At 41.0% G+C, this 68796-nt stretch overlaps 8 protein-coding genes across 15 annotated transcripts; 7 read left to right on the top strand and 1 right to left on the bottom strand.

Annotated features, from left to right (window-relative positions):
* Positions 1-5125: 5125 nt before the first annotated feature.
* On the bottom strand, positions 5126-7038 carry LOC103993036 (cyclin-D2-1-like). The gene is made up of 5 exons (XM_009412962.3): positions 6565-7038; positions 6386-6472; positions 5972-6290; positions 5750-5883; positions 5126-5513 (listed from the first exon to the last, which is right to left on the bottom strand). The coding sequence occupies exons 1-5, from the start codon at positions 6862-6864 to the stop codon at positions 5244-5246; spliced, it is 1110 nt and encodes a 369-aa protein (XP_009411237.2). The 5' UTR covers positions 6865-7038; the 3' UTR covers positions 5126-5243.
* Positions 7039-11740: 4702 nt separating this feature from the next.
* On the top strand, positions 11741-13319 carry LOC135679579 (protein SOB FIVE-LIKE 5-like). Its single transcript, XM_065193484.1, has 4 exons — positions 11741-12586; positions 12678-12776; positions 12865-12939; positions 13029-13319. The coding sequence occupies exons 1-4, from the start codon at positions 12176-12178 to the stop codon at positions 13062-13064; spliced, it is 621 nt and encodes a 206-aa protein (XP_065049556.1). The 5' UTR covers positions 11741-12175; the 3' UTR covers positions 13065-13319.
* Positions 13320-20104: 6785 nt separating this feature from the next.
* LOC103992870 (long chain base biosynthesis protein 2a) lies at positions 20105-22752 on the top strand. Its single transcript, XM_009412766.3, has 12 exons — positions 20105-20230; positions 20341-20406; positions 20592-20680; positions 20811-20956; positions 21042-21166; positions 21264-21357; positions 21428-21591; positions 21677-21838; positions 21910-22036; positions 22111-22277; positions 22352-22459; positions 22549-22752. Exons 1-12 carry the CDS (start codon positions 20105-20107, stop codon positions 22624-22626), a joined length of 1452 nt encoding a protein of 483 aa, XP_009411041.2. The 3' UTR covers positions 22627-22752.
* Positions 22753-24799: 2047 nt separating this feature from the next.
* Positions 24800-26686, top strand: LOC135580838 (protein transport protein SEC13 homolog B-like). 3 transcript variants are annotated; one of them, XM_065193482.1, is made up of 3 exons: positions 24829-24896; positions 25114-25239; positions 25489-26686. In XM_065193482.1, the coding sequence occupies exon 3, from the start codon at positions 25531-25533 to the stop codon at positions 26437-26439; it is 909 nt and encodes a 302-aa protein (XP_065049554.1). In that variant the 5' UTR covers positions 24829-24896; positions 25114-25239; positions 25489-25530; the 3' UTR covers positions 26440-26686. The 3 variants fall into 3 exon arrangements, with proteins under 3 accessions (XP_065049553.1, XP_065049554.1, XP_065049555.1); XM_065193481.1 differs by lacking the exon at positions 25114-25239 and having other exon boundaries at positions 24800-24896; XM_065193483.1 differs by lacking the exon at positions 24829-24896 and having other exon boundaries at positions 25109-25239.
* A 1541-nt stretch (positions 26687-28227) lies between these two features.
* On the top strand, positions 28228-33296 carry LOC135679578 (NAC domain-containing protein 72-like). Of its 5 annotated transcripts, none has more exons than XM_065193477.1 (6): positions 28228-28383; positions 29293-29462; positions 30791-31041; positions 31143-31325; positions 31535-31907; positions 32599-33296. In XM_065193477.1, the coding sequence occupies exons 2-6, from the start codon at positions 29300-29302 to the stop codon at positions 32874-32876; spliced, it is 1248 nt and encodes a 415-aa protein (XP_065049549.1). In that variant the 5' UTR covers positions 28228-28383; positions 29293-29299; the 3' UTR covers positions 32877-33296. The 5 variants fall into 5 exon arrangements, with proteins under 5 accessions (XP_065049549.1, XP_065049548.1, XP_065049551.1 ...); XM_065193476.1 differs by having other exon boundaries at positions 28233-28383; positions 29244-29462; XM_065193479.1 differs by lacking the exon at positions 28228-28383 and having other exon boundaries at positions 31535-31877; positions 32635-33296.
* Positions 33297-33646: 350 nt separating this feature from the next.
* LOC103992865 (myosin-11-like) lies at positions 33647-55182 on the top strand. The gene is made up of 39 exons (XM_009412754.3): positions 33647-33958; positions 34290-34418; positions 36218-36361; positions 36454-36599; positions 36684-36840; positions 36945-37003; positions 37100-37259; positions 37406-37555; positions 37660-37796; positions 37876-38022; positions 38145-38246; positions 38355-38412; positions 38670-38771; positions 42870-42907; positions 43048-43174; positions 43247-43417; positions 43532-43663; positions 43765-43874; positions 43992-44052; positions 44779-44956; positions 45041-45246; positions 45346-45465; positions 47986-48084; positions 48282-48503; positions 48989-49128; positions 50884-50995; positions 51082-51132; positions 51226-51309; positions 51381-51551; positions 51638-51793; positions 51919-52122; positions 52309-52452; positions 52703-52773; positions 52867-52966; positions 53744-53800; positions 54149-54205; positions 54291-54371; positions 54482-54564; positions 54731-55182. Exons 1-39 carry the CDS (start codon positions 33929-33931, stop codon positions 54852-54854), a joined length of 4620 nt encoding a protein of 1539 aa, XP_009411029.3. The 5' UTR covers positions 33647-33928; the 3' UTR covers positions 54855-55182.
* A 1752-nt stretch (positions 55183-56934) lies between these two features.
* Positions 56935-61042, top strand: LOC135586359 (uncharacterized). Of its 2 annotated transcripts, none has more exons than XM_065193475.1 (6): positions 56935-57637; positions 58516-58642; positions 59708-59847; positions 60051-60113; positions 60228-60296; positions 60436-61042. In XM_065193475.1, exons 1-6 carry the CDS (start codon positions 57443-57445, stop codon positions 60487-60489), a joined length of 648 nt encoding a protein of 215 aa, XP_065049547.1. In that variant the 5' UTR covers positions 56935-57442; the 3' UTR covers positions 60490-61042. The 2 variants fall into 2 exon arrangements, with proteins under 2 accessions (XP_065049547.1, XP_065049546.1); XM_065193474.1 differs by having other exon boundaries at positions 56945-57637; positions 60418-61042.
* A 4798-nt stretch (positions 61043-65840) lies between these two features.
* Positions 65841-68419, top strand: LOC135679576 (protein BZR1 homolog 1-like). The gene is made up of 2 exons (XM_065193473.1): positions 65841-66398; positions 67454-68419. Exons 1-2 carry the CDS (start codon positions 66180-66182, stop codon positions 68165-68167), a joined length of 933 nt encoding a protein of 310 aa, XP_065049545.1. The 5' UTR covers positions 65841-66179; the 3' UTR covers positions 68168-68419.
* The last annotated feature ends 377 nt before the right edge of the window (positions 68420-68796 follow it).

Genomic DNA, 68796 nt, shown 5'->3' with positions numbered 1-68796 from the left:
CCGGCCAAAATACACGTATTAGGTGAGATGAGGTTGAGGTTGAGGAGGAGGAGGAGGATGATGAGTTGATGTTTCTGCTTTCTAGTGGTTGATGCAGTTGAATCTACTAAGATAACCTGCACTGCGACCAACCTGAAAGAGGTCTCGAGAAGTTGGGCAGGTAGTGCAAGAAGTTGGTGATGCCGAGTGAGCTCACTTTTGACTGATTTGTGTGTTGAAGAACACCACATTGGCATGTTTGATTGGTGCACTTTGAAACTTCCCCTCCAATGTTCCGTTTTGTGTTTGGACACTGTACAGCAGCTACGAATCATGATATCCTTCCTTTTGTTACGATAGATTCTAATTGTTCGAGACTCGGATTCAACCCAAGTCTAACGTCTACAACTATCGAATATCGTAAAAGGATTCGAAAGTCTTAGAAATAAAAATATTTATCAACCCATAGGTTCATATTAGTAAGTGAGAGAGTTTTGATTAATGATATTGAGATAACTACGCATATAAGGAGACATCAAGTTAATGTTATCGTGAGCGTAGATTTTTGGTCGACTTGTCGGGAGAACAAGGAATATGAGAAGATGTGATATGGTGTCAAGTTGTCGACATATCAAAACCCTTTATCACATATTATTTATAGTTGAAAATATGTATGTATTTTGTGTTATTATCAAAATTTACATAAAATATTATCTTTAGTGAATTAAAATATTTAATTTTTTTTTATATATAATTTTTGATAAAATCTTCTTAGAGGTTCATAGTTATCGAGATCGAATCATAGCCTGCAAATCCTTGCTCGAATCGATTTGATTATTGAATAAAAAATGTCAAAAATCAAATTGATACTGTCCGACCGATTTGTTTCTGTGAACATAAATAATGAATTAATTCAATTTCAATTAATTTTAGAATGGCCAAAAATAATTAGACTTCTCTTTTTCGTATTAATCAACACCACTAATAGAATAGGCTCTGTTTGCAGCCATCGCTCCCCTTCTTCGTGAGGTGCTGCGGACTCTATTTCTGTGGACTCTATGAGCTTTACAAGCGATTGAATAGGCTTTGTGATTGATTGTATGTCTACAGTGACTCAACAGACATTATGTTCCCAACTGACATTATTTGTGCTGTCGATATACCAATAATACGATATATTTTGGGATCATCTATGTGGATCTAGGCAAGCAGACATGATGATACAGATGTGAAACCTCAAGTATGATGTGGCACACAGCATACACGTGACGGGCAGTCGCTTACCGCCGCCTTACGAATAACATCATCACAGTACATCCACCCCGGAAAACTCGGGGCGGCGTTGCGTAGCGCCGATCCATGTAGGGCAATCGGCGCTCGTACAAAAGCTTAAGTCGATCGTTCGAGGAGTCGGCTGTAGTAAATTGACCCCGTACGACCAACTCATCTTCGCAAGTATAAAAGCTAACTCTTCTTAATTAGGAAGGGGGGACATTTCAAACTCTCAACTCTCTCGTACATACTATTAACTTGAACTTCGGATGGATCAAGTCGGGAAATCCTCCTCTCGACCTCGACTTGTGTACAGGAGCCCGGTGACAAAGAAGTAGATCACTCGCCAAGAGAGAAGACGTGCTCGAAGTACAAGGCTTAAACCCGACTTGACCCGATGCTCGCCCTCACCACCTGAGCACTCATATGGATGACCTTGTACATCGGGGACCGGACGGAACCATACTGACACCTTAAAGGTTCACCAACAACTAATAATAATAATGATATATTGTAATACAAACAATTGAATCATATATCTATCATATCAAGAAAACATGTATTCGCTGATGATCAATTGATTTTTGTTTTTTTAATTAAAGTTAAATCACTGATAATGCAGTAGAAAATATTATTGCTCATAAGATGAAATGAAGATAAATTAAAAGAATAGTTTCACACTATTAAGGATAGAAAAAGCAAGTTAAAATATGTTGTGATTCAACCATGAGCTAATAATAGATCTAAGCATTTGGACTGAATTGACATGTAATTTATGTATGTTAATTATGATCGTTTTCGATCATACTCATTATTATTTGATTTGTAACATGTTTATGGAGCTATATGTATAAAATTTAGTAAGAATAATTTAAAAATTAAAAAAAAATTATAGTTTTGTCTTAATGGCGATGAGTTGTAATGCTAATGAGTGCACATCGACCTGATCATAAAACTTAATCTAGGAAAAGAGTGAGTCAAGATAGACTCGACAATTAATATTAAATTATCATTTGACTTAATGAATATATAGATATTGAAGTTCACACTATAATATATCAGTTGAATTCATAAGTTCGCAAGTCAAGTCTATAAAAACTTATTATCAATGCGTTTGACACTTGAAAAGTAATCGTTTACGGATTTATGATTATTTGTTTATCTTCTAAGGTTCTTGTCTTTTCTATCTTTTTTTTTTTTTTTCTCTGACATGAAGTGTATGTTAATTGCTTGTAAAACTATCTTTTTCATGAGATATCGAGATATGATCCTCACTCATTTTTGAATTAATCAATTTATTTTTTTATATATCATTCATGATATGATCAAAGTTGTAACTAAACTGACCTTTGTGGATAGATAATAGTTAATACAATGATACTTCACGATTTAGATAATTTCATATAAGTTCATGATATTATGATATCACAAGTTCACATGGCTTAAAACTTGCTTGTTGGAAGATAGAACATGGAACTTCCTTTCAGAAACCATGTGATATATGGGCATTCTTCAATTAGTCTGATAACAATTGATAGATTAACACTGTTCTCATGTGTTGCTACATTGACGAACATCATTGTTGGAACACCGCAACCGACAACGTAACGTGTAGCCTACCTCAAACCAACATCTGCAGAAGGGTCTTCGGCCGCATGAGTCAACAAAACTGAAGTCAGATCCACTCGAATCACCAATTTGGATGTTAGCAACCGAATCTGCTTCCTTCACTGCTTAAGCTGAGCTCTTAATGTCAAGTGTTGATCTTTCCATCTTACTCCATCCGACAGAACCTTAGATGCAAGAAAATGTCTACAAGGGGCAAGCCAAAAATCGAAGGACTACTGGTCCAAGGAACAAACAGTAATCGTGGACCGGATCAGAGGAAGGATTATTGAATGGAGTTCACGAGATTGCAATCTGCAGTGGGCCTCCGTTGTAAGGACTTCTCTCTGCGTTCATCATCCAAACACCAGCATCAAGAAAAGATGAATTCGCCCAAACCCATGCAGGCTTTTACGTAGGAATTAGCGAGATTTGCATGATGATATGAGTTGAAGATGAGATTAGCACTCGCCGACCCATGGCAGGGGCTTCGGACCTTGAGGGAGAGGTCCCATGCTACTACTGCAAGAATGGTGCAGAGGTTTGTTAATCATGTTTCTTTGGGACTTTCTTCCAGCCAATGCTTTCAGCGGTAGTAACACTAATCTACTACTTCCGGAATGCTTCAGCCATGGGCGCGGACCCCTTTAGGCCGCTCACGGCAGGGCCTCCTCACATGCCATGGCTCGCAACAGGAGACCCCACAACCCTCTTCTCCAGCCTGGAGTCTGGCTACTGTTCTGCCCTTGGCCATCGAATGGGAAGCATCATGGCCATTCCACAAGGAAGGAACGCAGCTTCTCCTCCACCTTTTAGTTTTATCTCCTCTTCTGTCGTGAGTAGGTTGCCGGCATATTTACGTGAAAGTGACATAAAAGCCTACCTTTTTCTCCTTTTCAGAGACATTAAAAGCATGCAAGATAGATATTATCAAACATGGCCCTCTCAACCCTCTTCCACGACGCGACGACGAGATCACTCGCTTAACGCCACTCTTAGTCGCGAAAAGCGAAGCATCTGAAGCTGGTATCGACGCCTGAAGGCAGTGAGCCGCACGCATTAAGCCCACCTAAACAAAAGGCAAAAGAACATAAAGCAAGACAGGAAAAAGCGAAAGGGACACAACATGCTTGTCATCGAAGAGGAGGAAGACTGGGAAGGGACGTCGATGACCCCTATGCCTAACACCGAGCTCCATGTCTGTCTGGGTCCCAGATGGACCTCCAAAGTAGCACGGTTCCAATATTTGCTGTGCTCTGCTCTTTTAACAACGTGTGTCTCAGCTCCAAACCATGCAGCTTATGATCCTAATGGAAGGAAGAGGACGCCCGACTGATGATGTGATGGGACCTGAAGGGGCATTTCCGTTATTTTGGGTCTTTTTCACAGAAAGTAAACCATGGGGACGCGTCACGTGCGAGGATTGGCGGGAAACGACGGCAGCGGTCTTTTCCACGAGGACGAGGGGAAGGAACGAACCTCGGCCGTCGGATCCGCTCCTTTTTGTCTTCCACGTGGACGATAGGGATGCCTTCTGCTTGGCTGGCTTGCACGCAGGCTGTAAGTGCCATCACGACGGCGTCACCACCACGTCATCGTGGGTTATCCGACGGTTCAGATTCGTCTTCATCTCGACCGCCGGATGCCGATCGAAGGGACGCGGTAGCAAGAGGTCCGCGGTCAAAGATGATGCGGGGTAGGCTTCAATTTAAGTTCCCGAAGCAGGGAGGACGGACAAGGATCGGCCGAGATCGCACGGCAGATTGGACCACACCATGTTATTGACGACGACTCGCCTACCCGTTGATGCATTTATGCCCACAAACTATCGTTTTGCGTCACAGGATAGTAGACGACGACGACGACGACGACGCCAATCGACATGACATCGACTCGTGCAATTATTACCGGTTACGCATTCGTTGCTGATATTACCGTGGTCGTAATCCGGTCACGCCAACGCGACGTGGTGGCTTGACCAGGCTCACCAAATCGAACGACTCGTGACTCGCGGAACATTTAAACTGGAACTCGCGCGTCACGAGATCCTGTCGGACGCCACGGCAGGGCGGGCGCAGGCGGTGGCGGTGGCGGTCCCCCCGACGGCTTCCCTGACGCGGCACCGCGTTGCGCGCTGCCACTGCTCCAGTTATACTACTCGACGCCGTCCTGTGACGCTTTACCGGGAATTAGGAAGCAAATGGATATTTGGTCCCCATTCACATCCTGCCCTTCCACAAACCGAGAACCACAGGGGCATTTCCGGGAAAACAGAAAACATACGCTCTACGAGAAGATTAAGAGGAAGGATTAACAACAAAACCCTGGTTCTAACAACAATTTAAAGGATTAACAGGGGAGAGACCAATCCATGTTATGGAGATTAATTAGAGGAGTTCACCGTCGAGGCCGGTAAATACGCGGTCTGTACAAGGGTGGTCGCCGAGCCGAAGGCGCTTGGCGGGGCGTGGCTCGGGTCCGTCCTCGGACCTCGGGCCGGTGTCACAGCTCGTGCAGGCGGCGGAGTCCAACACGCCGACTGGGCTCCTCGGCGGCTCGGGGCGACCTCGGCATTCCGTAGTGTTTCCCCGCCGGGATGACGGGCACGTGCCGATCACCCACTCCTCCATTAGCTGGCGACACCTATTCACCACTCCCTGCTCCTCGAAAACAGTCAAAAAAAGGAAAAAATATGAGACAACGTTAATACTTTTAACTGCTAGCAGTAAAAGTCTGCTGCTCGAATCCTCCCCCCCCACTATTATCCCGCCACCGCCCCAGACGTTCACCCACCGGCCACCCACCCCACACAACACTAGACAAAAATGTAGGAGCATTTGGGGTGTGGTGGCTGCATCCGTAGCCATAATCTGACATTTAATATGTTAATTACCTTGCTAACCCAAGCATCGAAGCAACTCGACCAGTCGCCGGTTCCTATGGCTGACGACTCGGTCATCTCGTTTGCCGCACACAGGAAGGCCGCAGCTGCCATCACTGACGGCCGATAGACCAAGAAATCCACCACTGCCAAAATTCCAAGCAAAGAAAGAAGACGTAAGTAGACAATGGAAACAATACAGAAGGATTTAAAATAGATGGTGTGTAAGGATACCGCGGTGGGTGGAGAGTACGAGGCGGGCGGCGCGGGAGAAGAGGGCGGAAGAGGAGGAGGGAGAGAGGGCGGCGACGGCGGGGGAGGCGGCGAGGTGGTGGAGGAAGTCGAAGGGGGTGACGGCGCGCAGGCGCCACCGCAGTGCGGCCGCGAGGAGGAGCTCCATCCGTTGGATGGTGCGGGGCTCGAAGACATAAGTAGGATCGCGGAGCTGGAGGTCGAGCAGCAGCGGCACGTGCGACTCCTCCAACTTCGCCGCAACCGACACGCACGCCACCGACAGCAGCTGCATCGGCCAACCTCCCTTCCCATTCTGCCCCTACACCCACACACTAAGATGTTACTGAATTGAAATAGATAGTCAAACAGCGGTGGTTTCACTCAACGTCAGGTCTACGTGACGGGCTCCATTACCGGAAGAGAATGGGAGGAGAGGAATCGGTCGAGGTAATTGACGGAGAGACACGCCGTCACCGGTCGGAAGCGGTAGAACTCGCTCACCTACAAGCACAGATTTTGACGGTGTCACTAGCAGGAAATAGGGGGGGAAGTGAGGGGCATTTGGCAAGAGAACGGGAGAAGACAGCACGTGCCTTGAGAATCCAGCCGATGGCGTCGTGGCGGGCGGCGGCGTCGATGGCGCGGGCATGGAGGCGGCCGAGGTAGTCATCGCGGGGTAGGTGGTCAGGCTCGGCCGCGAGCATGGCCGCGATGGCGGCACGGTCGTCGGCTAGCGCGGGCGGGACCCACTCATTGTCTGCTGTTGCGGCGACGGTGGCGGTGCCGCCTTCCACGTCCTGCTCCTCCCCATCCCAGGATGCCACGTCGTCGGCGTTCTCGGCGCAGAGGAGGAGGTTGGAGGAAGCGGAGAAGAGGTCGGGTGAGACTGCCATGGGAGGGGGCTGTAGTGAGGGCGTTTCCCGAGGTGGTGAATTGGGGCTTGGCGCATGGACGGAGACAACTGGCGGAGAGAGAGAAAGAAATCCCTCTCCCTCGGTCTCACTCAAAGGGGAGAGATGTGTTTGCTGTGCGTGGAGTGAAATAGAGAGATGACTCGGTGTTCGATGAGGCAGCAGCTCACTTATCACGTCTTTATATATTACGTCTGAGATGTATCTTCTTTTATAGCGAAACAGCCACGGCTTTTAAATGCGGCGGTCTCTAACCACTTTGCTTAATGACTCCAACGGATCTCTCTCTCTCTCTCTCTCTCTCTCTCTCTCTCTCTCTAGATACTTTGATTAGATCCGCTCGTGTGCCCACACATCCGTTGCGGTACGATCTACGTTCATCACAGATTGAGAAGCAGGCAGGCGAGGTGCTGGGACCATCGTGATTCGTGCATGATCATAGAGCGGATTTCCTGTGTGTCGCCATGGAGACGGACGGAGCTTTTGTTTTGTCTTCATCAGGTTCTGAATGATAAAAAGATTAAGCATGCGTTGAGAAACAAGTCCAATGACTAACCTTCCAAAATCTTACAAATATTCGATTATGAGTAAATAAATCACTTGCAATTAAATCCTTATATGATGCAATGCATTGCCTCCTTACGTATTATCCCTGCTTCTATCTCAGTTCACACAACCCTCATTACGATGGAGAAGATACTACTGCATGAGCCTGATTTGTATTCGTTACTGGGTTGCTGCAATGAATAAGGCTCACGAGCATGGTGTGTTGTCATGTGAGGATGAAGGGGAGATGACAAGTTCATCTCAAGACATTGGATTCTTGGTGACGAACTCTCTCTGATGGGCTCTTGCTGGGTTTTTGAACGTATGGTAGAAAGTTGCCGAGGGATTGCATTGTTGTCTAGTGGCTACAACTTTTACGCTGTGCAGGTCAAGACATCTTTTTTGGCCAGAATCAATCTCTGATGCTGGTCCAACCACAATGCTTGTTTTTATATGCTTCTAGCTAAATCAAATCAGCTGAAATCTTCTCAGCCTTCTTCCTCAGAAAGAGTCGACTCTATCTCTCTCTCAGAGCTGCTGCTGCTGCCGGTCTCTCAATGCTACACCCATAATAGCCAACTTAGATGATGAACTATGCACAGAGTGGGAACGTTGCCATCTAAATATAAGATGTTTCCCGCGGCGGAAGACAAAGACTTTCGTGATCATTTCAGAAGAGATCTTTGGCCTCATCCGAGCTCCAAAAGATAACACGCACGCTGCACATCCAAGCAACATGCGGAGCTGCAGATCTGCTTGCTGTCGTACCATTTCGAACCACACGAACTTTTGGTTCCTACGCAGACGTCGCTGCTGCCGATCGACATCGATTCTCGATCATCCACTGCTGATATCACAGGCTGCACATCACAGCGTCGAGATACCCAAAAGTACTCATCACAGACGACCATCGAACTGTTGGCACACCTCCGATGATATTTGTGAGCAGGAAAGGTAATTTTCGATTAATGACTGAGATAACAGTGTGTACTGAATGCTTGTAATGCAACCAGCTAAACTCTCTTCAGCTGTCGATGCTATCACATTGTAGAAGACGTGCTGACGAACCCACTCGAAGTCATGGTTGGTACCAGACGAGGATATGTAACAACATGCACGTGAAGGTGGAGGCAACCACCGGTCGTCCCTGTGAGCCCACTTCGACATGAAGGAATGTAGCGTCACGGGCAGCGGCTGCTTCCAGCTCGAGACAGCCAAACCTGCGACCATTCCATGTCATGTACATAGATCGCAGTGCTCCCTCCACAAATGTAAACCTCGGAAGCAGAATATTATGGCGACTGTTCTCCAAGAAGATGAAGACAGCCATGGCTACAGCGAAAGGTTGTGGGCAACTGTTCGTCCCCGGGGCTGCGAGTTAAAGACGGTGGCATGCATTCCATGGACAACCGTGATTCCTTCCCTGTTTCATGGGACGGAAAAATCAGCATGTTTCGGCACCGATGGACGGCCAGGATTCTTAGTGATGATAGCCTGGCTTCTGCTGGACGCGGGCCCACATGCGCGCATCACAACACGTAGATAAATTAAGAGGTGACGTCACCCCGATAATCTTCAGCGTCGATTCGGTCGTTTTGGTGACAGGCGCTCGACAAAGCCCGTAAGTGTAGCCCAAATCAAACCCGGCCCATAATTAGCTGTGCCTTCTCTCTTGAAGAAAGAGCAGACGCCGACAACGTCGCAATAATGGAATTAATTTCCAATGTATCATCATTACATGTTCAAATCCTAAATCTATTAATGGTTCTCGGAGGTCCGGAGAACTCAATGGACGTATACCAGCCAACGACATGCCGTAATGGCGTTCGTCTCCTCTCGTGCTGTTCACGTATGGAATACGACGGGGCACCGAATGCGAGCCTCAATTATTTCGGCCTGCGTCGTGCGAAAGGTCAATGTTCTCAATCATCCCTGCGCTGGAGAGTGAGGCGGAGCTGTTCATGCATGAGATGTCATCGGGGCAACAGTAAGGAGATGTCTAATGCATCTGTAATAACCACTCAGGATAAGACAGCAAGAGTCAACTGGCTGACGTTGCTCTCTACATTAATTCCTAGAGAATATTTTTTTGGCTGTGCAGAAGATCCATTGAAAAGTATACATCCTGCAGGCCAAGGGAGGTGGACTTCAGTTGTATATCTCTGAGTTGCAGGTCAAGCTATATCAATAAGACTCCTCCCAAGCTAGTCTAGGATAGGAAAATATTATGGCCTTGACTTGTGTGGAAGGTCAATGTAGCTTTCATAATGGAAAGCCTCAATGAGCTGGAACAGTTCCTTGTCATGCCCAGACTGGACTGCACATTAAGTGTTGGCCCAAATATTAGTTCTCTAATCGAGATCCTGCACATTATAGCTGCCTGTCATCCAGTTCAACTCTTATTGTATTCTCGAGAAGCTGAAAGCTGCTCCTTCAGTTCACTGTTGCTGCAAAGAGGGTTGGAGAGCTCTTTGGTAGTAGCTACTGCACTTTTGCTTTGCAAAAGAGCCCTTTTGTCACACCCCCTACAATGGGGAATAACAGATCAACTTTTTCCCATGTGGTGTGGATTATTGCTGTCACCACTTTTTCTGAATCTTGTGCGACGCATACTAATCGGAAGCGGATCGAATTACCATGATATATCGAGCCGCCTGTTTAATGAAGAGTATATACGATCATGATAGACCAATGTATACGACTGTAAAATCCAGCGATTCTTGTCATTGCTACTTGCCTCCAGGAGGAGCTCATCATTGCAGTTCATTTCAGAGGTGGAAGTCAAAAGAAATGGGAGCCATCGCAATCTCTCTGCAGGCCGAGATGGGACACCAAGTCATCAATAATGTGGAGCTGCTGCGTCTCTCTCTCTCTCTCTATCTCTCTCGGTCCCATGATGACAATGGCACATGGCTTGAGCTACTCCTAAGACATAACAGGGAAAAGATGTCCAACTACTCTTTAAAGGATTGGCAAAGGGTGCTCTTCCTCTTCTTCCACCTCGACCTCCTTCAACCGATGCCCAAGAGATGACCAGAGGCGCAGAATTCTAGTTAGGGTCATCCCCAGTCCTTCCATCTTCCAAATAGCAAAGGCTCTTAATTCCCCCACGCTAAGATTGGCTCCAGGAATCCAACATGTGACACTTTGATACACATGGTACGTGGACACCAGAACATGGCATGTATGTCGTTGGATGGATGGAGGGATGGATGGCGCACGCATTTTTAGGGCGACCCAACCCGCTTTGCGTTTCGTGCTGCGTGATCACGTACCCGGCAATTACTCCGCTGCCGGGGACACCTCTAAAGTCGATGGTTGGGCGCATGTGCTTTGGCTACCTGTCCATACCAAGTGGTGGACTTGTGTGCCGCTGTGGACCCTTGTTCTGGGGTCCATCCATGGGACCACCCAATCGAACAATCCGCATGCGACATGTCAGCTTCTCCTCCGTGTGACATATAGGCACCCGCTCTCTTCCTTCTTCTTCCTCCTCCTCTGCTGGCTGTAATAAACACGGGTAAAAGGTTACACCTCCCCCCCCCTGTCATTTCCTGGTATAATGTTAGTAATACCTTTCCTTTATCCTATACAAGTTTCTCCCTGTTTCCCGGAGGGAACAAACCACCCAAACAAAAACAAGCTCTCGCCCTACTCATGACTTGCTTGTCCCACGCACTCTGATGAGGTACTCTGCCACTCATCAGTCATCTCCTCGAATCACTCTTGCCACTGCATGACCTAAACCTGCTTCTGGCATTTTGTTAGGGTCACCACGGTTTGCATCAATAGTTCCTAAAGGAAGCATCCACAGACACTGCCGTGCAACGCTCCAAACCCTGCAACAGTCCACACGGTGGTGCATTAGCCCACCATTAGTACTCTGGCAGCAGCAGCAGCATTATTGCTGGTGTCGATCACCGGGGACACGAATATGTTAGGGTGACATGGATTTTATAGGATGTTGATTCGTCTCTCACCACCATGGCAATACGATCATAGCAATATGATGGATTGCATAAGCATCTTCTTTTTTCCCTTCATTTCAGATGCTGGTCGAGCTTAGAAACCTGAAGCTTACAGGTTAAACATCACCTGGTACGTATTAGGGACCGTACGCGATGCTATCTGATGCAGCTTCCCTGTATTTGCTTCCTTCACGGGAATTTAAGGCAAATAATGAAGCCGATGTAGCATTGTACACTTTGCCTCGCTGTATTGCATGTGAGACCGTTTTGGCTCCATTCCTTCTATGGCATAGGAGAGAGGAGAAAGATTTAGATAGAGAGAGAGAGGGGGGGGGGGAGGGGGAGAGAGTGACGCACAGTGAGTGTGCGTTTGGCGAAGAGAGAGAGAGAGAGAGAGAGAGAGAGAGACCTTTTCTTGGCTCAGAGCCTCTCTCTCTCTCTCTCCTGGTAGTCTCACTGTGCGAGCTCACCTACAAAGCGGCCGATGCCTTACTGGCAGTTTTAATTTTCATGTGCACCGAGGAAAGCAAGGTGGTGGGAAGGATGGCTTGAGCGTAAGGACAAAACTAGTCTGGGATTTGGCCCTGTTGCCATTCATTTCTTTCTGCCTCCATTCTCCCTCCCTCTTCTCCTTTCTTCCAGTCCCACCTTCTTTGTTCTGCTGCCAAAGCCATCACATTTAGACTTACGAGAGAGAGAGAGAGAGAGAGAGAGAGAGAGACAGAGAGGAGAGGAGAGTAGGAGCTTCTGCTTGCAGGACTGTTGCTCATATTGATCCAATGATGTTGGGGGAGGAGGAAGATGTCAGCTCAGAGTGCAGCAGTGGATGCCAATCTGGTTGGACCGCCTACCTAGATCAGTCCTCCTATGACTCCCCTCAGCCTCTTGTCTATAACAAAGCTGGTTACTTACAAGAGGAGGAAGAGGAAGAGGAGGAGGAGGACCTGTCTATGGTCTCCGATGCATCCTCTGGACCACCTCATTTTCATGAAGAGGATGAGCCTTCCTTCTGCTATCTTCACTCCAGCACTTGCTTCGAGGGCGGTGGCTGCCTCTGCTCCGCCCTAACTCCAGCTGCTGGATCGGCCAAAAGTGGTGCGAAGAGGAAGCGAGTTGAACCAGAGCAACAGAGAGAGCATTCCTCTCTGCTGGATGACACTGCGAGTTCCACTCTGCTCAGCTACCCCAAGGTAAGCTCTATTCCTCATCCCTGCTCCCAATCTTACTTCCGGCCCACTTGTTCTCTTGCCTTATATCGCCTGTCGATCATTGCTGTTGCAGACCCGCTTCAATGGCGACAGCAACAGCAATAACTATCTGAAGCCACCCATGGAAGGTGTTCTGGAGTTCTCTTGTGGCTTTTCGGCTACCCATTTTAAGGTGCATTTCAGGTTCTCTTGATGATCCTTCTTTTGCAGCTTCTTTTCGATACTGCTCTCTGTTGACCAAGTGGTACGATCTCGAGCAGAGAAACCATGAACTACACAAACAAGTGGGCTACCTTCAATCCTCTTCTCCTGTGAAGCCAACCCCTACGAGCCCAGTTAAGCGATCTCCATGAACTCGATCTGAAACACTTGACACGTCTTTCTTCTCGACTCATTCCCCTGTTTGTCTATTTGGTGTACATAGGTTTTAAGGAAAGAAGGTGGGAAGAAGATTTGGTGATTGATCCCATGCCGCCCTGCTCTGAACAAGAAACAGAAGGATGAATCTTTTAAAGATCTCAAAGAGATCTTGCTCCGTCTCTTGTTCTACTTCTCTCTTCTGTTATTTTCCTCGTGGCATGTCAATGCAGAGGGACGCAAGTGCCCTGAGAGCAATAGAGAAGAGGAAAAAAATAAACAGTACTCTGTTTTCCCTTACTACTTGAACTTTTGTCATCAATGGAGGTGCCACCATGAGGCCCGTGGCTTTCTCTTACACTCGTCTGTGCATGCCTACCCATGATGGTCTTGGAATGAGCCACCATGCTCTCTGTTTCCACCCTCATCTCCCACCTTCCCACAGGCATACTCAACTGATACATGCATTCAGATACATGCGGCCCCATGGAGATCCACATCAGTCCAGTCTGTCATCTAGAAATTACAATAATAGTAGTAGTAGTAGTAGTAGTAGTAATAATAATAATAATACTCAGTTAGGCCAAGACATGGTCGTGTGATGCTTAATACAGATGCAGTAGCGAGGAAGCCTTATCCAGTTGGCAAATTCTCCAGATAGGCCAAGACATGGATCAACAACTTGAAACCATAGGAAATGGTGGACAAGAGAGGAGCTACCAGAACATGTCGCTTGTCCGGAGAAGCTTCAGGCATGGTCACTTTCAGTACCAGCTTGCCCTAGAACACCCACATTGATGTGCAGTGCAGGATTCCTCATGGATGTCTGTGATGTGATTTCAGTCACCTCTCTTGTAAACTAAGAACAAGCTGAAAGTGTTTCTACTCCTGGGACTGGCAGTGGTGTTGGATGCCATGTTCGGCTGCAATGCATCGCAAGACTCGTGGGTTTCTTCCACTGTTCGAGCAGACCCCAGGAAGGATTCCTTGAATCGATGTCCATGGAGATGCAACAAAGGCCAGCGGTCGACATCTCATCTGATCTCCCCTCTCAGAGAGGGAAAGAGGACACTGGTCTTGTCACCACAGTGGACGTAGTACCAGCAGAAAGCGGTGTCTGCGTTTTTGAGGACAAGCTTCACAGCTGCTGCATCTTTTACCAGTCTAACCTAAGCATAGGCTTACTGGGTTCATACGAAGGAATACTTGAGAAGATCTTAAGCCCCTGAGATCCTACCTTCAGATCCTCCATGCCCAGAGCATGTAGGCGATTAAAATACTACTAGGAACCCTCATCTCAATGAAACCCCCTCTCCATGTCTTTTTTTTGCTGATGTCTCGTGCCTCCAAGGCTGTCTCCTTCGGACCTGTCCTTTGGTCATGTGTCATGTTACCATAGAATTCATTTCTTATCTCCCTCGGTCAATCTTTTGTGTGCCCACCAAACACATTAACATGGTAATCTAAAGAAAGCAGCACTTGGAGTTTGGAATGTTCACCCATCTCCCTCTCCCCTGTTGTTCTTCTCTGTTCTGTTCCAATTGTATATATATTCCCTCGCAAAATCTACGGGCGTAGAGAAAGAGAGATGCCGTGCAATCCTCATGGCAGCTTCTCCCCCGAGCAAAGCTAGAGATAGGCCCTCATGCTTGCCTTGGACGGAGGGTGGAGAGGAGGTGCCGCTCTGCCTGTGTGCCCAACCAGCACGCTGCTACGTGCGAGCACGTGCAGCGGCACACTTGCACACACACGCTCACATGCGCACGTTCGGTGCGCCTCCCGATGCTTGCTGTTGCTCATCGCCAACAAAGGCTTCGATCATGTGCGCTACGTCTTAGGGCTCTTTGCTCCACACGCGCGCGCGCGCACACACAAGCACAACCCTCCAACCAATGCACAACCACAAGCAGAGTAACATGCGTCGTTGGTAACCCCCATTCATCCTTTTCTTATTGGGTTCTTGATGGATTGCAGCAAACGATGGTCGAGAACTTGGTGTTGATCCCTTCGAGTTCCTATACAGATCGCTGCTATTGCAGTAAAGGAACACCGAGTATAAACACCTACGGTCAATTACATCTTCTTTCCAAGCAAGCTCAGTGGCACACTATTGTACCAAAGATAAGAGGTCTTCACAAGGATGCTGCCATTTACTCAGCTGAGAGATACCGGCCATTCAAATGAGCTTTCAAACTGAGCTGCAAAACATCTGCAGAACAATCTCAGCAGTCAAATCCAAGCTTTGAGGTCAGCACAAACTCATCGTTATCCTCCGCCTTTACTAGACTTAAATTGGCAATTCATTGAGCATGTACTGGCTCTGATGCCCATTAAATATTCACTTCAAGGAACATGTGGCACTAAAAGCTTGTGTCTTTCATCGCCACCATTTTGGCAAGAGTGCTACGGATTTCAGCAGGTAGCCAATCCTTTAGAACCTATCCCTCGTTGCACCTGACCGCATGAGGCTTACAGTATCTTTATTAGAGCATGCTTGCATGAGATACAAAAGATAAATATTTATTTGAGAAAAATTATCATTGACATATTGATGAATTCGATCTGAATACATAAACATAAGATTATTCGAGGTATCTCCGATGTAGAAACGACGATATCTTAAGGTGCAATATGCATGAAAGCCGAGGTCAGAAGAGATTTCTCGATCCGATCTCTCTTATACTCAAGTTAATAATCTAAGGTATATTAGTACGGGTGCAAATAGTCCTTAAAAGTTTTTATTTTCTATGTTAAAGATGAGCTTTTATACTTGATCACACATGGTAAGAAGAAAGCTTACTATTACCTTTATAGTCATAAATGATAATAAGTAAGCTTGTTTGTGATTGTCTTTTTGGTCATAAATGATATTGATGATGTATGTATTACCTTTATAGTCTTCTCCTCCCTGTTCGGGCACCATGTTGATGATGTATTGAATGATTGATCGATAATGTATCCCCTATCATTTACCCCCCCCCCCCCCCCCGAAGGCATGCTTAGGGCTTTTTTGAGAGATGTTCAATCCAACATAAGAGCGTTCGAGATTTCCTCTTGCGGGTTAGTTTTTCCTAGCTCGCATGCCTCGGACGTATTTTTCCCTACATTTTTACTGGAATGGATTTTCTCTCACGCGGGTCAAGTTATCCTAACGCATGCTCCTTAAGCATATTTTATCTTATGCCTCCATCGTGATAGATTTTTTTTGCATAGGTCAAGTTTCCTAACTCATGCTCCTTGGACACATTTAACATTATGTCTTCGTTGTGACAGATTTCTCTTCACGTGATTGAGTTTTCCCAACTCATGTATCTTGGGCACATTCAGCCTTGTGCCTTTACGTGATGGATTTATCTTCACGTGGGTTGGATTTTCCTAACTCATGTGCTTAAACACATTCAGCCTTATGTCTTCATCGTCGTAGATTTCTCTTCACACTGGTCGAGTTTTCCCAACTCATGTGTCTCGGATATATTTTACTTATGCCTTCGTTGTGGTGAATTTTTTTTCACTTGGGTTAGATTTTCCCAACATATGCACCTTGGGCATATTTGACCTTATGCTTTTTTGCTTGGGCGGATTTCTCGTAAGTAAGTTTTCTTGAGTCACGTATCTTGAACACATTTTACCTTGTGCCTCTACCATAGTGGATTTCTCTTCACACGAGTTGAGATTTTCTAACTCATGTATATTAGGCACATTCGACTTTATATCTCTATTATAATGAATTTCTCTTAATGTGGGTTGAATTTTCCTAAATCATGCACCTTGGGCATATTTTACCAAATACTTCTACCATGGTGGATTTTTTTTTTCACGTGAGTTAAGTTTTTTCGACTGATGCACCTCGAGCACATTCAGTCTTGTGCCTCCACCATGACAGATTTTTCCTTATGCAAGTTGAGTTTTCTAACACACGTCTTAGGCATATTTTACTTTGTACCTTCGTCGTAATATATTTCTCTTCATATGGGTCAGGTTTTCTCAACTAATGCACCTTGGACACATTTAGTCTTGTGCCTCCGCCATAGCAGATTTCTCTTCATGCGGGTCAAGTTTTCCTGACTAAAGTGCCTCGAGCACATTCAGTCTTGTGCTTTTGCTATGGTGGATTTCTCTTCATACGGGTCAAATTTTTTCGACTCATGCGTCTTGGACACATTTGATCTTATACTTTCACTGTGATGAATTTCTCTTCATATGAGTTAGGTTTTCCTGACTCACACACCTTGGGCACATTTTATCTTGTACCTCTTGTCACTAACTTAGTTGGTTTTACCAAAGTCATGTGGCACCCTTGCGTGTTTGTCCGCAAAGGTCAATATCTCTGAAACCTCATGTTTTCTCTTAGGATCTACAAAAGAGAAAATGGGTTAGAGAAAGTGCCTCACTTGGGATCTATAAGCAATCATTTCAGGAAACACTTCATAACCAATGCAAATTACAAAAAGACTTCGTAAGCTCTGATTGGTCATACAACAAAGGATCTAAAATGGTTTACTATAGACTGAAATCTCTCACAAGTGTCTACATGACACAACCTTTATTTATAAGCTTAAAATGACCGCTAAACCCAACTAAATTGGAGTTGTTAAGCTTTCGATCGTCCCTCTATATATTGTGCAAAGCATGAACAAACCATAAGACATAAATATACATAAGCATAACATTAGACACCATGTTTATAATTTTGTCCATAACATTCTCCCCCACTTATTCCTTTGACATCTCCGTCGAAGCCTTTGCCGACATTACAACTCCTTGCCTTTGTTGAGTCTTCAATCATCTGCTTTAGTTGCAATGTGCCTCTTGGCTCCTAGCTGCTCTCCACTATTGTTGTTAAGTAGTCGAACTTTTGATTTGTCATGCTGCTTCAACTCGCTAATGACTCTGACTCTAGTGTGAGGTTGGCTGAGTTGTGTTGATCCATGTTGGTTCCTACGGATCATTCGAATAATGAAAAAGACCATCCTTACTATATGCTAGTCTCTCAAATACCTCATGCTACTTCAATTGGGTGGATGCTTATTGGAGCTTTAACGAGCATCGCCTCGTAAACTTTTGAAGTTTTTATGTCATTCCTCTACAAAATTTACCCATCGACTCTTCTTTCATTTAGTTGTCACTTCCAAGTAGGTTCGCATCACTTCCGCTTTCGATTAATATTCTGTTTGAAAATGAAGCGGATAATCTACTCTCAGTAGCACTGATAACCATTAGTGAGGATTTGACAATTATTATCTTTCATTTGATTTCATAGAAAGGTCTTTGAACATGTGCAGAGCTCCTCCGCTGGATAGATAAAAGAATTGGGGTACTCGATTTCGCCTATTCTCTTAAAAGTTGAAAAGGTAAATGTTACTTGATTTTGTCTATCTCCTTGAGGGTTGTACTTTATGTATCGAGCCGGTTACTGACATTCGCCTGCTCTTTGCTCATACTTTTGAAGCACTCGAAATGTTTGCACTCTTTGCATTGAGTTAGCTACTATGATTCACCTTCTCAATGCCATCAAACTTCTGGAATGCAAGAAATTTTCATCTCAACTTGGAGTAAGTCTTTAATAGTTTTGGTCGCCTATGAGATTGTACCGTCTTCTCCATCAATCCTACTGCCTACTCCACTGAGTAGCAAAGGTACAGCACCGTGTACCGTCTGTTTCGTTCACTGGTTATGTACTCTTGCACGACCCGAAGTCCTTCACTTTCAACTATCTTAATGAGAAGCTCATTGACACTTTCGACTGATGACTCCTCCCCTCACTTTATAGTTCTTTAGGGGCTCATTTATGTTGATGGCTAGTTGGTATCTTCCCCTATTAGTGAAGGACGATTGTAAAGGAGTCATTTGTCTGGGTTAGCATTGTACGAGATTAAAAAAAAAAAATGATCATTTGTGTCGGTGACTGAAAAGGGGGAGATGAATTTCGTAGTCAAGGATTAATGCTACAAAAAAAAAAGGAGATGAGTTTCGCCGTCAAGGGTTAATACTCCTAAAAAAGAGGAAGATAGATTCCGCCATTAGAAATTGATGCCTTTTCCTGAAATCGTGGTTGATAAGGGTGAAAGATCGTTTCCATATTATTTATAGGGTCTTTTACCCTCGTTATTGTCTAGGTGGAAGTGGGTCCCTAGGTGAGTTAGCAGGTCAAAGCTAATATCAATATTAGGAATGGGCTCTTCTAAACTTAAATTAACAAACTAATTAGATTATTTGTGAGATCAAGATATAGTGAATTCCGTACGATGCCTCGGTCATGAAAAACATGAGGCACCAATCACAAGCGTAAACATCGTTGTATCACATCGAGTTCAGATTGTGATTGTGATCAGACATACGACATCGATCAGAAGACGAAGGAATAACTGGTTGACTGACTAGAACTGACGCCGAGGTGTCGATCACCTCATCCAGCTCCTAACAAAAGTCAACCTTAGTATAGCCATCGGAAATTGGGTATCAGAAATCCGGTAAAAACTATATCTGGTGTGCCCGATACGTCAAAAGAGTACCATTTGAACGTTTCGTTTTGTACAGGTTCATGCCGTCCACCACACACTGTACGTTACTGTACAAGGATGACGTTTAACTCATTTATTGAACTTGCTCAGATGTTCCATGAGGAAGAAGATAACTTTCATCAACTCACGCAAAAGTCAAAGCCCACCATCATTGTTTCCTCTCCGCACGACAACTGATGAGGTCCACTCCATGATCATCTCTAGTCAACGTTCACAAGATAAGACAAATAAATACGCCATGTTTAAACATCCTCTGTGTCACTCTGTTCGTAACTCTCGACGACGACAAGGAGCGAATCGTCCCCCATGAAGTAGATCGGGGAAGAAGGTGGGCTAATAGGAACTTGGTCAAACTGCCGCCGGGCTCATCACCACCCCACATTGGTCCCACTCCTATTCAGCGCTGCGCTCGCCCCCCCGATCTCTCAACGCCAACCAAACAACAACACGGCATTAAGCCGCAATTCCCACGCGCAAGGCAGCCATTAAAAGCCCGACCTTCCCGCGCCCACTCTCCCCACCAAGTCCTCTCCCCGTATCAGCACGAGGCATGACGCTGCTGCTCCTCCTCCCACCGCTGCCCGCTATCCCCCCGGTCGCCGTCCCACGGGAGGTCCGGCGGATGGTGAGGCTGACGTACCTGACTGCGCTCACCACGTTCTTCGGCTACGTCCTCCTCATCGCCTTCGGTGTCCTCCGAGACCTCGTCCGCAAGCTCCTCGACTGGTTTAAATCCGACGACCTCAAGGTGGCGCTTCCAACTTCCATCGTCATCGAGAGTCAGAGGCGTTGGCTTCGTTTCATCTGCACTTCGTGGTCCGAAATGCAATAACGGATTCGGGTTTGATTTGTTCACAGGGTTACGCTCCGATATGCCCACCATTTGAGGATTTCTACACCCGCCGAATCTATCACCGTATTCAGGTTTGTCTCCCGTCATCCGTTGGTTTCATTATTTGCTTAAACGGGTCGGATATAAATCCTTACCCGATAAGACTAATAAGAACCCAATCCGGTCGGATATAAATGGAGCTTTGAACCTTGGGTTGTTGAATGAGCATTGTGGCAGAAGAGTATACATGTGGATGATTCATGTACATATTTGATAGGACTGCTTTGGTCGACCAATCGCAAGTGCAGCAGATGCTTGGATCGATGTGGTCGAGCGGCATTCAAATGACAACGACAAGACTCTCCGGTAGGTTGATGTGATTTCTGTGGAGAACAAAGAGAACTCTTGTTTGGTCTATGGAGATGGCTGCAAGCCTTCGTCTGTAACACTCGTGGCCAACAACAGCACTGATCTCGTCTTCCTCTCACCCATGCAGCCGGACCTCGAACACCTCGAGATGCCTCAACCTTGGATCATACAACTACCTTGGTTTTGCAGCAGGAGATCGATACTGCACTCCTCGTGTCGTCGAGTCTCTTAAGAAATATGCATCTGGCACTTGCAGTGCTCGGGCCGACGCAGGTACGAGAAGTCTGCTTCTTTTGCTGCAGAAAGATATGGTTTTGCTTCAAGGGTTTAGGGAGTTCTGCTTGCCACGGCTATGCAGGCACCACTAAGTTGCATATCGAGCTCGAGGAACTGGTCGCGAGATTTGTCGGAAAGCCTTCGGCCATCACTTTTGGCATGGGATATGTGACCAACTCTTCCATAATTCCTGCTCTAGTTGGAGAGGTCTGCACAATATATATATATATATATATGCTCGGATTCAGCATGCACGGAAGAGTTTAGATAGTCATGTGAGTTCTCTTCTCATGCTTCTGAACAGGAAGGACTCATCGTTAGTGATTCCTTCAACCATAACTCGATCATCAATGGTGCTCGAGCTTCCGGTGCAACGGTGCAGGTTTTCCGACACAACAGTGAGTACTGCGACACTCAAGCATGAGATACTGCTGATTTCTGCAGCATTAAACTCCCCTGTGGTGACAGGTCCATCGCACTTGGAAGAGGTGCTGAGAGAGCAGATCGTCAAGGGTCAGCCTGGCACACACACACCTTGGAAGAAGATACTTGTCATTGTTGAGGGGATATATAGCATGGAAGGCGAGTTCTGTAAGCTACCTGAGATAGTAGCCATCTGCAAGAAGTACAAGGTTTAGCAACACTCCTCGACACTGAGATCCTCCTATTCATGGCGGACGTTCTCCTGACCACAGTAACATGATCTTTCTGGATCAGGCGTACGTATACTTGGATGAGGCTCATAGCATCGGAGCGGTGGGAAAATCTGGCAGAGGCGTTTGTGAGCTGCTTGGGGTGGATCCAGCTGACGTTGACATCATGATGGGAACTTTCACCAAGTCTTTTGGATCCTGTGGAGGCTACATTGCAGCATCAGAGGTAATACATACTTCTTTGATCATTGGATGGATTCGAGTTGTCTTTCCACTTAACCCGAATCCATTCCTCAGGAGATCATCCAACACCTGAAGCACGGTTGCCCTGCTCATCTCTACGCGACTTCCATGTCGCCACCTGCTGTTCAACAAGCCATATCTGCAATCAAGGTTGTTCTCGGAGAAGACGGATCAAACCGAGGTAAGAGCGCTCGCTTGATGCCTGGGATGATGGTGATGCCTTGCACCTAACGACGACTTGCTGGATCGAACCAGGAGCTAAGAAACTTGCGCGGATCCGCGAGAGCAGCAACTACTTCCGGTCGGAGCTCAAGAAGATGGGCTTTGTGGTGCTTGGAGACAACGACTCGCCGGTCATGGCGATTATGCTCTACAATCTGGCGAAGCTCCCCGCCTTCTCTCGGGCGTGCTTGAGGCAGAACGTGAGTGCGTGGTCAGCAACCGTGCCGTCCTGCTTCCATGCTCATGTGTGCTAGCTTGCATCGATGTGTTGCAGGTCGCGGTGGTGATCGTGGGGTATCCGGCGACGCCAGTTCTCCTGGCCAGGGCAAGGATCTGCATCTCTGCTTCGCATACCAGAGAAGACCTGATCAAAGGCTTGAAGGTAGAGGCCCAATTTGTGACAACCACTGTTAAGTTCACTGACGCTGTTGATGTCTGTCCTCTTTAACTACGTGGGAACAAGTTTTGCAGGTCATCGGCGAAGTTGGTGGCCTTGTGGGGGCGAAATGCCTCCCTGCCGAACCAGAGAAGGCAAAGAAGATGGACTGAGAGAATCAGTAGAGAGGAGGAAGAAGAAGAATCTAGCTATGACCTCCATGTCTAGTTCTATCAATCGTTTGTTTGGCATGCAAAGCCTTGTTGATATTATCATCAGAATTGCAATTTCTTCCTCCCTGCCTTGTGTTCATATAATTGTTTGTAATCTTATATCCACAATCTGTATGAATAATTGGGGATTCTTTTGATGGTATCCATCAATTGGATGAGATGAGTGGGAAATAAGAAAATATAAAGGACAATAGAAAAGAAGCTTCATTAAAACCAACAAGAAGATATTTATGGCTTTGATTTGACTCCTGAGATTATCCTGAATAATAATATGCATGTAGTCAACTCAGCTGTCATTGTTAAGTAATCAGTCCTGATATTTAATTTTTTAAATGTCCATTTGGCTTATTCTTATCTCCAACTTAAAGCAAATACAAAGGTCAAATTTTTAATATATTTTCTTTAAATTATAATAAATATTATAATAGTTTATCATAAAAAACTCTTATAAAATTTTATATTTTAAATATAATTTTATCATGACACTCTTATCCACTTTTGGAAAAAGTAGATAAGAGTTATTAATTTGATTATAGATTTTTTTTTAGTATGTATTTATAATAAATAATTAAATATTAATTGACTTAACTAATTATGAAGACATATATTATATTTTTATCTAATAGTTAAATATCAATTATCGTAGAAATCAGTGGAGCACGTTATTGCTTTCCATACTCAAATATTATGATACTTCAAACATCGTATAACACCTTCTCAATCATGTTAAGAGAATTGGATATCTATCTAGAACTATTCTCTATCAATTCTTTTGCTTAGCTCGCAAAGGAATTTGAGCTTCATTTATTCGGGAATGTGCGCTCGAAACCATCAACAACAATATTTTTTGAATTTGGGTAAGAAGAGGAAGAAACACTCTTGATATTCTTTGCTTAATTCACTAACGAAAACCTAACTCACATGAAAAAAAACTACCACGACGAATGCACATGGCAAAATATATTTGAGACACATGAGTCGAGAAAACTCGACACGCATCAGAAAAAATATGCTACGATAGGAGGCATAGGATAAAATATATTTGAGATAAGTTGGGAAAACCCGACCTATAAGAGAAAAAATCTACTGTTGTAGAGATACAAAGGTAAAATATGCCTGTGATATATGAGTTGAGAAAACCCGACCACATAAAAAGAAATGCATCATGATAGAAGCACATAGAAGAATATGTCTGAAATACATAAATCGAAAAAACCTGACCCACGTAAAAGAAATTCATCACGATGAAAGTAAATATGCATGAGGTACGTGAGTCAGAAAAACTTGATCCGTATAAGGAGAAATCTATCATGGCGAAGACATATGACAAATTTTGTCCGAGAAGCATGAGTCGAGAAAACCTTATCCATGTAAAATAATATGTCATAATAGAGGCATAAGACAACATTTGTTTGAGACATATGAGTTAGAAAATTTTGACCAATATGAAAATAAATTCGCTATGATGGAGGTGTAAGACAAAACGTGCTTGACTGTAAGTTAGGAAAACCTGATCCATGAGAGAAGACCTCAAATACTCTCGTGTCGAATAAATCAAATCTCACACTTCAAACTCCTCTCTCGCAAGAACCCTAAAGCACATTTTCGGAGGGAGGAGAGGAACAAATAATAGGGAATATACTATCAACTAATCATCATCGAACGCATAATCGTCACATGGACAAGAGTGCAAAGTAACATTCCATGAAATATTCCTTAAATTTTTTTTAAAGAAATATTATAAGTATTCTTTAAATTAGAGATATTATTCGAATAAAAGTACCTTTGAAAAATATCTAATATATAAATATTTTATAGAAAAATCTTCCCAAGAAAATCATCCATCCTCAACTACACTTGACTATTGATTTCTCCTTAAAATCATTAGTATTACTAACTTTTATGAGCAAGAAAAATGAAAACAATTAATAATAAAAACTGTTTAAGGAACTTCGTTCGGTTCAAGTTTTACTTGATACGAACCAAATTCAACCAAACCGCAATCAATATGCCTCACCATAAGCCCTACGTGAATTAAGCCCAATAACATTATGTCATAATTGGGCCGGTGTAGAGGCCCATTACATGAACGAGTCGCGTTTGTTAATCCCGCTTGGTTTCCGAGGCCATAAAGCAACATGAGACACGGAGGAGCATCGTGCCCGGGATCCATCCGCTTGGTAGCTTCCGTGCTCGATCTTTCTCCACAGGTAACAGCCGCGCTGCTCTTTAATTCCTTCTCTTTGATTCGTTTCCTTCTGCATAGATCTTGCTTTGATATTTTTTTCTTCTCCCCGATTCGTGGATTTCTCGTTGCTTTTCTTTAACCTATATCTAGGGCTTCTGGATCTCTTGATGCGCGAGCTTTTTTGCTATGGAAACCTTAGTTACCTTTAATTTGAATCGAAAACTGTTCTAAAAGTTCAGGCTTTTACAACTCTATATCGCTTCTTGTCGCTGATCTCCGTACCCAACACGGTTATGTCTGATTGCTTCTTCACCGTCTTAATTCAAGACACGAACGTTAGCAAACAACTTCTTTTCAGGAGGCAGGTAAAGATTTTAACTAAGATCCTTGTAATTGCTAATGCAACTGTATGTTATCTGTATGCCAATGGGTTCTTTGACGAATTATTTGATGTTTTGATGATAATTTGTCAATATATTTTCTTTGCCTCTGGGTTAGATCTAACATTTTCAATTCGCTGTTTAGTATTCATATCCATTATGGTCTTGGTGCATTTTTGTGCTGCTAACTATGTGTTGCTAGGTCATAAATAACACAAAAGTATTTGGATGCAGAGTTTTTGGGTGAGTATAAGTTCCTAGTTTGGAATTGAAGCAATGCCTTCCCAGAAGATAGAGACAGGTCACCAGGATGTTGTTCATGATGTATCGATGGACTACTACGGCAAGCGCCTGGCCACGGCTTCTTCTGATGCGGCTATTAAGATCATCGGGGTCAGTGGTTCTTCGCACCAGCATCTTGCAACATTGACCGGCCACCAAGGTCCAGTGTGGCAGGTCACTTGGGCCCACCCCAAGTTCGGATCCATGCTGGCCTCTTGCAGCTATGATGGTAGGGTGATCATCTGGAAAGAAGGGAGCAAGCCTGACGAGTGGTCTCAGGCTCATGTTTTCACCGAGCACAAATCCTCTGTCAATTCCATCGCATGGGCGCCATACGAGCTTGGCCTCCGCTTGGCAAGTGGTTCCTCGGATGGGAATATATCGGTCTTCACGGCTCGAACGGATGGTGGCTGGGATACCACTAGAATTGACCAGGCACACCCAGTTGGTGTGACTTCGGTGTCCTGGGCCCCAGCTTTGGCCCCTGGTGCACTTGTTGGTTCAGGCCAGTTTTATCCTGTCGAAAAGCTCGTCTCTGGTGGCTGTGATAACACGGTTAAAGTGTGGAAACTTTACAATGGTATATGGAAGATGGATTGTTTTCCTGCACTTCAAATGCATGCTGATTGGGTGAGAGATGTGGCTTGGGCACCGAATCTGGGGCTCCCTAAATCTACCATTGCAAGTGCTTCGCAGGATGGCACCGTAGTCATATGGACCGTGGCAAAGGAAGGTGAACAGTGGGAGGGTAAAGTTCTGAATGATTTTCACAATCCTGTGTGGAGGGTTTCTTGGTCACTTACGGGGAGTATATTGGCTGTGGCTGACGGGAACAACAATGTCACCTTGTGGAAAGAAGCAGTAGATGGGGAGTGGCAGCAGGTGATGACGGTTGAGCCTTAGATGTTTATATTTCTGGTTCATCAGATAGCCTGCAATCACATTTTGAGTAATAAACTAGTCTCTTTATCCCTCCTTTATTCGTAGGAAGCTAAGATTGTTGTTCTAATTATGCAACGATTTTCCTTCGTACTGAAAAACATTTCTTATCATGGCTATGTCTTAGTGAGATAATTGGAAGATGTTCTTTATGAGCTATTACAACGTGCTTCTTTTACAATTTTCACATATATGGAATGTGTTTCTTTAATCGTTGTTGGTATCCAATGACATGTTTCCATGTGGTATTGATGAGACATGATGTTTGTTGGTTAAGATTGCTCCACCACTGGCACTGTAGCTACCATCTCAACCAATTTGGTTGTCACCTAAATTCCATCCTGTTCTTTGGGTTGCCGGATTTTGTGATGGACTTTTATCAAGTTTCTTAATAGATATGATAGCTTCAGGTCTTGGTTGTCTGGTCAATTTGGTTCTATTTCTTTGGTATTTGAAAGAACAATTAAATTGTAGGGGACAATAATGAAGAATGGTGACTCAAAGAAGGTCTACAAGGCATTACAGAAACGCAATTGCTGCAATGTGATAGAATTACCGGAAGATCTACAAGAGTCAACACCCCTTGAAAGTATATGTTTAAGTGGATAATTTGGTTGAAACCCTTTTGATTTTGTTCTTATTTCTCTTGCCCTGTCTTTTGACTCCTTATCTTTCATTTTTGGAACTATGTTGAAAACATTCTTAATCCAAAGAATTCCTCCTGAATTATTAAGTTTGTAGTTTGGTGATGGAATGGTATTCAAAATTTGTCACGTTTATTCATAATCAAGTTTGACATTATTGTCATCCATTAAATATATGCCAAAGTTAGTGATCAGTTGATGTCAGCAACTTCTCTCTATCGAATGCATGTCATTTTCTGCATCAGTTTCATGGTGTGGTTCGATATGAAAGCACATCATCTATCTTCTCTCCTTTTCGTTCCTTACCTTCCTTCCTTGCCTCTGTCTCCTTATTGATCAGTTTCATTAGGGTTATGATAGATACTTGATATTGTCGTCTATAGCTTATGTTACTGTACACGTGTGGCTGCATGTTGCCGTTCATGCATAGGTGTAGGTATGTTCGAGAATTGATATATGATTTATTCGAAATCGTCACATAATGATGCATTATTATTTTCATATCAATGGAGGCATGCAGATGTGTGTTTGTGCATGCAAAAGTGACAATTTTTTAGGTTCTTAAAAGTTTGTCCATTAATTTAATAGTCATACTTGCTGGTATAAATAATTTCGTAAATATATGATAAACCCTCGTCTGCACGCTGGTATTTATTGTATATAATAACACATCGTTTATCACAGTTCGACAAAACGCTTTTGATGTCGCAATTGGTACAAAAATAGAATAAAATAATCAAATAGGCATTCCACTGCGCATGGATGGTGGGGACGGTCAACATGCAGTGAACGTGGACGTGCACAGGATAAGACAGTCACGCTTTCGTGTTCTAGAAGCGAAGGCCTTTTGAACTTGGTGCCAGTCCCACGTGTAATGGGCCCCGCCAATGCCACCGACCGGGGACCACTCGGTTGTCCCTACCCGGCGAACGAGGGCTGAGTACACGTCGGCGATCCGATTCCGCGTGCCCAGAGACGCGTCCCACCACTACACGTGACTGTTTGTCGCGCCGTTTAACACTGTTTCCGGTGTCCTCTTTCTTCTCATTAAGCGCGATAACGATGCGAATATTCCTTGACACAATTAACGGCGGCGTGTCTCGGGTGACGTCATCGTTTCCCGGGCAGGGCCAACAGCTCCCCTCACTGCGCTTAAACTCACCGCGGGCTGTACGTTTTCGCCTGGGTTAAGATCTGCTGCCATCATCTCGATATAAACGCCCATCGCGCCGCCCCCTTCGGTGCGGAGAGGTTCGGATTCGAGGTTAGATTCAGAATTCGAGCTTTGATTCTTTTCGTTCTGATCACGGTTCTAATTCTTGGGTTTTTGTGATAACAACAAGTTCGTTCCTTCCGAGGGACTTCGTCCTTTTCCTCGCCTTTGGAATCACCTTGATGAGAATTGCTTTGTTCTTTTTGCAATTTTGAGAAGGCGCTGAATTGTTCGGAACCCCACCGATGGTTTCTCTCGCACTCTGTTGGGGCACTCGTTTCAATCGTGGGAGTGAATTTTGGATATAAGGAAATTCTTTGTTGGTTTTGGCAGATTTGGGTGTTTTTGCTCGTAATTTAGTTCATCTTTCCTATGTTTGTGTATGTAAGCATTCTGATTCATATCTTTGGACTAAGGCTTGGTTTTTCTTCGGTATATATATGCTTTCAGTGGTGATGCTGTCATATTTTGCATAAATTTTGACTGATGAGTGCTTCCATAAAGATCTTCAGTTCATATTCACCTTACATTTCCGAATTTAGTGTTTTTTCGTTTCCTGTGTTTTTTTTTCTATTAACCTCAAATTTCAGATCCGGTGTGCCAGCATAAAAATATCTTCAGTTCATATTCACCTTACCTTTCCAATTTTACTGTTTGTAGGCGTTCTTTCTCTATAGATTTCAAATTTCCGGATTTGGTTCTCCCTTCTGGTTTTATTGGTATGCATGGATTCTTTAGCCTGTTTGGCTAGCAAACAGATAGTCTGACTTGTGATGTAGTTGTTTATGGAAATTCGATCTTTGCTTGACAAGCGAGGCTAGTTTGTTACAATCCGTCCTTGCTGTCTTCTCCATTTGTTGCACTTGTTGTTATCTTATGCAAAGATTTGTTGTGCTTATTTTCACCTTTAGGTTTAGTCGAGCTTATCAATTCAGGGTCTGTATATATATATCAATTCAGGATTGACATGTGCCCTTCTGCAATTGAGTCTGTGCCAGTTGGCATTGACATTCATTCACCTGATGAAGAACTTGTACTGTTCTTGGATCAAAGGAAACCTGGGGATGCCACTCCAGACAATGTTGTCACTGAAGTGAATCCTTTCAACGTTGAACCATGGAATTCTCCTGGTTAGTTTTGGTTCATATTCCAGTTGCCCGTTATATATTCTTGTCATAATGGCTTTCACAATTAAGGTATCATAATGTAAAATATTGATTTGTGAAGTCCAAGTCTTTCTTGCAGTAATGTGGTTGTTAGTAAAATTGTGAACCATCTTCTAGGACTAATTGGTGTTGATTGGTTTCAACTTTGAATGATTTTAGCTCATTACAAGTCATGGTATCTTTATAAGGGAATACAATAGTTTTAGACTTTTAGTAGCCGTATATCATGACTGATGATGATTGTGCAGAGCTTTTCTGATAGCAAAATGTTGTTAACCTCAGTTGTCATATATCCTCTGTAATATAACTAAAAGAGTTTGTTCAGGAATCATAACTGGGTTTACTTGTTGTGCTTACTATTTTTATAAGTTATGCTTACTATTTGTTTTATGCTCATTAGATCTTAGTACTCAGAAGTTTATTACGATGACGTTTGTTTTAGATTTTCCGGATGGAGGATTACCATTCTTAATAAATTGTGGTATTAAGTATCTTTATTTAGTAGGAAGACATGGATGCTCATTTCTAGAAATGAACAACAACATTTAATAATTAAATCCATTTTTGTTGCTTCTATGTTTTTCCTTTCTTCTGTGAGCTGTTGGTTTAGACAGAATGATGCTGCTCAGATCTAAAAATGAATTAGTTTCTATGGTTAATTTGGTGTATTCTGTTGTTCATTTGGCTATATCCTTTAACAAATTCAACGCCCAATAGGTCACAAATGTTTAACATGAAACTGAAAGAATGAATCAGGGTCCTAGTTATCTATGATATATTTTCCACTGAATCCATACAGAGAAACTAAATATATGAATTAATTGTACAACAATAGTGCATACTTATCACAGATAGGTCATGTGACATGCATCTTGAGAGCTGGAGCAAACTGCTATGAAAATACAAAACGAGGATGACTTTAATCATAAGGCAAATTTTGGATGGGAATTTAATATGTTGTCATCAATTTGCACACCTTAGGCTAAGGTGCCAATCACATGGATCCTTGACAGTTGAAACTTTCAAGAGCCCCTGACAAATGCATTGATATTTGTTAAAGAGGGAACAACTGTACGTGAAATAATGTTATCCAATTAAAAGAATTAATAAGGGAACAACTGAATTTAACAAGCATCCATCTAATTACTGTTGTTTGTGCTGCAAGTTGAGTAAGCTGTGACTGAGTGAGATCAGCTTCTCCAACATCAATTCCACCCTGTTTTTTCCTTTTTCAATTTGCGTTTACTAGAAAGCTTTGAGTAAGGAGCTGACATGGTCAAGATGTTATGCAGAAAACATTTGGTATCTGTACCATTCAGGGGCCCCGAGATCTCCTAATGGGAACTCTGAAATGAAAGTAACAAGATCTGGATATTGGAAGCCAACAAATGATCGTAAAATTTATACAAGTACCTGCGCTATTGGTAGAAAAATGACCCTGGAATTTTATAGAGGCAAAGAACCTTTTGGAGAAAGAACTGGGTGGGTGATGTATGAGTATCAGGCGGAACAGCATATGTCAAATGGATATAATTCCTCAAAGGTACTCAATTAAGTCTTAATCCTTATTTCTTATATCTCTTGACAAATAGTTAATCTATAGAACCTCATTAATAGAATTTGCTGTTTCACATGATTTTACAGAAGAACTATGGTTCCTTGTGTAGAGTCTTTCAGCAAACTGATAGAAGGACAAATCAAGAAGAACATTTTTTTTCTGCTAGTGCAGGTGATTCTGGTGGTGAGTACATAGAACGAATATTGTTGACCCTTCTAGAGAAAGAAGAGGGCAACTCATCCTCGAGGATTTCAGCCAACAATTCCCAGGTATTGGTTATATCTTTCCTTTAACTGTGGTTCCTTTCTCAGCAACAAGAGCTATTAAGTGCCTTGTGCTCTTAATATGTTACTGACAACAAGAGCTGTTAATGTTGTAGCGAAAATAACTTTAGCAGATCTATCTATATTACAATGCTAAGATCTTTTCTTTTTGACTTCACTCTAGTGCTTACTGAGTTTGACATACTCTAATATAGACTGTCGCTGAGAAAGGTCAGGAGCAATCAGCATTGTCCAGCAGGAGGCCTGATGAGCCTTTACCTGAGAATACTAATGAGAACATGTTTGGAACTTGTGATTTTTCAAATGGAGAATTCTTGGAGATAAATGATCTATATTGTCCGGAGATACCTTCAGCTAGTTCAGATAATTCTAGCCTCATGTCAGTAAATTCTGATGAATTCTTTGATACTGATGCATTATTGAGGGATATTGAGACTGACCATGGTCTTGGAGTAGAAGAAGAGCTTACGTATCACAGGTTCAGTATCTCTGTACCTACAGAATCAAGTCAGGTGGTTATCAGGCCTTCCCCACCAGGTATATCAATTCTGGTCCCCTTCCATTGTAGTAAGTATTTCTGAGAAACTATGCATTTTTAAATAAGATTTTTGTTACTCAAATAACTCGCAATTGATTTCATGGTCCTGTACGCGAACTTGTCGGTATCTACTCGTAGATCCTTCAATGTATTTAGTGAGATTTTAGGCAATAATATGTGTTTCACTGCTCACTAGCCTGCTATCTTACAACCAAGAGGATAAAACCACTCCTGGTTATATTTTTATTTTCTAGCATGATTGGGATAATGACCTCACTGTTACTTCTTTATTAATATGTTTTTAATTTATTGATTTTCAATAACATGCTTTTGCAGGGTTGTTATCCATGATTATCATCTAAAGTCATCAGTCTCAGAAATTATTAGCTACTAATATTGTTCATAAACAAACAACAAAAGAAAGAGACATTTCCCTCCATCCAGGTCTTAGCAATCAATTGTTATTAAATTATAAAACAGAGACTACAGTAGGATAGCAGCTGGTAAACTTGATCTCTCTCAAGTTGTCCACTCCAATTCCATAATATTCCCTTGAAGTTATCTTTTTTTTTATATATATGTGTTATGTTTTCATTTTATTGAATTCTGGGTTATCATCTCTTCATTTTATATGTCTAAAATTATCCGTTATTTTATCACCCAATTTTGGATATCTTAATGTTATTTTTTGCAGCTATCAGTCTGTATTCTTGTACACAGGTTCAATTAATAGAACTGCTGATCTTGTGATTGAAGATAGCAATCCTGCAAGTTGGTTGATTAGAAATGGAGTGACTTCACACCCAGAACATTCCTCATCAACTGATGAGTTGTGGCACGATGGAAAGGCTTCTACAACTAGTAAATCTCAGGGCAGTCAGGCCAACCGAATTGCCGATACCACACATAGACGCAGGACTTTAAAGGGGAATGGATTAAAATCAGTCCGAAAGATTGCAAAGATAGGAAGAAAATACTGTTGCTTCGGATCATTTTGATATAACCTGCCTCGTCATACTGGTTAGAGAGGAGATAGGAGTATAGTCTTGGGTTTCAAAACCCAGAAACAAACTTCTTGGTAATGCAAGTGTTTGATGTTTTAGCTGTAAGCCAACACAAGGAGTTGCAGAGAAGATTGGGAACTTAAAACACCCATCTTGAAGTCAACTGGCAAATCTAAATTGCAGATTTCAAAGTGCTACTGCCTGATGTATTTAGGTTCCTAGGGTTTATTTTATTTGTTTCACGGAAGTCTCGTACATGTGGTTGGAGTATATGCATCTTGGAATTCTCAACACATTTACCTGTAAGGCAGCAAATAACACAGTTTTGTACATTTTGTTGATATAACGTGGTTTCTTTTATCTTAAACAATTGCATTGTTCAATCAATAATTGCATATATACACATTGATTTCATCTGATTGTGGTGATTATTTTTTGGCAGATGTTATGATTTGCTGGATTTGTTTATCTTCAAATCATTCATTTGCTAATGAATCGCAGAACTTTATATATATATATATGTGCGATTGTTCGAAAAATACTCTAAATAATTACTGGGATTTTTTTTTTGATTTGGGTGAGAAAAAATTACAGTTTTTTAAAGGCGTTTTTTTTGAAATATTAAAAATAAAGGGTGATTGTTTGAAAATTATGAAAAGGGAAGTGTCATTCGAGAAAAATAAAAAAGGATATTTTTTCGGACAATCGTATCTATATATATATAAATAAAAGAGAGCGAGGATAGAGAGAGAGAGAGAGAAGAGAGAGAGAGAGAGAGCTCCGACGGAAATGGCGCTAGGGAAGGAAGGCAACGGCGAATGGCGACCACCCGCGCCTGCGGATGTCACGGGAGGTCTGGTGGGTGCCATCTCGCGGCTCCTTCGAATGGCACGGCTGCGTACTAAATCACCTTGGTTGCAAAGACGCCCCCGCCCCCGCCCTGGCCCTCTCCCTCGCCCCGTTTCAGGGTTGCAGGCCGTGCTTCCTCCCGTCGTCCCCAGCTCTTCTATCCTCTCCTTTTTCTTCTTCATCCTTAACCTGAGACGATGAAGATGGACGCGGGCCAATTCAAAACGGTGCGTATCCGTCACCCCCTACCATGCAATGTGGGGTCTGGGGGGAATCAATATATGCTGTCTTCTCCGTGCAAGTGGAGAGGCCGTTTCAATTCTAACCCTGGTCACCTGGATTGCCAAGGAGCAGCTTTACCATTACACCAACGCCCAACATTTATTTCTAGACAGATGCTATCTATATATTACTTTGCAAAGCTTTGTTCTGGCTCATCATTAAATGATTGCTAGTAACTATTTGTTTTCGGGTTGACAGATTACAGGTATAGATACTGCACTATTTCCTTTAGAAAACTCTCAATGTTTATACAATTTTTTCCCCTAATTGTTTCAGGGAACTCCAGTTAATATAATTATAGGTTCTCATGTGTGGATTGAAGATGCTTCATTAGCCTGGATTGATGGACTGGTCACTAAGATTACCGGTGAAAATGCTGAGGTCCAGGCTTCCAATGGGAAAACGGTAAGCTGGGTGCTAATGCTGCGCTTAAATTTATTAAAGCATTGTGATAAGTAAATACATAGAGAATTATCCACAAATCTGATGAGAAGAGCTTTTAGATTACTTTACTCTCATCTTGTGTTCTTTATGATTGGCAGCAATTTTCAGTTTTCCCTTTATTTTTTCTCGTAAATTTGTGGTTCTTACATGTTGTTCCATTATTGCAGTAGCTTGGTGAATTAGACTTGCAATTGATGTAGTTATGCCATGATGGTTTAGTTATTCTTAATGATACTTAAACAGTCAAAATCCTAAGGAGTTGAGGGTGATTCCTTTTGTTCCTCTACATGCTGAACTGAATTGGATACGTATATTCTGCATTTATTGAAAATTATATGATCTGTGGAGGGATTGCAATGGAGAGAGAAGATACAAGTCAGCTTTATCATCAATAAGAGGTCACTGGTACTGGCATAATCCATACTTTTATCTGCCCTTATCTAGAAATGCTTGATGACGTTTGTACATGGATTGTTTGTAACTCCAACTCTCTACATGTAAGAATGACTTCTGCCTGGCAAGCTTCAATAAACAATACATGGTCCCCAAGCAATTCTATGTTTCAATGCTAAGAGAAGGTTTCACGTTCCTAGTCATCTGACTGTCTGATTTTCCTTTCTCCACATCCTCTCCTCTCTTTCCTATTATTTGCTAACTTGATGTTGAGGTACTTTTCATTCAAGCTATACAAATCTATTCTTTAGAATTTTTCAATCTAAAATAATTTCCATAGTTTAACCTCATCTTTACTTCTCCAAGTTTCATGCTAGGCCCTCTTTTTAAGACATTTGAACTTCTCTTTGTATCTGAACCTATTATGTTAATCAAAGATAAGGAGAGATGTTGCTGTCACTATGATGTCACTGTTCCAAATACATCTAGAAGAAATCTAGAGATCACAATCCATGACAAACATGTCAGGGATCAATGAAATGGAGTGTGATACCCTCAATGTTCCTATATTAGATGTGGACTGCATCATGGATATCATGTTATTGCCCACGTCTAAACTGAAATTTATAAATTTTTTTTAAAGAGAAAAGCAATTCATATTTTCTTGGTTGTGACGAGATCAAAGGTCATCCTTTTGCAGCTAAGGACACTTGTCGCCCACTGCAAGCCAATCACGATATGTAGAATGTGTTAGTACACCCTTGCACAAGATGAGACCTCATACAGGTACCCAGGCAGATTGGTAGATACCCACATATAAGTCCTGTAATAATTGGTCGGTAGTCCATGGATACAACAATATTTATGTTCTAAATTCCTCTGATAATTAATTCTTTATTGAAAGTAGATTTTGAGATAGTTTCTCTGATATCATTGCTAGATCTGTTATTCTATATTGAAATAGAACAAATGATTTTCGGTCATACTTGGATGAAGTACATCGTGATTAACGGTCACTTGCTTGAACTACTTACAACATGGTTGGTGCTTCTTGACTAGTCTATTAACTTATGATTTCTTTAAAGGAAAAATTGCTAGTGAGGCTTGAAATGTATGATCTTCAGATGGCCTTATTATTTTGGTTGCATATTGTGTAACTTTTTCTACATAATGCTGCTTTATTCTAGATCTTATAGAACTATTGCATTGCTAGTCTTCATCATTTATGCTCTCTAGCGTGAAATAGCCACATTTTAGGCATATACATCCATGATTTTTTTGCTTTACATAAATTGCTTACAAGAAAATTGTTTAATGCTTCAAGATGTATATCAAAGTCTTAATGTGCATTTATGGTGATTTGTAAGGTTGTTGCAAGTTTGTCAAAAATATATCCAAAAGATATGGAAACACCTCCAGGAGGAGTCGATGACATGACAAAGCTCTCTTATCTGCATGAGCCTGGAGTTCTGCAGAATTTGTCAACCAGATACCAACTGAATGAAATTTATGTAAGCTGCACCTCATTTTTTATCCATTTTTTTACAGTGCAAATGCTCTTTTGTGTTATAATGTTCTTACCTGATATGGATTCCCCTGGCAGACTTACACAGGAAATATTCTAATTGCTATAAATCCCTTCCAAAGGTTACCCCATATATATGATTCCCACATGATGACACAATACAAAGGTGCACCATTGGGTGAGCTAAGTCCTCATGTATTTGCTGTGGCAGATGTGGCATACAGGTTTACTTTATTGCTGTGGTGCTTAAGAGAATATTTCCTCCCTCCAAAATCATATGTTTATCCAAGGCTGTGCATATGAAACAGGGCAATGATAAATGAGGGAAAAAGGAATTCTATTTTGGTTAGTGGTGAAAGTGGTGCAGGTAAAACTGAGACAACAAAGATGCTGATGCGCTATCTTGCTTATTTGGGTGGACGTGCTGCTACTGAAGGACGAACGGTGGAGCAACAAGTTCTGGAAGTAAGTTGAGCACTCTGACAATTAGCGACAGTTGAAAATAGCTCCTACAGTAATCACTTTCAAGTATTTGTTTCTGGAAACCTGACAAGTGACTGTTTGTTCAGTCAAATCCAGTTCTTGAAGCATTTGGAAATGCTAAAACTGTCAGAAATAACAATTCCAGGTAAAGCACTAGAAAATTTGATGTTAAAGTTAATGTTACCTTGCAACATTGTCTACATGAGCATCTATATTTATTTATATTTCTAATAAAATGCAGTCGTTTTGGCAAGTTTGTTGAGATCCAGTTTAATAGGCAAGGTAAAATATCAGGTGCTGCCATTCGTACCTACCTTCTTGAAAGGTCCCGAGTATGCCAGGTTTCTGATCCAGAGCGCAACTATCACTGCTTTTACCTTCTATGTGCAGCACCACCAGAGGTGCTTCTTCGTTCTGGGAATAGTTTACTCCATGCTATTAAATTTATTTACTATGGTGCTTACTGGTGAAATAATTTTTGAATCTTAACAGTTGTTTATGTACTTTCTTATTGATTCAGTAGCTAATTTCTTCATCACCTTCCCAGGAAATTGAGAAGTATAAATTAGGACCACCTAAGTCATTTCACTATCTTAACCAATCAAATTGCTATGAATTGGTTGGTGTGAGTGATGCTCATGACTATCTGGCCACCAGAAGGGCTATGGATATTGTTGGAATTAGTGCACAAGAACAGGTAATGTTTGATTTTTTTTTCTGATGTAGTTACTGCTTACTAGTATGGCTGTGACTAAAAGCAATATTCTGGTTTTTTGTCTTTCTGTCGGATCCTTTTCCAAGGATGCAATTTTCAGGGTTGTTGCAGCCATTCTTCATCTTGGTAATATTGATTTTGCCAAGGGAAAGGAAATAGATTCATCAGTTTTAAAAGATGACAAATCCAAGTTTCATCTTAAGATGACTGCTGAGCTTCTAATGTGAAGTCCAAATTTTAATAGCTTTTTCTCTTGCTCTCTATGTTTTTCGTCCAAAGTTCTTGAATATATCATATTTCAGGTGTGATTCTGAAGCTTTGGAAGATGCATTGTGTAAGCGTGTGATGATTACACCAGAAGAAGTTATTAAGAGACCACTTGATCCTCTTGCTGCGACTGTAAGCAGGGATGGCTTAGCTAAGACAATATATTCTCGCTTATTTGACTGGTACACCTGATGATCCAAGCTCATACTTCTTGTCACATGCTTCAAGCGTGCTGTTATGTTAAGCACTGAAGTGATGAATCCCAAAGAAATTGATATTGAAAATTATTTCATTTAATTTACAGGATTGTTGATAAAATTAACGTTTCAATTGGGCAAGATCCAACCTCTAAGTCACTGATTGGGGTCCTAGATATCTATGGTTTTGAAAGTTTTAAGACAAACAGGTAACATTATGGATGAAAGAAAAAAGATTTAATTCAGCATATTACATTGCATGTTGATTTTTCTCTAATGTTATCGTATTATTTTCTTAATATTCATTACTTTTGCAGTTTTGAGCAATTTTGCATCAATTTCACAAATGAGAAACTACAGCAGCATTTCAACCAGGTAAGATCATGGTATGTTCATTCTTTTCTTTGTACTATTAATTAAATTACACTAGGAATCAAGACTTCATAGAATAGTAATAATATAATGCCCAATGTTTTGAAGTTAGTGCAACCTTATAACTCTTCTCAATAAGAAAATCAAGGATAAAAGTGGTCTTTTAACTTAGTATGAACATATAATAATAATGAAAGTCAGGGTGAGTTCTCCAAATGGTTCTTTAACATTTAACTGATTCACAATTTATTTCTTTACAGCATGTTTTCAAGATGGAGCAGGAAGAGTACACAAAAGAGGAAATAAATTGGAGCTACATTGAATTTGTTGATAACCAAGATGTCCTGGATCTTATTGAGAAGGTTCTTCATATTCCTCTTTCCTTATCCTTGATTCATGAATGTAATATGTTCCTCTTCTTTGCTTGCAGTTTCCTTGGAAGATATAAGTTTCATATCCATTACTCGCATGTTTCATCATGTGTATTTTGTATGTGTACTAACATTGATAGTAAGGATTGAAATATCGTAACGTACCTGAGTTTCGACCTTCTCTCGGTATAGTACGGTATTGTATACCGAGCGGTATACCACTCGGTGTATATATATATATATATATAAGTAAAAAAAAATTTCAGCGACATCGCCTCTCTGTCTCTCTCTCTCTCTATATATATATATATATATATATATATATAATCTTTTATTTATATATTTATATATCTATATATATTTATATATAAATATTTTTTAAAAAAATATGTGACGTCGCCCTCTCTTCTCCCAAAGCGGGGTGACGTTGTAGAAAAACGAGGCGACGTCGCCTTTATATATATATATACCGCTCGATAGCGAGCGGTCCGCGTATCGGTTTACTGTCGAACCCGTACGTACTGCCCATACCGGGCGGTATCATTCGAAACTGTATACCTTGATTGGTAGTGTGTGGATCTTTTAAGGCTCAATGTATAATAAGGTGCAGTAGATGGTTTGGTTCTTTGTTAATATTTCTTTCATAAAGCAGCAGAAGATGACCAAAAATGAAAGTTTGTTTAACATTTGTGGATAACTTTTGAAGCATACACAATATTTCATAATTCTTATCTCTATAAGAACACAAGAAGTATTACCTTGAGTTGATTATGCTAGATAGCATACAGCTGATGACATATAAGTAACAAGAATTCCTCGCCATAGGCTTTTAACCTTATGAGCAAGGATTACAATACCGAATGATACCGCTTACTACCGGGCGGTATCGTTGATCTAGCATTGTATCGGACGATACGAGGTTGTATCGGGCAGTAACGATCGATTTCGACCGTCACCGACCGCTACCGAGCTGTATCAGCCTGGCTACGGTGTGGGAAGAAGCATCGAGGGAGAAGAGGGAGAATTAGGAGAACCTCGATGCTTCCCGATCCAACGTCGCCGTCCCTCGACGATCCTGATCCATGAGGTAACAGAGAGGCAGCAGCTCGGTTTCTTCTTCACGACGTTCTTCGTTGAAGGCCGGAAACACCTGTGGCCTTTGTCACGTTCTTCGCCGAAGGCCGGAGACATCTGCAGCCTTCGACGTCTTCATTGAACGCCGCAGATGAGGAGAAGACCGTGTTCTTCTCCTCGTCTGACATGACGAGGAGAAGAAAAGGAGGTGATGTCATCGAGGTAGTGTACGCCTCCTTTTTTTATATATATTTTTATATTTTTATATATTGATTTTTATATTTTTATATTATATATATCAGTGATTTAAAAAGCGCTAGGCGCTCGCCCGAGCGAAGCGAGGCGCTAAAATATAAAAATATATAATATAATTAATAAATATAATTATTTAAAAATTTAAATAAAAATATGCTATTAAATTAAGAAAATCTATTAACAGTATTGAAAATTAATCATTTCAAATAAACTTAATATTAACAATATACTGTATACTGAGCTTGCTGATTGAGAAACGAGGAAGCAGCGGCGAGCAACGGTAGCAGCAGCAGTAGCGGTAGTGAGAAAAGGAGCGGGAGCGGCGAGCAGCGGGAGGCGCGAGTGGCGATAGCGACAGCATTTGCGAGCAGCGATAGCGGCGAGCGACGACAGAGGCAGCGTTTGCGAGCAGCGATAGCGACGAGCAGCGAGATCGGGATTGGGAGTGGCAGCGGTAGCGAGTTAGGGTTGGGTAAGGGTTATATCGGTTTAGTTGGTTCGATTGAACCAACTAACCAACCAAACCAGACCTAAAATCCTGGTTCGATCGCCTTGGTTTACCCAGGCGCTCACCCGAAGCGCCCAGTGCCTGGGCTCGGGCGAGCACCCAGGTGACGCCTGTTTGAAGCGCGCCGCCTGGGAGATTAGCGAGGTGCTCGGGCCTCGCCTCGCCTCGCCCGAGCGCCTTTTTCAATCACTGATATATATACATACCGAGCAGTACACCTTGACATACCGCTCAGTACGCCTGTACCGTACCATACCGGGCAAAGCTCAATACACCGATATGATACAAAATTATGAACCTTGCTTATGAGTACCCTAAAAGCAAATTTATTAAGGAACCATATATTTTAATTTGTTTGGGGATAACTTTTAAATAATGTATATGATTCAGGTCCTCCATCAATCTTTGACAGAATTTGTAATGGACATTAAATGATACAATGACAAACTCGTATGGAGCATGTAAACTAGATACCATGGTTCGCTTTACCGGTCCATACCGGTATACCGATCAGCTGTTAGTACAGTATGTACCAAGCTGTACCGAGTGTAACAACACATGATACATGAAGGCATATCGATGTACCACGCATACCGGTCCGATAGCGTTACGGTACGACGAACCTTGCTAGATATCATTGCTTTTATACAGGTAGTGAGGATTTATTACACACCAGTAAATTTGATATCATCACACATAGCAAGCTCTCCTGTCTATTGCAACCAAAACTTGATGTCTATTGCAACCAAATCTTGATCCTTTTTGCGAACATTTTGCTATTTTAGCATAAAAATATTGGCATCTAGTAGACACTGGATAGTAACTACTCAAGCTCTTGTGACCAGCTATCTGTGCATCGACAGAACAATCAAGAATATTTTGAACAGAACCACTTGTCTGTTATCACATCTATGAAGAATAGAAATGACTAAGAAATAATTCTCACAGAATTTATTGAGGTCATTCTCAAAATGGTGGAAAAGACTAAGTTATTACAAAAATGTAACATGTCATTGCCACAACTATCCACTATACAATATACGTATTTTGGTTAACTAGCTAATAGGTAGCATTAACCAAAAAGTTCATGATCCTTCAAAAATCAAAAGGAATATCATATTGAGTTTTTAAATTATTTATCAATTTACACAATGACTAGATGTTACCTGGCTTGCAGGCGTATAGCTGCATACATTTTCCTGACCATGCATTGGCAGAAGCCTCGTGCACTAGGCTGCTCTTTATACAGAATGATTAGATGTTTGCCAATTTAGAACAGTCATAAGAAAGTTATATTTGTTTTGTTCCATCTCCAGCATACAAAAATACTAATATAATTTATAACACCTATGTAAGAACCCTACAGCACTATACATTTGCTCTAAATAAAAGTAGCAGAGTCACCTTTAATGAAAAGATGCTCTCTATCTTTCCCTTGAGCACGGTAACACACTCAGGTGCAAGATGGTGTTTTGATGTCAGAAGAACCTGAGGGAGAAAGGGATGCACAATTGGTCTATTATTTTGAATGAACTAATTTAATAGAAATAGGTGGATACGTTACAATTTCAGAGTGTCTCAGCTTATTTGTTACATTAAGTCTTGAGTACTATTTGTATCAATAATATAGGTCCTACTGGATACTTTGACAAACATGTTCTCTTCTGAGATTTTCCCTGACCTGTTATTGTGTTGTTGGATTTGTTTCTGCAAATGGTGGCCTTTTAAATTAGAATGGCCATTTTTATGTATTATCATGATGGCCTTTATATTTATTTGGACATCAAGGAAATGCTATGGTATATTTGTGCAAAGAACTGCAAGATCGTGTACTGTAATAAGCTGGGATTCAATAATGTTACAGTTTTGTCATGAAATTGAATTTTTTTCTTTTTTTTCACTAAATTATATTCTTCTGATCAATGAATACTTGTTGAGAGGATTTCCACAAATGCTGCTTACAAGCAGATTCTCAAGTTCTGTACTTTGTGGTGCTTAATATGCTATTCCTAAGTGTACCTAAAAGAATTGGCAGCATTATTTCATTGGTCTCAATGTTGCTTCTTATGTTGTAGTATGTCTCTTAATTCAGTGATTTTTTTATAATTTTATTGATTATTCACATGATTTTCTCCTCCCCAAAAACTGATTAAGATTATATATGTTATGCAACATGTTCTGATTTTTGTTGCACTGAAGAACTGGAAATCCATGCATGTCAAGAAACTTATGCTGCTATTTTTCTTTTACAGAAACCTGGAGGTATCATTGCACTCCTTGATGAAGCATGGTATGCTTATTTTTCTTTTCTATTTTTATTTGTTTTGTAGAATGAAATATCTAGATCTTTTTGTGAGTTGCTGGTGAAATTTAACAAATTTTAACAATGGAAAACTTATTTTTTGATGTTAACCACCCTTGTATCAACAGCATGTTCCCAAAATCAACACATGAAACCTTTGCACAAAAGCTTTACCAGACATTTAAAACACACAAGCGCTTCATCAAGCCCAAACTCTCTCGCACTGATTTTTCTTTAAGCCATTATGCTGGAGAGGTTAGTTTTCTTGATTTAGCTGATAGTTGTTATAATGAGACATGTTTTAATGTGTTTGTCTCTTTGTTTTAGGTTCTGTATCAATCTGATCATTTCTTGGACAAAAATAAGGATTATGTTGTGGCTGAACACCAAGATTTGTTGAGTGCTTCGAAATGCCCATTTGTTTCAGGCCTTTTTCCTCCTCTGCCTGAGGAGACTTCCAAGTCCTCTAAGTTCTCATCTATTGGTTCTCGTTTTAAGGTGTATATTCATCTTTCCCTATTATTGAAAACATTTAATTTTCTTTTTGTTCTTGATAATTTTTTGTTTCTCATAAATTTTGCACCTCAATCTGGTTTGAAAAATTTTCTGCAGCTACAACTACAGGCATTGATGGAGACCTTAAATTCCACAGAACCCCATTATATTCGATGTGTGAAGCCGAACAATCTTCTAAAACCTGCTATATTCGAAAACGTCAATGTCATGCAACAATTACGGTGTGGTGTGAGTACATTCTGGATATTTGTGTGGTTTTGTGATCAGATATATTTTGTATAAATTGTTCCACAATCTTTCCTTTTTCATTTATTTGTGGGTGTCATCAGGGTGTTCTCGAAGCTATTAGAATAAGCTGTGCTGGATATCCTACCCGTCGTACCTTTGATGAATTTTTGCACCGTTTTGGTGTTCTTGCTCCAGAAGTTTTGGAGGGAAAGTAGGTTCATATTGGCTTTCATTATGATGGTCTTCATGTGGTTCTGTTAGTTATTTACTGCATTTCATGACTTTGATTGTTTGAGGAGTTTTTATATATATTTTTCTTTTTGAACAGTTGTGATGAGAAGATAGCTTGCCATAAGATTCTGGAAAAGAAAGGGTTAATAGGTTTTCAGGTGATTCCCGTACCTTGTTTTTCAGCATAACATTTTGCATTGTGAATCCACTGTTCTCTTGGATGTCCTTGTAATCTATGTATATTGTATTATCTCTTATTTTTCACATTATTCATCATCTACCACTATGGCTAGCTTTGTTGATCTTGATAGGAAGAAGGGATAGAGTTATCAAACAGAGGAAGAGTAGACAAGCTTTAATCTTCTATATTTCTCTCAAGAAAACTCTTTACAAATTCAGAAACTCTATCTATTTCATGACTTAACATATGGGATTTATATAATCCCCAAAGATGCATTACATTAATTGTATTCAAGATGAATCATTCTCTTTCAAGAAATCTTTTCAAGAATCAATAACCAATTTGACTTATCCTTCTATAGGTTTTTAATATATTTTTTCTTCTTGATATAATGAATCTCCTTCTTGATGCAATGAATTTTTCTTTTGATGAAATGAATCTCTTTATGAAACTTGAACAAACTTAATTCCAACAAGCTTGACTACGTCCTTCTGTAAATTTACATGTAAAGCTCATTCTGTTTTTGAACGAGCTTGTACCATGACATCTAATTACATTATCTTGTTAACAATTGTTATTTTTCTCAGGTTACTGTTGCCTTTGCTTTGAACTTGTTGATCATTTATAAACATGCATTTTTTTTTCTGATCATTGAGCTGGACCTTTTAGGATATGTGTTTTTACATTATTCCTGATTTTCCAGATAGGCAAAACAAAAGTTTTCCTTAGAGCTGGTCAGATGGCGGAGTTAGATGCTCGACGAGCTGAAGTTCTTAACAGCGCTGCAAAAACTATTCAAAATCAAATACGTACATATATTCTGCGGAAACAATTTATCGCTTTGCGGAACGCAACAATTGATGTGCAGTCATTGTGGAGAAGTGTGTCCAGAACTTTGAATGATAACATTATTACTGCATAATTTCTTGTTCTTTAATCCTTATCTAACATCACCATGCATATAGGAAGACTGGCATGTAAGTTGTACGAACATATGAGGAGGGAGAATGCTGCAATAAAAATTCAGAAAAATTTGCGTCGGTACAAGGCTAAGAAGGTTTTTACACAATTAAAGTTGTCAGTTCTTGTCCTGCAAACTGGTTTTAGGTTTTTGGCTGCTCGGAATGACTATAGATTTAGGAGGCAAACCAAGGCAGCAACTATTGTTCAGGTTGAAAATTTCCTCTCATAGAATTGATGACTAATTTGTCCACAGTTACATTCTTTATACACATTTTACATGTTCCTGTATTCTTGGTCTCACTTGCAGGCTCACTGGCATCGTTATAAAGCTTTTTCATACCATGTAAAGCTAAAGAGGGCAGCAATTGTCACCCAGTGCATCTGGAGGGGAAGGGTTGGAAGAAAAGAGCTTAGGAACCTCAAAATGGTTAGTACCCTTAACATTAAGCACTATATACAAGTATATTAGCACCAAAATGTGTGATGAAATTGCTTGCTTTATGCTTTTGCTTTCCTTTTGTCCAGCATAAAAGGTTTAAAAAATATTCAAACAATAAATTGGAAAACTACATTAATCCTTCACATGTTTTTCCTGGAACTGGTATGTTCTGTAAAGAGGTCTTTGTTGATAAATGATGTTTTGTAAGAAACAATTTTTCTTGTCCTGATGAAGCTTTGATTATAGATATGTTAACTCTTGGGTATGATCATACTGACGAATAGAAAGCACAGAAAGATTTCTTTCTTTCCTCTCTTTTTTTGGTCTTTATGGGTAATAGCATAGAATGCCTGTAAGCATTTCGACAATCAGCAGGAGCACATGTTTTCTTCCCTTATAAAGCTTGATGGCACATAATTCATACATCTGTTACTGCATACATTCATACAGATACACATGGCCTCCATTTCTAGCTCTTCTGTGAAATTGTACAGATAAGCATGGACTTTTTTTCTCACACTTTCTATTAAACTCAATGGGTTGTGGTTTTTTTTAATTTATTGAATAAATCAATAAAACTTGTATTATTGGTTTGACTATACTCTTCAGTCAATTTTGATCTTGATCCAATAAAGTAATTGAATTTATCAAGTAAGCAAATCAAATATGCATAATCAAGGACATACTTGGTAAAAAGCATATTCTTAATTCAACTATTTACTTGAATCAATAGCTATAATTTCTTATCTACATAGATTAGCATAGATCACTTTCCTATTGAAAATGTCATTTAACCTAGGGCACCAGTTTTTCCTCAACTTTCTATCCAAAGTTGTTTGGCCATCTGTCGCAATTTTTGGTAATGAATTTCATGTATTATTTTCTATAGTCATTCCAACATCAACTTTGCATTTTTTTATTGGCTTACTGTGTTCTAATTAGATCAAAGCCTCTTCATGGTTTTAGAGTATTGCCTTTTTTTGGATACATTAAAAAGGTGCTCGACTTAATTTTGCTTAGTATAAGACAATTAATTTCAAATTATTGGTCTCTCTTCACAGTTTGCTGTGTTATTGAGTTTCTATATCCATCTAATTTCTTAGAGGGACCTTCCATAAATCAATTTGTTTCGGAATCTCTTAATCAAGGTTCAAAATTTCAGTCCAATGCCAAGACCGGTTGGTGTATGGTTTTGATATGGACTGATGTATAGAGACTTGATACGGGTCAGTATCACCTAATCAAGAGAAAGGGAGAGAGAGAAGATGGGAGGAGGACTGGCATAGAGATAGAGAGGTAAAGACGAGGGAGGAGAGAAGGACAAGAGGGAGGAACAGGACAAGCTGAGGAAGAGGCATGCCAAAGGTGGAGGAGAGGAAGCAGCAACTCTGATGAGGAGGAAGATGCGACAACAGTGAGGCGGCAGGGAGGAGGAAAAGGAGAAGGTCGGTGCGTGCGTGCACACGCGTGCGAGAGAGAGAGAGAATCGTGTGGTATATCCAATATGGCAATCATACTGGGCAGTGAACTCAATTTCGAACTGGCCTGGGTGAAATCACCTGGTTCACATGTCAGAAACTTGTCGGGCCGGTAAATACCAGTTGGTATGTACCAGTCCAATGGTTTTCTAATACTTGCTTCCAATAACCTCTATTCTCATAGTGGGCTTCTTATTGTTGTGTTTAATCTTTGAAATAACTACATGTTCTTTCTTAATTTGCAGTATTTTTGGAAAATTGTATGTTTTCATGAAAGTTTCTTAAAGGTGATCTTCCAAGTTTTTCCTTCCAACATACTTCTTGGATGAAATGCCTGTATTGTGTGGGTTTCATCTGCTAATTCTCTACTAACATTAAACATAACATTTCTTTAAACATACACCATATCCAAATTGTAACTTTTACCACTTCCGTAGAAAAAAAAAGAAAAAACACACACTTGCTACTTGTGAATTGTGGCCATTGCCAGTACCCAAAAAATAAAAACGTGAAGTCTGGTTTCCAAATCTAATTTGGATCAGTGGAGAGTGATTTTGGCTATTAATCTGAAATTTTGATGCTGGACTGCTGTTGACTGTTGATGGGGCTTGCTCCATCTATCTATTTATCACTAAAACAACAGCAATAAGAAGCCACAAGGGTCCAACTATTTGAGATCAGAATCTTTTGCTCTCTTTCCATGTGTGTATATGCACGTGTGTGTTTGTGTCTATGCATGTGTGCCTTCATGTGTGTATATGTGTGTAGTCAGTAGTGCATAACATAAGTTGGAGAAATAAAGAAATCATTTTATTAACATCATAGAGTTGTTTCATTTCTCCAAAACTACTATGTTTTTTCAGCATATGCTTGTACTACTATTTTTTTCAGCATATGCTTGTACATTGGAGAAACACCAACAAATGCAGTTGTATGTTTCACAGTAGATTTGTGTTTATTAAAAGAGCTGCATATGTTCCTTGATAACTTTCTTAGTTTAGTTCATATTCATTTGATTTGTTTGTCTTAGGCTGCACGAGAAACAGGTGCTCTCAAGGAAGCAAAGGATAAGCTTGAAAAGAAAGTGGAAGAACTCACATGGCGTTTGCAATTGGAAAAGCGCTTGAGGGTAATGCTTGGACATTTTAGATTGTCTATCTTTGAGTCTAGTTGTGCTGACTTTTATGTTCATAAGCATGAAGGAAATTCAAGGCACTCATTCAATTTTTGTTAGTTGTTGAATCTATGTATTATGCACTTTTGTATTTTATTGTTAAACATATAACACTAAAGTTGACAGGTTAACTTAATTGTAAATGGATACAGACTGACCTAGAGGAAGCTAAAGGTCAAGAGATAGCAAAGTTACAAGGCTCTTTGCAAGAAATGCAAAGTAAAATGGAAGAGACGACTGCAGTTCTTATCAAGGAACGAGAGGCTGCAAAAAAGGCTATTGAAGAAGCACCTCCTGTTGTCAAGGAAACTACTGTTCTTGTTCAGGATACTGAGAAGATAAATTCCTTGACAGCTGAAGTGGAGAACTTGAAGGTGCTTATCTTAATCTGATTCATCATACCTTCATAGTATCAGTAAATTTGTCTTTTTTTCTTCTCAATACTACTGAAACATACAGAACTTGATGTTGCTTCAATGGGTCTGCGTTAAACATATTTTAATGCCAATACTTCTTTTCCTCTCTGCATTTCTTTCACTTATGTCAGTCTGTAAGTAGTAGTAGCATTAGAAAGTTGATTCTGTGGTAGAATATAAGAGGCTAGTTTAGTTTGATTGAGAAATGTGGCAGGCCTTTTCTGTTTTACTAAAAACGTTGGGTGGAAAACATGCTGAACATGTACCTTCTTTTGCACGCGAGCTCAATGTGTAAAAAATATGCATCAAAGATGTGCATGAAGTATAATCAGATTTCTTAATTGCATATACAGTTACCAATTGATTACAACAAATGGTATTTGTTTAAATTCCAGTTAAATACTTAGTTTTCATGATACATCTGTTGTTTTCTGCCCTTGCAGGCCTCATTAGAATCAGAAAAACAACGCGCTGATGATTCTGAAAACAGGTGCATCGAAGCTCAACGTATAAGCGAAGAAAGACAGAGGAAGTTACATGAAACAGAAGGAAAAGTACATCAACTCCAGGAATCTTTGAACAGGTTGATCTTTTCCCATTATGTTACTCTTCTATGAAGCTCCTTCCTATGTGAACTCAAAGATACAATAGGGATGAACGTGACTAAATATCTAGATGTGACTAAAGGTAGTGGGTAGAGCAAAATTTGACTGTTGTGAGTCATCAATTATTGCCTAGTACTATTGGAAACTTGATCATGAACACTGCTCTGCAGTAAAAGATCCATGGTGCTGGGGTGATGATCTGCTTTGATTATCAACTTTTCTACTTTGTGCTATCCCATGCAGATGATATTCTTCCAAGTGATAGATAGTTGTACAAAAACCTGCACATGGTATCTTTACAACTTAGTGTATATCTTGGTTCATTTCTGATGGCAACTTGAAAATCTCGACACAGATATCCATAGTAAGAGAGGGTCTTTGTTTTAATAACCAATCTAGCGGATGTTGGAACTGATTTATGCCCTAGAGCTGAATGATACTAGAAAGATTGAATGTAGAGGTGTGTCTTGGAAACACAAATTGTTGGCAGTTTGTGAAATAACTATTTAGTGCTACAGTTAGTGTTTAAGAACACTGCAGGATGATTTTAGTTCTTTGTGGGGAAGACTGCAGATGATGCCGTATAGGTTGCATGTTTTTGCAGCTGAATGAATGGATGGTCAAAATAAATGTGGCAAGCACCTTTTTTGTTGACTTAGGGACAAGGCAGATCCATGTTTATTTGGCCCACAATATCAGGCATCAATAGTGCCTGAACAAAGATCTTTTAGATGAAGCACAATAAATTGTATCATCTGTATCCTTGATCTGTATCATTTCAGAAACTGAAATTGCAGAAGTTATTAGGAAATCCAACTACGTTCTTGCAGAGACCAGTCTTTGAATATCAGTATGATGTTAGAATGCCCCTCCATACCATGTGCTAGATCTTCCAACACCAATGAATATTTGGGGCTTTAATTACTTTCTTTAGGATTTAGGCACTGTCCTGTGGTCCCAAGCAATAAAGGGCAGCTCAGCGCATAAGGGTCCTGCCAATACAAGGCTTGGGGAGGGTCAATGTGCACAATCTTTTGCAAGCGAGGATGACCTTTTAATGACACAACTGTGTCACCTAGATCACAAAAAGAGCAATTTTACCATATCACCAAGACTTCACCTGTTCTACTCGTATATGAATGCGTATAGAAAAAGACAGCAAGATGGAATTGGAAAATATACTTTGCACAATGTTTCTTAGGGAAGTCCAATCATGATTTTCTGTCAGAAGAATGGATAAATTAAGATGTTTATCATGCATATAATAGTTTGGAATGTTTTGAACTTTTTTAATTATCAATATTGTGTTTGGGAGTTCTAAAAGGCTATAAGAGAAATAGAGAACTATAGACAGAATCTGGGTAACTTTATATTCTACCTGAAGTGATTTTAGGCAACATTGTTGGGGATCAGATTGAAAATACTTTTGACACAATAGATAAATAAGGAATTAAGGATCATTTTTTTCCAGCATGGCATGATATGAGGTCTTAACAAAGCTATATCTGATTGTGTGTAGTCACTCACTGTATGTGATAGATTTTCTTTTATGTCATGCCACTATAAGCTTCATTGCTTAAGCTTGAACATCACCTTGTATAATATTCTGTTCCCCTTATCAAGAACTTCGAGTAGGTGTATTGTACTTTGTGATAACAAACAAATGAATATTAATAGAAAATGTCATTCACAAGTTCATTCATTATTTGCGAAATCTCCTCTTTCTTGATTAGGTTTGAAGAGAAGTTGGCAAATCTAGAGTCAGAAAATAAAGTGCTTCGTAAGCAGGCTGTATCCATGCCTCCCAATAAGTTGTTACCAGGACGTTCTAAATCAACACTGCAGGTGAACGTAAAAGATTTTCAGTACTGTGTTTTTGAAAGGCACTTATTATACTTTATGTTAAACCCAATGTTCTTGTTGGTTGCCAGAGGAGCTCTGAAAATGGTCATATTATTAATGGCGAGGCTAGGCCAATTGCAGTAAGATGAAGTTTCTTTTGTTTTTCGAATCTATTGCTACTTTATACACGAGAAACTTGATTTTCTCAAATGATATTAAAATGTATGGTATAGGATCCATACAGTGCATCTTTCAACATGAGGGAGAATTCTGAAGTAGACGATAAGCCACAGAAATCTCTCAATGAGAAACAGCAGGTTAACTAACTGGCTTTAACATTTATCCTTGTTTTCAGCACTCCAAATTGACCTGTCAACTGCTATCACAGGAAAATCAGGACTTGCTGATTAGGTGTATTGCTCGAGACTTAGGATTTGCAGTGAGCAGACCTGTTGCTGCCTGTATTACTTATAAATGCCTTCTGCAATGGAGATCATTTGAAGTTGAGCGCACTAGTGTATTTGACCGTATTATTCAGACAATTGGTCATGCTATTGAGGTTGGACCATTCTATTATTTCTATTGCCATTTTTGCTTCATGAACTTTATCAGTTACAGTGAAATGTTATTCTTCATACATTGAAGACCCAGGATAATAATGAGGTCTTGGCTTATTGGCTTTCCAATGCTTCAACTTTATTGTTGCTCCTCCAACGTACATTGAAAGCAAGCAGTGCAGCAGGCATATCTCCACAACGCCGAAGGTCATCATCTGCTACTATTTTCGGCAGGATGACTCAAGTAAAAAATTGTCTTCTTTTTTTTTGTTACAGACACCTTAACTAGTTTTGAAGTTCTTGCTTCTTGAAATATTTCAGGAGGGACAAGTTTTTATTCTGTACAAGTTTTTCTTTCTTTTTCCTTAGAGTTTCAGGGGTACCCCGCAAGGCATGAACCTCTCTTTCGTGAATGGAAGTTTGACTGCTGTAGATAATTTACACCAAGTTGAAGCGAAATATCCTGCTTTACTATTCAAACAACAACTTACGGCATATGTAGAAAAAATATATGGAATGATCCGGGATAATCTGAAGAAGGAGATATCTCCGTTGCTTGGTTTGTGCATTCAGGTATATCTTGTCTGTTTTGCTCTAAAACTAGGCCAATGTAGATGTTGGTTATCATCTCATGGTGGCATTTCTGGTTTTATTTGTGTATTCCTTTTACAAGTTTGAGCACTGTTTTGAGCGGAAGTAGTGTGTTCATGGCATGCTTGTTCATATCTTAGAGTTTATTTCTGTATATGGATAATGCAGGCCCCACGAACATCAAGAGCTAGTCTAGTCAAAGGATCTTCCCGCTCGCTTACAAATTCTGGTGCACAGCAAGCTTTGATTGCTCACTGGCAAGGGATCGTTAAGAGCCTTGACACTTTCTTGCACACATTGAAAGCCAATCATGTCAGTTTATTCTTTGTAGACAGTGCCAAGTTTTTTGCTTAAACAAATTTTAATTTTTTCTAGGATAATTTTATTGAATGATTATTCATCTTGGTGACGAATTTGGATAAGGTTAGAAAGTTCAATGCAACATATCTTAGTAAAATTTAATCAAACATGTTCCCTGCCTCTTCTCTACTTTGTAGTGTACGTTTGCTAAACATGAACTTGATTATCCTATAACTTTCTATCTGGGTCTTTGTGTATTCAGGTGCCCCCTTTCTTAGTTCGGAAGGTGTTCACACAGATATTTTCCTTCATAAATGTACAGCTATTTAACAGGTGCATTTTGTAGACTTTAAGTTAGTGTCTCAAGGCATTTTGTGCTGCATTTTACTGAGAATTATCTTTGATAGGCTCTCTTTTTGTTTACAGTCTTCTACTGAGGAGAGAATGCTGCTCATTTAGTAATGGTGAATATGTTAAAGCAGGATTAGCTGAACTAGAAAATTGGTGCTATAAAGCAACTAATGAGGTAATTCTCTTGGTTCCAGACTAATCATTTGCTTATGCTGGAACATGCAAGGCAGTCTGGATTTTATCAATGGCCTTTGGCCTTGTCTTGTTTCTATCTCTTTTTCTTCAATATGCAGAATTTATTTTTTTAATCAACATAATGGCACATGATAGTGGACTGTGATAACTTGTCATATCAGCTAATTTATCATGAATTACTTTTCTCATCAAATGATGAAAATGTAAGATGTAAACTGGGACAACGAGTTGAGAAATTAAGAAAATAAATTAAAGATTCTGCAAGAGTACAAAATCTTATAACATTTCAGCTATTATATTATCTATCAAGGTCCTTGATCAAATAAGCATCTCTCAGTGGCTGAACCACCATCATTTGATGACTTTTTGGAAGAAACCTGATGCCCTTGACCTTGCTTACAATTTTGACATTACAGATTTTATTACTAAGACATTGTTGATTTTATATATCTTTGTTCTTTTTAAGCCATGCTCGTAGCTAAAGATTAACAAATGCTTAAGGCCAGTTGTTGACTAAGTTAATGTTAGTACTCATCAAACTCAGATTTCAAATCTTGAGGCCAACATTGTTGTTGCTCATGGTTTCCATACGACTTGAACAGATTAATAAGATATAATTGGCATTATAAAGTATATCAGTAGTCTAGAGACAATTAGTACAGCCTTAATCTTTTGTTGTTTGTCGATTCAGGATTGTTGCAATTTGATCTTTTATCGATTAATTTTTTCAATCAACGTTTCTGTTTCCTGATTGTAGTATGTAGGGTCAGCTTGGGATGAACTAAAGCATATACGACAGGCTATTGGGTTCCTGGTAAGGATGTCCTCTTCATTTTCTTATATACTGCATGCTATATAGAAATAGAGATGGCTGCTTTTTAATCCACAATATAATCCTTATTCTGGAGAAAGATTGTATGCCATGTTGAACGTTATGGATGGTATAAATATTGCCCTACCTTCGCAATACGTGTTTTGACTATATGCATGTTCAGTTTGAATCTGCTGTTTCAAGTTATCTGAGTTATCAAGCTATTCTGGAAACAATGCACCATACAATCTTTAACCAATTGTAAAATGTGTTTCCCAAAGTTTTGTAACAACCCTTAATACCTATTTTGCAATTTGAGAATTTATAACTCATGAACTATGGCATATTCAGGTCATTCATCAAAAGCCAAAGAAGACCCTGGATGAAATTAGCCATGACCTTTGTCCGGTGAGTGAAACATTCTAACATTTTGTTGTGCCTTTCACTGACAGATATTTGAAAATTCAATTAGCTTTACTTGATATATTTTCAGGTGCTCAGTGTCCGACAGTTATATCGGATAAGTACAATGTACTGGGATGATAAATATGGGACACATAGTGTGTCCCCTGAGGTAAGATTCATGATGGACTTGGACCCATTCATAATAAAAATGATCTAAGTTATCATAGTTATAAGTAAATTGAGTAACGTGTTGATATTTGATTTCTACAATTCAATTAGGTAATTTCAAATATGAGGGTGCTAATGACTGAAGACTCGAACAATCCTGTGAGCAACTCATTCTTATTGGATGATGACTCAAGGTAACAGTTCCAATCACTCGACATCTTTGAGCTTGTTTCTTGTTTCAGAAATTAAAGAAAAAAAAGAAGAAGAAAAACTCTTCTCTCACCCCTTTTATAATTTTTCAATCTTAGTTTTTCCATGAGAAATCTTTGGGCTGCTCATTTGACCATGTCGAATATGCAGCATACCATTTTCTGTTGATGACATATCAAAGACGATGAAACCTATTGATATATCCGACATTGAGCCACCACCACTTATTCGAGAGAACTCAGGCTTCATGTTCTTGTTGCCTCAAACCAACTAAGACCTGAGCCAGTTATGTATTCTACACTAATGGGTTCGGGAAGTTCTTCGGAGCTTCACACTGAGGAGGAATCTGATGGTGAACCGCTTAAAATTTCAAGGCATGCAAGATCAGTATATTTACTATAGGTTTAGCTCACTGTCCTGCAGTCTTAGACCGGGGCATTGTTTGAACTCCAGCTAGAAGATCATGGATCTCTCTCTCTCTCTCTAGCTTTCCTTTTCTTTTTTTTTCCAGAGCATTTTTTGTATCATTATCTCGGATATAAGCATGCATATTCAATCACAAGAAAGAATAAATGCAGTGCCTTAACTCTATTCACATGTCATTCAGCTAGGAATTTACATCACATAGCACAAAATTTGAAAGTGTGAAATATCTTGCAAATGATAAACCGAATAACAGTTGGGTACATATTGTTGACTTCACGCAGACATGGAAGCATTAGTAGCTCCCTGGAATGTATCCTAAGCATTCATTGTTCAGCTCGAAGAGAAAATGCAGCCGCTAAGGGTTAATGTTCTTCTCTTGCATGGATTATTAATGTTCAGATTATGTGAATCTTGATCTCGAGATTCGTTCATTGCATAGTGATAAGGGTAATAATTGCGATAAGACTCGCGTGACATCAGTTGTCTTAGATGACATCTCACGCCTTTGTTGACCTGATGAGGCATCCGGTCAAAGCGGACCGAAACGCCTACCAAGGCACATTAACATCTTGCCCAGGCTCGATCCCCCACGCCACGCCAATGACAATGTCAGACGCTACCAGAAGTATGATCCTGCTCCCTACGGACAGACACATCATGCAACGGTAATTCTCACTACAAAAACCCTCGTGCTCCGAGGGACAACCAGGGGAGGGAGAGAGAAATCCCCTAGGACCATCCACTGACTTGATCATCGGAAGGGTTGGGTCGAGCTCCGCGACCCGACATTTATGCAGGTGCGAAGGCGGAGGTTGTCCACCAAAGGCGTAAGCGGGGGCTCTCTCTCGGTGGAAACGGTGATCCCGTCTCAATCGGAACACTGTGATCGATCACCTCAACAATCGGGAGGAGCATCCTAGGAAGATCCCCGTCATCTGGATCCGAACCAAGACCGACATGACACGGCTTAAAGTTGTTTAAGCTAACACATAGGTATATTGTGGCATGGAAAGAAAACTTCAATTTTTGCTCATCGACGGTTGGTGTCATGCTTCATGCGCAGTGTTTTGAGCAGCCCTGATTCGTATGTATCTGCTGCTCTTCAGGTTGCACCTTCCTTGAACTTTTATCAGCCACCAGAAAAATATCCATCTTTGATCACTATCTTTCTAACAGTTGCGTGAGATCATAACATCGCCAACAGCGCATAAAAACCAAAAAAGATAAGCAAATAGGGAATGATTGTCCACACGAGGTGGGACATGGCAGACAAAGTGGCCAAGAAGACAAGCCGGCCATCTTCATGTGTTCTTCCCCCCACCCGCTTCCCAAATAATACACCGACGGCGATTGCACATAATCTCATGTACAAAATGAAGAATCGAATCTTTAATCATTGAATCCGTCGTACAATGTGCCACCTACCGAAACAACTTGACTGACCTCGAGATTAAGACCCAACCCGTCACACTCCACTGTGAAGAGGGAAGCCATGCATGCATGCATGCAATGCATGTGGACAATGATCATTATTATGTTGATAACAGGGAGGAGTCACCCGTCCTTTTTTCATTTGTAATTATCACATATCAAAATTAATCTCTTTCTTTTTAGAATTCCTGAAGCAATATATCAATCAATGTATTTTATTTTATTTTATTTTAATTACCGCAGCTGATAATTAAGCCACACGCTGTTTCCCGCGGTATCCGAGGGACCAAGATCGCGTGATGGACGGTCACGATTGCGCGCCTTTGGCGGGAAAACGGCACCACCAGTAGCCATCGTGTCCCCCCAATTACGGCCCCGTAGATATTATTTCTTCGTGGGTGGGGGAAGGTGTGCGGTGTCGGATAAGGCCTTAAGTTGTCGTGCGACCCAAGGATAACGCGACGGGTGCGGCGCCGGGTGACCACCGCGTGGGCCCCGCGATCTCCGGCGACACCTCTTTCCTCTCTCCGTTACGGACGTCGTCGGATCCTCTCCGTCTCCCTCCTCTCCTTATAACCCTCATCGAAGCACTGATATCACCGAACTGCCATCACCAGGAGGGAGGGTGTATGTCCCACATTCACTATTTTGCGAAGACCGTACGCCCCCACACGGCGCTCGTGACTTGACGACCCCTACCGCGTATACGCGCCCCGTTTCTATTGGTTCTCTCAGGGAGGTCGCGGTGCAGAGCAACAAAAGAGAAAAAAAAGAAGATCCGGAGAGAGGAGACAATGAGACTAGAGAAAGCAGAGTACTCTGGTCTCCCGTTTTGATCTCCGAGAACCACGAGATTCCGCTAATTTCTCCTTTTTTACGTTTGATCCTTCTGCTGCAATGCCTTGTTTTGAATGAGATTAGTTTGTTTGACCTGATTCCGCCTATTTTCGGCCAGATTTTTTTTGGGGGTGAATTTGGTTCAGTGGAGTAGTGGGGGAGTGAACGATGCTGGCAGCTATCGATGGCAGGATGAGTGGTGGATTCCAGCAGAGCTGCGGGGAGAGCAGCGAGGAGGAGCTTTCGGTGCTCCCTCGCCACACGAAGGTTGTGGTCACGGGCAACAACAGGACTAAATCGGTGCTCGTCGGTCTCCACGGGGTCGTCAAGAAGGCCGTCGGCCTCGGCGGGTGGCATTGGCTGGTAATTACCTTCCCTTGTTCGATTGTGAACAGCTTCTCCTGTTCTTGATGGGAAAGGAGAGGTTTTTCCTAAGATTCGTATGGGTTTGGGTTATAATTTGATAGGGTTTTCACGTTTTGAGAAGGGGAATTTGTATTTGCAGATCAGTGGCTTGGTTTGTGTGGACAATGTAATCCAGCTGGGGGGTTTTTGAGTCAATTTAAAGGCCTTTTCTTGTTAGGCCTTTTTTTAATTGAGGAAAAAAATGTATCCTCTTTGATCGTTCTTAATCTTGATAAAGATATTGGCTTGCAAACAGTAAAATAACAAGTCCAGGTTTCAAGAGGCCAAAACAAATGGTCTACTATGATAGATCAGCAGACTAAAAATCAAAGACGAATAACATATATCATGCAAGCTGCCAAAATTGGAAGTTGGTATTAGCTTTGAACTTGTTCTTGTTGCTCAAATTATGTTGCTTTAGCTGATAGTGGCACTTGAACAATAACCGAGAATATTGATCCCTTTCTTAAGGACAGCTAAAATAGATGAAATTCACTGGTATCCCGATTCCTTATTTACATTCAATCCAGATATTGTGTCTGGTGTATATATCTTGTAGTCTTGTTAGGTATCAAAAGAACATGCCAGTGAATGACAGATGATACCATATAGTTCATCTCATGAGCACCATAACATAAATTCCATATATCTTTATATTTAAGAAGATGATATCAAGAGTTTGTTTATGTGTTGGATGACATTGTTGCAGTTTTTTTTTTCTTTTCTGCTTTTGATAAGTTTGGATGACATCATTTCTTCAACAGTGTAACTTTTGGTTATTGTCATTGATGTAGTCGATGCAGATTTAACCATGTTATAAAATTTGAAAAATACAGGTTTTGACAAATGGAATAGAGGTGAAGCTGCAAAGAAATGCACTTAGCGTAATTGAAGCCCCAAGTGGCCATGAGGAAGACGATGAGATCGAGTGTGAGAACATGCAGTGGAACAGCTCAGATATGGGTAAGGATCCAATTGGTCTAGTAAAAATATGCACTTGGCCTAGTTCATCCATGAACTACTTAGCTCTTTCTCCTTACTTTGATTTTGTATCATCACTCCCCCTATATTAAACACAAGCCAGGAAAATTGCTGATCTATCATCCTTCAGCTGGTGGAGTTAGTGTGACTAACATTCCATGGCAATAACAAGTATGAGCTCTTAAATTGACTTGCTTTGAGTTTGTGACAATGATACCTTTTGTTAATACTACCCTGATTTTCCTTTCTTTTTTTTCCCATTCTTTCTGTAAGCAACTGATACATTTCTATTCTATGTTGTCGGACCCATCATTGCAGGCGTAATATACATTCTTATAAGTTATTATCTCCATACTCTTAGGAACTAATCTTCTCTTTGATTCTTGTTTACAAGCTTAAATATTATCCTATGTGGATTTGTCTATCCAGGGGTTAACTTTCACTCTATATGTACTGTTTCCGAAGCATGAGTCCTGGGAAAAATTCAGACGTTCGTTGAAATGTTGGTCTAGATGAAGTGAATGTACTAATGAGTGTAGGGTGTAATATGTTCTCAATGAAGAATGCACATTTATGTTGGAGATCTTATCTTCTAGTACGTGTTGTTGGGTAGTTCTTTAATTTAGAAGATATTCACATAGTATGTCTGACCACTGTATATCTTTTTATGATTTTGTATAAGCAGATAACTTATTTGATTTATTAGCTTAGTTTTAGCTATTGTTTTCTTTGGATTAAAAAATAATTTGATTCATGTTGCTACTGCATTCAACCTTTCCCACAATGAAAAGTTGTTTTTCTTTAGATATAGATAGTTTGCTAGATATATTCTTTATCGAGTTTTGTGAGTCATGACAATGAGGTTTTGTCTTAGCAGGACCATTATGTCAGCTTTAAATTTTTTTGAACAGAGATTTCCTTACATAGTTTGGATGGAGTTCATCTGTAAAATATGTATTCATAAAAGCATCTTTGATTGTTCTAATCATTTCTCTTGGTATGCCTTCATCATGTCCTTCTGACATGACATACTGTAACCATTTTCAGCATTTGATGATACCCAGTCACAAAAGCCACAAAACACAAAAACCAGGCACTATAAAGGATCTTTAAGTAAATCCTTAACCTGGTCGCACTCTTCTGATTCAAAGTCAAAGGGGTCTATTTCATCCTCAAGGGGCACCATGGTAAGGGCAAGAATTTACATGATTCAGTTTTGGTTCTTATGGCGCATGGTCCATTGTTTGCACTTGTGATTAGAGCCTAGTTGATGTTTTGATTAGAGTTCCATAATGTGTTGTATTGCTGGTCATTTCATTGTTTCTTCTGTAGAAACCAGAGTTCTTTTCATTTTAGATCTGCCATATTGATCATGACTTAATTGGTGTAGAAAGTTGATCTGAGCAAATTAGAAACAACGGCACTGTGGAGATATTGGCGACACTTTAATCTTGTAAGTTGGAGTCATAATTGGTGATTCTATACGATGAATTTTATCACATACCTATCTTTCTTTTCCTACATAATACTCGTTTCCATGCGATCATATTTTCTTTGCCTCCAATAGGTGAATGCCAGTCCAAACCCTTCTAAGGAGCAGCTAATCGAGGTTGTTGAGAGGCATTTCATGTCACAGGTAAGCATGAACTTCACATGTATAAATCTGTCATTTCTGCCTGGTTGATTCAGTAAAATAGTTGAAAGGTGCTCAACCCTGCAATTTTTGAATCCAATTGCTCTTAAAATGTATCCTGAAGCAATTGGATGAGTTGCAGGTAATCTTAGGTTTTGTGCAGGCTGCAAAGAGACTGAAGACCGTCTGCAAATGATTGAAATCAATAGTTTGGTGCTAGATCTTTCGATGCATGTAGCTACATTGGGTAGCATGTGAACTTTGTGTTTGATTGTTGGAACTTGGTATTACTAGGTTCCAGACTACTTAATTCTGTTAGTCCTACCATGTACATATGTTCCAATGGCAAAGACAAAGCACCATTAGGGCTTTCAATTCTGCCAATGACAACACTGCTGACTGACCATGTGGGGAAGCAAAGGGTGTTCTCTGTTTCTAGTCGCAAGATGGTCATAAATTGAGATATTTTGTTAGAAATTGTTTCATATTTAGGTAGTATCATGGGGTTTTCATCATGATATAGTTGGATTTGATAGCCAATGAAAACTTGGCATGCGGCATTCAGTCAAAACCTAAACAACCGGTCAAAGCTCTATGCGTGGTGCTTAGTTGGCTATGAGGTTTTTAATCGGGTGGTGACATGGCGTTATGGAAGTCCATGTAGTCAGTCAGATGATGATGTGGTGCCATGTAAACATGTTTCTTTAGATGTGCATTTTATCTCCGAACACTTTTAACTTTTGGTATTATGTTTATTTTTAAGTTTTTATTAACTTTAATATCTCGAAGGGATAACGTGGAATTATGGATGATGATGAGATGAAACATGTAGGTGCGACACTCTTTAATGGATCATCATTTTCTAATTTGTTGACATGTCGTGACATGACATTGTTGGGGAATGCGTCTGGTAATATTTCTAACTTATAGAAAATATTTTTTGGCGATCAATCACTTGGACATTTATAAAAGGTATAAAAGCTAACCCCTGTGTTGAAATTCTCTTTTCGAGAAAAATTCATATCCAAAAGGATCTCGAATTAACTTGAATGTTAGAATGATCGGGTAGGGAAACTTCTTCTTCTCAGTACAGGCAACACCTTGGATGTGAGTTTAGACAATGTCGGGTTGACTCGGACATCAATCATGATTTCTCCTAATATTTTGACAGTAAAAGGAGGGTCGAATGCAAGAATGTTTACCCACCAATTCTCTCGATGAGTTCTCTGGCGAGAAGGCTTTACCTTCAACTCATAATAATTTTACTTGGGGGGGGGACAATTACCCTCCTTTCCACATGTGGATATGTCCACTTCAGCACAAACACGAGCAAGCTACTGGCATATGTTTAATGACCCAGGCCTGTCATCCTTAGGGATGAATTCGAGCCACTTGCTTGTCCCTACCGAGGTATTTTTGAACCTCACCCGTTATGTGCAATGCTTACGGGCATGATGCAGGTTATCGCCCTACTCCTGCCTCAACTAGCCCAACAAGTGATAATATCTCAGCCATGGTTGACACATTAACCGCCAATAGTATTGGCACTTGTTAAAATCCCTCAAATCAACATGATGTCAATATCTCTGGATTGCCTAAGGTCCACAAAACTGTGAAGGAAAGTGCACCTACCGCCACACCATTGCTTTGCTCCACTTGAATCTGAGACCTAATCAGTAGATTCAATGGATGACTCCATGAGGGTCTAACTATGGTAAATGAACCAACACTTAAACGAGATGCGATGGGTGTTCCAATAGTCTAGGGGGAGAATATGGTTGATCCTACCTTGGGTCGGTCCCCATTCACTTGAAATATCTAGCAGGAACCAATCCTAATCAACTTTTTGCCTCTCATTGCTAGAAGCTTTTGACGACAGTACTAACTAGGTTGAACACATTGTCATCTTCCATGCCCAAATATCTCTCTACGGTACCTTGGATGCTCTAATGCATCACGCGTTCCAGACAATGCTAAGAGGCCTGACACAGGAGTGGTACACTCACTTGAAGCCACTCTAAGTCAGTTTCTTTGTTTAACTCGCAAAGGAGTTTAAATTCTACTTCCTTAGAAATATACGCCCAAGGCCATCGATAGTGATGTTGGTCGGACTCAAACAAGGGAAGAAAGAGATACTCTTTGACTTCATTGTCCGATTTACTAAGGAAATTCGAGAAGTCCATCCGTCACTCGTGATTCAAGCCTTCATGATGGGGCTCAAGCCCTCTTGCCTTTTCTAGTAATTGGCAGAGAGATCATCGACAACGATACTCGAGGTCCGATCAATGAAACCAAGGTAATAACAACAGGATGATAATGTTATTATATCCTATTATAAAGCTAAACAGACATTTAAATCATCTCAACGTGTTTATGTTACGTAATCTTCACCCAACCTATTCAGCTCTTTCCTTCCACGCCAACGTTTGCTGCTGCTCCTCTTATGTGATGATGATGATGATGATGATGATGGATTTGGTGTTTGTCGTTTGTTTCTCTAATCCAACCCCACCTTAAAATAACCATCACTAACTTTGGGTGTTCGTACATTAAGAGAGTAACGTAATCTCTTTCTTTCCATTGATCGGAAGGTTAATTAAGTGAGCCTATCGCTCCGAGCTGGTAAATTATTCGGGTTAAGAAGAGTTACCTCAAAAGAGACGTCCCCCACGTGCTCGAGTCCTCTCCCCAATAAAAGAAAGACCGTCGTGGGACCCGCAACCCGACCGATCGCCGTCGCACGTGCCGGTAACGGAGAGCAGGGGAGCGTCTCCGCGCTCGTCGCCCTCCGTCCGCGGTGGCCACGCACGCGCGATTCCCTCTCTTTCCCATCTTTTCTTACCCCATCCCCATCCCCATCCCCATCCCCATCCCCATCACGGCCTCTCCGCCGAGCGATCTGGATCATGATCGAGAAACGCCATCCAAACCGTCCATGAAACACCAGCAAAAAGAAGGCGTGTGTATACGTAGTGCTTAGAATACCTTAAATATCTATCGCCGTATCCATCTTTATTTTTGCCCTAATGCTTTGATCCCAGTATCACCTTCTTCGTTGCTTACGGGTGTAAAAGAAGATAAGATTATGAATAATGATAAGATTGAAACAACAGGACGAAAGCGAAACGATGAATAGTATTTAGAATATTAAAAAAATAAAAATATCAAATGAAAACTAAACATGTATAATAATATCATTCCAAAAATATCTAATAAAATTTTAAAACAAATATATTTGTGTTAAATTTAGAGAACAAATAATAAGTTATTTTTCCACTAAAATGAGAAATTTAGTATTGCAAAGACAACAACAATAAATAACTTAATCAAATTATTCCGACGATAATCCAAACAAAAAACTTAACTATAAGTACTAATAGTGATAGATAAATCTCTAAGTTTTGCCTATACAAATGTTGCCAATAAAATTTGTGAGTTAAAATGCTTGAGTTCTAATATTTTGTCGATTCAAATAAAATTTACAGCAAACATTAGAATGGTTGCCATAAGGTAAGAAGAAATCATCCTAAATGCCACCAAACTACGTAGCCATGTGGAAGGTTTGATGTCTTTGGTGACTTATTTTGATGGGACCTTCGCCTGACCTTTCACCTACTTGCCAAAGCTTTCGATCACCGTCATCTCCTCTTATGTGGCTACTACTTATAATCTCTCAACTCAGTCTCCATAATTCATGAAATATAGGACCCAATTGGGATGTGTTTTGTGACCACAATACAATGATTTTTTGGGATTTTACATATTTATGCTGACACATGATATGACATATTTTGGTATCGTCCACGTAGACCCAAGCAAGTAGACACAACGATGCAGACGTAGAACTTCAAGTCCGATATGGTGCGTGGCACACACGTGGCCGGCAACCGCTCGTTGCCCCCTCCGTACGAATGACATTATCACGGTACAATTGTCTCGGAAAGTTTGGGAGATGCCACGTGACGCTAATCCGTACAGGATGATCGACGCTCGAACAAAAACTTAAGCCAACCACAGTTAATTGACCGTGTACGGTCAACTCATCCTCGTAGGTATAAAAGCTAACCCTTCTTGATCATGAGAGGGAGAGACTCAACTTCCCTTAACTCCACAACACTGACTTGAACTTTGGAAGGGTCGAGTTGAAAAATCTTCCTCTCGATCTCGACCTTTGTGTAGGAACCGATAACGAAGCAACAATAACCTGCAGAGGGAGAACCGTGCTTGAGAGATGATGCTTGGACCTAACCCGACCCGACGTCGAGGTGACTTGAGCCTTCACATGGGTAACCTTGCGCATTCGAGATTAGATCGAACCGTGTTGACATCTCGGTCATAGCGTAAAGATTCACCAACAGCACCAATTGACGGTTAATCATAATAAATATGAAAGTCTTTTGAATTTTGCGGGGATATGTTTGCTTAATTACATTTTGATTAACGAAGATCATAATAATTTTTACCTGAGGAATGAAATTACATGCCCAAAAAAAAAGCTACTGAGGTTGAGAATACAAACGTACGCACGTCCGACCACGAGACATAGATACAGATTCCGAACGATAGTTGGATTGTTGAGCGATTTATTCGCTGGAAATGGACCACTATGATGAATGAAAGAGGGAAAAGAAGAGAGAGAGAGAGAGAGATACAGATATGTGGTACAAAAGGAGGATTAGGTAGTACTACTGGATATGTCTAAGCATTATTGGATAAGGTAGCACACCTTTGAGGTGACTTGACTTAGAGCAGAAATAAATATATGATCACCATGGTGGTGTCTTCTTCGTGTCCTGCAGATGATCTCTTATTTCTCAGAATTGGATTGGAGACAGTGGCTTCAGTCTCATAATTAACTGAAACTAATATGTGCAGATCAAACACAGTGGATGCTGAATCTATCGGATGAACCTCCAGTTTTGACCTGCATGGTTACTTACAGAGAAGAAGAGGAAAAGGTCAAGGGTGCCAATGGATGATCACACTACCTTACCTGTGCCATCATCAACTTTGATGGCAACTGGATTGAACTGGGAATCTACAAATGTGGGGGTTGCCCTGCCCATTTCTAGTGTGCAAATTGCCCTAATGAAGTGCATCCAATCATTGAGAGAGGAGGAGGACCCATTGTGTGCATCATCACCACCATGCATTCCTTCTTTGCAATCACTACCGCTCACAGTTTGACTTGCCAAGTTGCTTAGTCTACTCCATCAATCCTCTTTGAGCTTTATTTTACTTTCCAGTTTCAGGAACAGGAAATGACGCAGGAGATACCAGCTCACCGTCTTGGTACAGTGACTGTGCCCCCCCTCCGAAGCTAATCACCTCTTACTTTTGGTCTCTTCTTCGCCGAGATAAATCACTGGGTCAAACCAAGCACTAGTGACCAGTCAAAGTGACCGACCACGCGTGGTAAGCAAGAGTAGAACAAAGACACCATCGATGACCGGAAAACCAGTGAGGTTTGGGAGTCGTAAATGGCATCAGTGAAACAGAGATGACAGGTTTGTCAATTCCTGCTCCTGTCCCGCTTCATTACTCCGCACCCGCCCACCTGAAAAGAAGAGAGGCGAGTGATGAGGACAGGGGGGGCTCTCTGTCACAAGGGGAATCTGACCAATCTACTTGCAATAAAGAAAAGCGTACTCTCCTCGTGAGCAATCTCAGACTGCTCTGTCCAAAAGAGAGAGAGAGAGAGAGAGAACAAATTTCGCCTCTTTTTCTCCCTTCGTTACGCGACATCAGCCGATTAACCCAAATCTCTTTCCGCTGCGAAGCAAAAGTGGGATCTTGAGTGATAATATAGGGGCAAAGTAGCGGAACCAGAGAGACGAAGAGGAAAAGATCGAGTTTTGAGGAGGGGGCGGAGGAGAGGTGGGAAGCATGACGTCGGGAGGAGGGCGGCAGCCGACGTGGAAAGAGAGGGAGAACAACAAGCGGAGGGAGCGGCGGCGTCGGGCGATCGCCGCGAAGATCTTCACCGGGCTTCGGGCGATGGGGAACTACAAGCTCCCGAAGCACTGCGACAACAACGAGGTCCTCAAGGCCCTCTGCCGCGAGTCCGGCTGGATCGTCGAGGAGGACGGCACCACCTACCGAAAGGTCTCGCCTTTCTCTTCTCTCCCTCTTCATCTTTGCAACTGTTCTCCATTTTTGCCTCATAATATCTTTCGTTTTGGAGAGATCGGAGGTGGCTGCACCAAGTTGTGATTGATGATAGATCTCCTTTTGTTTTGATGATAGATCTTGATCTTTCGGATCCTTTTCACAATTTTGCTGCTTTTATTGGATCATTGCTAGCTTTCTTTTGAGATAAAAGTACCGTCCTTTAAAGTTTTTTGGGTTCTACTGTTGATGATTTTGGTATGAGATCTGAGTATTTTGTTTATGCTAATTGATCCCAAAAAAAATTTATTAACTTGCAGTCTTCTTCTGTTCCAGTAGATGATAGATCCTTCAGCTGTATTCCCCTTCTGTATGTCTGCTTGATGTGGACGACCAAATGGACTGTTTCAAGCAATAAAATCTTAGGTTATTCGACCTCCTCCTCTGTCTTTCACTCTTTCGACTTAGATTCCATGCGCTTGTTCTAACACAACTTCGTGTCTTTGGTTAGTCTTTCTCATGTGTATGGTCCTGTTGTCTTGATGATTTGTTGCCCCCTTCAATACTGTGATCTTTACTTTTGTTCTGTTCTATCCTTGAAAGCTTCATCTTCTTTTTCTATTAAAGGATAAAGATCCACTTTGGCGTCTGTTTTTCTTTAGATTGAGTTAATTTACAAGCAATCTTATCTGCATTCTGGCATTTTATCCAAGATTGCTCTCAACTCATGTCCTTCCTTATATTGTTGCTTTCCTCTTTATCCATTTCATGTGAATTACTCAGTTCGAAGTTGGTTTCTGCTGCTTCTCATTCCCTCATCCCCTTTCAAGGGGGAAATCGGTGTAAACATTCTCCTACTTGCATGAATCTGCAATGGATGATTAAGTTATTATCTAACTGATAGTTGATTAGTTCGGAATAAAAAGTAAAAGATGATTGGGTATTCACTATCCGAAAACCACCAATTTCGATACCCGTAATTTCTTCTTGAAGCTCTCTTCTTTTAGCATTATAATGCATTAATACTACATTGGTGATTGAATTATTGACAGGGTTGCAAGCCTCCCCCACCACCTCCGGAATCTGCCATGGGAGGGCCATCTGCAGGCATAAGCCCATGCCCCTCGTCCCACCAACTGAGCCCACTCTCCTCGGCATTCACCAGTCCTGTCCCTTCCTACCATGCAAGTCCGTCGTCGTCGTCTTTTCCAAGCCCCAGCCGTCTTGATAACGCCAACAACCCCAGCATGAACCCTTCTTGCCTCCTCCCCTTCCTCCGAAACCTCACCACCCTTCCCCCGCTTCGCATCTCTAACAGTGCCCCTGTGACCCCACCCCTGTCATCGCCTACTGCTTCCAGCCCACCAAAGATCAAGGCTCCAGACTGGGATCAGAATTCGTTCCGCCACACTCTATTTGCAGCATCTGCCCCTGCTAGCCCCACCAGAGGCCGCCACCATGCGCATCCTGCAACAATACCTGAATGCGACGAGTCTGATGCTTCAACTGTTGATTCTGGCCGGTGGGTCAATTTCCAGATGACAGCGCCGGGGTCCCCAACTTTCAACCTTGTCAACCCTGTTGCTGCAATGCCGGTGACCGCAGCAGGTGCCATAGGAGGAGGAGTGCCTGAGAAGGGCCGAGGAGGCATGGAGTTTGACTTCGAGAGTGGGAGGGTGAAGCCATGGGAGGGAGAGAGGATTCATGATGTTGGAGTGGATGATCTTGAACTCACTTTGGGAGTCGGGAGCACAACATCAAAGTGAAAGATATCGAGCCCTCGTTACTCCATGAATTGCTTTGCCAATTTGATTTGATGCTCAGGTCTTCGCTGTCCAACTCTCGTCATTCTGTGGTTTGGTTCTGTTGCCCTCACCTTTTTGTTTTGGCATTCGGTAACCTGTTTGTGCATGCATTACAGATTCTTTCATTACCTTTGGGGTAGGCTAAATTGTTCTGTGACTGCTAGTTTGATGGCAATTTCTCATCAGTATATTTTAGGGCCACAGTGGAATCTAGTATTGCTTGCTAAGTGAATTCTAACATCTTGCGAGAAGTTGCCACTTCTGGTCCCTGATCATTTAATCCCGACCAGGATGTTTAAGTATGTTTACTTGAAGAGATACTGCGAGTTTTGTTGTATATAGGTGTTCAATTATTTTTGGATTGCCAGGTAGAGAAGCAGAAAAAAATTCATGTGGAATGATCTCATCCATTACACTAAAATTATTCTTATTCTTGGTGGACACATCTCATTAAATACTCGATGATGAACTCTTAATTATGTCGGTATGACACTTCTTTGCAAGCTGTTTTCAGCTCAGTTCGATCTGGTTGATCATGCATCTAGCTTGGAAGTAGTCAAATGCATTAAAATGTGAGGGTGGATCATCCT

This window comes from Musa acuminata, chromosome BXJ1-7, assembly GCF_036884655.1.
Source record: "Musa acuminata AAA Group cultivar baxijiao chromosome BXJ1-7, Cavendish_Baxijiao_AAA, whole genome shotgun sequence".
In the NCBI taxonomy this organism is placed as follows: domain Eukaryota; kingdom Viridiplantae; phylum Streptophyta; class Magnoliopsida; order Zingiberales; family Musaceae; genus Musa; species Musa acuminata.
Note: the sequence above shows the minus strand (reverse complement) of the source record. Positions and strands in the feature narration are given on the sequence as shown.

Coding starts and splice junctions, on each gene's coding strand:
- LOC135586359 (XM_065193474.1), top strand. CDS start 57,443: ATGCTGGCAGCTATCGATGGCAGGATGAGTGGTGGATTCCAGCAGAGC. Junction 57,638..58,515: donor TCGGCGGGTGGCATTGGCTG/GTAATTACCTTC, acceptor TGAAAAATACAG/GTTTTGACAAATGGAATAGA. Junction 59,848..60,050: donor CATCCTCAAGGGGCACCATG/GTAAGGGCAAGA, acceptor TAATTGGTGTAG/AAAGTTGATCTGAGCAAATT.
- LOC103992865 (XM_009412754.3), top strand. CDS start 33,929: ATGAAGATGGACGCGGGCCAATTCAAAACG. Junction 34,419..36,217: donor AGGCTTCCAATGGGAAAACG/GTAAGCTGGGTG, acceptor GTGATTTGTAAG/GTTGTTGCAAGTTTGTCAAA. Junction 36,841..36,944: donor TGGAGCAACAAGTTCTGGAA/GTAAGTTGAGCA, acceptor CTGTTTGTTCAG/TCAAATCCAGTTCTTGAAGC.
- LOC135679579 (XM_065193484.1), top strand. CDS start 12,176: ATGATGTTGGGGGAGGAGGAAGATGTCAGCTCAGAGTGCAGCAGTGGA. Junction 12,587..12,677: donor CTCTGCTCAGCTACCCCAAG/GTAAGCTCTATT, acceptor TTGCTGTTGCAG/ACCCGCTTCAATGGCGACAG. Junction 12,940..13,028: donor AGCCAACCCCTACGAGCCCA/GTTAAGCGATCT, acceptor TGGTGTACATAG/GTTTTAAGGAAAGAAGGTGG.
- LOC135679576 (XM_065193473.1), top strand. CDS start 66,180: ATGACGTCGGGAGGAGGGCGGCAGCCGACGTGGAAAGAGAGGGAGAAC. Junction 66,399..67,453: donor ACGGCACCACCTACCGAAAG/GTCTCGCCTTTC, acceptor AATTATTGACAG/GGTTGCAAGCCTCCCCCACC.
- LOC135679578 (XM_065193477.1), top strand. CDS start 29,300: ATGTGCCCTTCTGCAATTGAGTCTGTGCCAGTTGGCATTGACATTCAT. Junction 31,042..31,142: donor ATGGATATAATTCCTCAAAG/GTACTCAATTAA, acceptor ATGATTTTACAG/AAGAACTATGGTTCCTTGTG. Junction 31,908..32,598: donor TCTGGTCCCCTTCCATTGTA/GTAAGTATTTCT, acceptor TCTTGTACACAG/GTTCAATTAATAGAACTGCT.
- LOC103992870 (XM_009412766.3), top strand. CDS start 20,105: ATGGTGAGGCTGACGTACCTGACTGCGCTCACCACGTTCTTCGGCTAC. Junction 21,592..21,676: donor CCATCTGCAAGAAGTACAAG/GTTTAGCAACAC, acceptor TTTCTGGATCAG/GCGTACGTATACTTGGATGA. Junction 22,278..22,351: donor GGGCGTGCTTGAGGCAGAAC/GTGAGTGCGTGG, acceptor GATGTGTTGCAG/GTCGCGGTGGTGATCGTGGG.
- LOC135580838 (XM_065193481.1), top strand. CDS start 25,531: ATGCCTTCCCAGAAGATAGAGACAGGTCACCAGGATGTTGTTCATGAT.
- LOC103993036 (XM_009412962.3), bottom strand. CDS start 6,864: ATGGCAGTCTCACCCGACCTCTTCTCCGCTTCCTCCAACCTCCTCCTC. Junction 6,291..6,385: donor TCTCCTCCCATTCTCTTCCG/GTAATGGAGCCC, acceptor GTGTGGGTGTAG/GGGCAGAATGGGAAGGGAGG. Junction 5,884..5,971: donor CGTACTCTCCACCCACCGCG/GTATCCTTACAC, acceptor GAATTTTGGCAG/TGGTGGATTTCTTGGTCTAT.